At 38.2% G+C, this 70,611-nt stretch overlaps 6 protein-coding genes across 9 annotated transcripts in view; 5 read left to right on the top strand and 1 right to left on the bottom strand.

Annotated features, from left to right (window-relative positions):
• Window positions 1-18,132: 18,132 nt before the first annotated feature.
• Window positions 18,133-22,906, bottom strand: fbxl15 (F-box and leucine rich repeat protein 15). Its single transcript, XM_004080428.4, has 4 exons — window positions 22,059-22,906; window positions 21,579-21,738; window positions 21,001-21,503; window positions 18,133-20,904 (listed from the first exon to the last, which is right to left on the bottom strand). Exons 1-4 carry the CDS (start codon window positions 22,082-22,084, stop codon window positions 20,715-20,717), a joined length of 879 nt encoding a protein of 292 aa, XP_004080476.1. The 5' UTR covers window positions 22,085-22,906; the 3' UTR covers window positions 18,133-20,714.
• Window positions 22,907-23,755: 849 nt separating this feature from the next.
• LOC101161096 (glutathione peroxidase 1-like) lies at window positions 23,756-26,289 on the top strand. Its single transcript, XM_004080427.4, has 5 exons — window positions 23,756-23,965; window positions 24,052-24,145; window positions 25,588-25,718; window positions 25,802-25,932; window positions 26,005-26,289. Exons 1-5 carry the CDS (start codon window positions 23,834-23,836, stop codon window positions 26,060-26,062), a joined length of 546 nt encoding a protein of 181 aa, XP_004080475.2. The 5' UTR covers window positions 23,756-23,833; the 3' UTR covers window positions 26,063-26,289.
• Window positions 26,290-26,978: 689 nt separating this feature from the next.
• On the top strand, window positions 26,979-28,911 carry ndufb8 (NADH:ubiquinone oxidoreductase subunit B8). Its single transcript, XM_023949384.1, has 5 exons — window positions 26,979-27,119; window positions 27,367-27,493; window positions 27,658-27,757; window positions 28,288-28,443; window positions 28,758-28,911. The coding sequence occupies exons 1-5, from the start codon at window positions 27,029-27,031 to the stop codon at window positions 28,848-28,850; spliced, it is 567 nt and encodes a 188-aa protein (XP_023805152.1). The 5' UTR covers window positions 26,979-27,028; the 3' UTR covers window positions 28,851-28,911.
• A 234-nt stretch (window positions 28,912-29,145) lies between these two features.
• LOC101160851 (protein transport protein Sec31A) lies at window positions 29,146-38,904 on the top strand. 4 transcript variants are annotated; one of them, XM_020712371.2, is made up of 26 exons: window positions 29,146-29,276; window positions 29,955-30,186; window positions 30,440-30,635; window positions 30,718-30,813; window positions 31,141-31,281; window positions 31,524-31,666; window positions 31,757-31,856; window positions 31,942-32,103; window positions 32,532-32,684; window positions 32,772-33,002; window positions 33,091-33,165; window positions 33,288-33,380; window positions 33,461-33,569; window positions 33,683-33,861; window positions 33,937-34,063; window positions 34,237-34,382; window positions 34,781-34,954; window positions 35,041-35,175; window positions 35,267-35,459; window positions 35,538-35,933; window positions 36,061-36,099; window positions 36,804-36,862; window positions 37,033-37,158; window positions 37,255-37,374; window positions 37,454-37,525; window positions 37,802-38,904. In XM_020712371.2, the coding sequence occupies exons 2-26, from the start codon at window positions 29,984-29,986 to the stop codon at window positions 37,979-37,981; spliced, it is 3,648 nt and encodes a 1,215-aa protein (XP_020568030.1). In that variant the 5' UTR covers window positions 29,146-29,276; window positions 29,955-29,983; the 3' UTR covers window positions 37,982-38,904. The 4 variants fall into 4 exon arrangements, with proteins under 4 accessions (XP_020568030.1, XP_020568029.1, XP_011486543.1 ...); XM_020712370.2 differs by having other exon boundaries at window positions 35,041-35,199; XM_011488241.3 differs by lacking the exon at window positions 36,061-36,099 and having other exon boundaries at window positions 35,041-35,199.
• Window positions 38,905-40,737: 1,833 nt separating this feature from the next.
• On the top strand, window positions 40,738-53,410 carry LOC111946453 (myosin-11-like). Its single transcript, XM_023949793.1, has 3 exons — window positions 40,738-42,757; window positions 49,655-49,841; window positions 50,849-53,410. The coding sequence occupies exons 1-3, from the start codon at window positions 41,021-41,023 to the stop codon at window positions 52,612-52,614; spliced, it is 3,690 nt and encodes a 1,229-aa protein (XP_023805561.1). The 5' UTR covers window positions 40,738-41,020; the 3' UTR covers window positions 52,615-53,410.
• A 7,034-nt stretch (window positions 53,411-60,444) lies between these two features.
• LOC111946452 (trichohyalin-like) overlaps window positions 60,445-70,611 on the top strand; it is a 12,686-nt gene continuing 2,519 nt past the window's right edge. The window contains exons 1-3 of the mRNA XM_023949792.1: window positions 60,445-62,458; window positions 69,357-69,543; window positions 70,569-70,611. The exon at window positions 70,569-70,611 is cut by the window's right edge and continues 2,519 nt beyond it. Of these exons, the coding sequence (XP_023805560.1) occupies window positions 60,722-62,458; window positions 69,357-69,543; window positions 70,569-70,611 (1,967 nt within the window). The 5' untranslated portion in view covers window positions 60,445-60,721. The remainder of the gene's footprint in view (window positions 62,459-69,356; window positions 69,544-70,568) is intronic.

Genomic DNA, 70,611 nt, shown 5'->3' with positions numbered 1-70,611 from the left:
CAACAGTCAAGTCCCCAGCTGTCATGTTTGGGCTGAGAAAGGTGCAGTGAGCACAGGGACCACTTAACCCCAGCCACACTTCAACTTAGGAAGTTAAAATGCTGCTGAGTGTCTGTGCGGCGCCGCACTTAAAATGCAAACTCTATACCCCAGGGAAGTCAGGGGAATGCTTCTGAATTAACCCAGGGTTGCAGAAGCTGTGCAGGAAGCTTTCCCCGATATAATTAACCATCAATGCTTTTGATGTCACTCAGTGATGTATTTAAAAGAGAGAAAAGAGGTTGCATCCACACAAACACACAGAATTCAAAGATTTGTGATCAATGATAACAGCAAAACAAGTATTTTGCTCAGAAACTCAGCAACCAACTTGGTACCAACTTGAGGCAATTGAAAATCCACAGTTGTGGGACATTATTAAGTTTTTTGGGAATTTGTTTTCCTCTCTCTATATGAATATTATGTGCGGAGCCGGTTTAGCTCGTGCTGGTTTGCGGCGCCTTCCGTCCGTGAAACCAGGGTTCGACTCCAGGCTGCTCCCTGTTCCCTTCTCTACACCTGTGCCGGTTCCAAGCCCGGTTTGAGAAGGTTGTGTCAGGAAGGGCATCCGGCGTAAAACATTGCCAAGTTTACCATGCGACTTGTTCGCTGTGGCGACCCCTGATGGGAGAAGCCGAAAGAGGAAGATATGAATATTATGTCCAATATTAAATCCAACTAAAGCTACACTCCAGAGCACTAATTTAACATGATCATTAAAAGACAGTTTTAATGAACATTTAGTAAACACCAGGAATCTCTAGTTTATATACACATTTGTGTGCTGTTTACAAATATAAATATCTTATGTGATCTGAATCAATCTTCAAAAATGAGGTTCAAAAAAGCGCTGCAATTGTCTTGACATGGCTGAGTTATGACTGTTGTTAAAATGTCAGCAATGGGATTGCTGTTGCCAGTGCTTGCTGTATTAGCATCCTAACATCCACCTTGTCTTTTACCATGCAAATGTTTAGATTGAACATCTTACTGCTATACTTAAATGACAGTATGCAGAATCGTATTGAAGTTCTTAATAGGGGTGTAAAATGGCAATAAATTGCATATATTATATTGGTCACTTTATGCATCTGTGCTAAATTAGTTGTGTTACTGCACTGTAGTTGTGTCCCCACACTGCATTCTTCAGAAATAAAACGATGTGTTGGGGCAATGCAGTTACTGGTGCACTTTGTATCTCTGCGCTTCATTTCCATTATCATCAAACACAGCAAACAAAAACTAACTGGTTGCTGTGAGCCACATTCTGCACATTAAAATGAAATTATTTTGAGAATGCTATCCGTAATTGCAAAGAAATAAACAACTTAAATGTAAGACTGCAAATACAAAGTAGTTGTTTAAAGAACAACACTGGACTCTACACTGACAATATAGGAGAACTGGACTGAACGAGTGTGACGTCACCCATAGGAAATGTCCTACTTACGGCTCCATTAAAACAAAGACAATTCAGTCACCATTGTTCCGTGATATGGACGTCGCCATGTTGGAGCCAGATAACAGTGATTGGTCCGAGTCGGTCAACGTTTCTATGGCAACAACTGTCACTAAACAGGATTAAGGTTGTTCAAAGTCCACACCCATTCCACTGAAAACGAGCTCGGGAGAATCTGTCGATCAAATGTTCAAGATGGGGACCAGCTTCTTCCTCTGCATTGCCACTGACAGCAACTGACAGTCTTACGCCGAGATTGGCGGAATTGACACAAAGGATGAAGAGTTCAGCAGAGTTATTGATTTCAAGTGATATAAAGAGTTTAGTTTACTTCTTAGCATGTTCTTTGTAGTTATCTGAAGAATTGATGTTGCACCAGGTTCCTCCGATGTTTCATGAAGCTAAATTAGCATTATACTAGTGAAACATGCATATATTGAGTCTAACTATTTCGTTGGTATGATTTGCCTTTCACGATGAAATGTCTATTCTTGTTCCTGAATTTCGTTAAATTTCTCCCAAAAGTGCGACTTATGCATGATTTTATTTTCTCATTTATTGCGCATATTTTGCTTGTTGCGACTTATAGTCAGAAAAATATGGTACTAACTTTCCTCACATTCTTTTATTTGGCTAAAATTCAATTCTTAGAGTCGTAGCACTCATCCTCACAAATTCATCCTTTCTTGAAGTTTTTCTTAGCCATCGAAAATACATATTTTACATAAAGCATGGGTGAGGGTTGAACAGCCATTTAGCTTTACATGAATCAGTTGGTCTGTTAAAGCTTTTCAAACAGCTTTTATAAACAGAAGAGGAATTGTTTGGGACAAGCCGGACAAAACGTAGCTGTTGTTTTGCAAGGGAAAATGTGACATTATCCCTTCATGGCGGTCCCCTTCTGGGTGTGAATGGCCATCTAATCAAGCTCTCCCTTTCTCTGCAGCTGGTTACAGCGAGCAGCGGGCTGACCTCCGAGGGGGCCTGCCTCTCCCTCCCTGTCCTGTGGGACCCTTCAACAAGCTTTAGAGGCCAAATGAGGTGTAAGTCTATTAAAAGGGAGTTTGCGTGTAGATCACAGTCCCTCTGGGGGTAGGAGCCTTTGCCTTGTCATTCAGGTGCGGCTAATTTCCTTCTGCTCCACACGCAGACATGGGGTCTGCCCGTGGTCCTCATCGCGCTCAAAGGAGACCTGCTGCTAGAATTTTAAATGACGGCTTCTTGCAGAGGCAGCAGGTGATATAAATGGCTAAAATATGGCTGCTGTGGCTTATAGTCACCATAAATGCAGTGTGACTGCAGACTGTTCACCAGCCATGATTCAGTTAGTCTATGAGGCTCATAACTAACTAAGAGTAAATACAAAACAAATTAAAATTAGACTTGAAATCTGTAACAAAGCCATGATCAAAAACATTCGATTTTGTACACTTGTTCTTATTGTATTATGTCAGAAACTTGCAGAAAAACTAAGAGAAAACAAAGGAAACGCAGCCAGTGCCACAGCTGTAAGTGAATGTAAGCTAGATTTGTGGCTGTACTGTAAATTGATTAGAGGCGAGGGCTGTCAGAATAACACGATGTTCCACCAATCAGACGGGTATAAAGAGATTATCACACTTCCCAGTGAGGTTCCTTCTAACTCATAGCTCCAAAGGCAGTCACAGCCGAGTGCAGTAATACATGACAGTCACACTAGTCAGGAAGCTGTTACGGTTTCCCTCGTATTGGTTCTGCAACCCTGCATGCAGAAAGTGAAATGATACATTGAAAGTAAACTTTGTGTAAACAGTTGATTTGCATATTGTGCATAAAGTATTGGGTTTTTAAGGTGAACTAAACATAAAACAGTGTTAATATCATTATGTTCTCCTGAGCTAAAATAAAACCTGTTTGTCTGTTAATTATAAAAGCTATTAAAATGATTACATTTGCAACATGCTGCTCAATGGAAAAACAAAATCTGATCTGACAGCTTAATTTCCCTTTAAAATATAACCATTTTTTAAAAATCCCTCAGCTCAGACAGACGAGATGTTCGGCTGAGAGAGGTCTTTTTTGAATCAAGCATTGACAGTGTTTGTCAGTGGGGACTGGGGTCAGTTGAGCAGCATTAACCTCTGGAAGGCCATCTCTGTGAAATGCATTAGTCACATAGAGGAGGAGGGATGTCCTGTAATAGATTATTGACCAGCCGGCAGCCGCCTGCTCCATGTGGTCCTGGCCAGATACTGACCTCTTCATCAGAGATGAAGCCTCCCACCTGCAGATGAGGATTCAGACACAACATATGCAGTATACTTGTAATAAATGTGAAATTATGTGATTTGTTTGGTTCCAAAACAGTTTGCAGGACACGGAACCTGAGGGCTACGAAACTATTTAATAATGACAATAAAATGAGAGTTCTTGCCTCATCAAATTGAATTTGGGGGAAACAACAGCAATTGCTTTCATGAACTTTGACTACCTAATTAAAGGCATGCAATTTCTCTCCATTATTCTCAAGATCTTTAATTGAAATCAAGACAAAACATTGTTAATGTGCTGAAAGCAAGATAAAGTAAGGATGAGGAAATGCAATTTTGTTTTTTTGAAGACATCCCTATAAGTATTCATTTTGTGATTGGGCTTGTGACATTTTTTTCTTCGCAGAAACCATAAAATAAACAACAACTATTGTAGGGAGGAACATGGAAACGCAAACTGAGTGAATCTGGAGATGCAAGAGCTTCCGAAAGACTGTTCACTGTATCATCTGTGCTCTGTTTCCCCTTGGCTGAGGCTCACGTTTTTTTTTAATTGTTTGATAATTCATCTCTGAGCTCTAATTTACCCCCTACCGTCTGCACTGTATGTTCGACCATTGTCTGAGACGTTCGGCTGAATTTCAGATGAGCTTGTAGCGTAGAGAGCCTTTCTTGCAGAGAGAGCACCTATTTATGGCCATGTTTGTTTGCTTTTCATCAAAATTAACCCTTTGGGCACGCCACATCCATATGCCGACAATTCACAAGCACTCCCAGAAACGTCCTTGGGCAGGAAGTCACGCTGTTTTAGTTGGTACGGTTTGTCAGTGACTCCGCCATTGAAACCACATGATAATTCTTTTTTCACCACCAGAACTTCAAGTACACAGAACAGGATGACTTACATTTTTGCATGAAAATTCCCTTTTCAGTGATTCCCCTTTTGACTTTAGGGGCCATGTTACCTTTGTGTATAAAACAAGGAATTATCACAAAAGCTATTTTACAAGACAGTTTTTTTATCAAAATACCATCTTGAAAGCCTTTTAAAAAAATATGTTGAATATCAAAGCGGTGCAACATTTATGTTTTATTTCTCCTTTAATTGATCCAATAATTGGTTATTCCAGCTGAAATACAATCTTACAAAGTGTGGCAGACGTAAAAAATCAAAGTTCCACTTGGTTATCTAAACTAAGAAGTTAATTAAGCAAACATTGTAACTTACTTATACTTATTAATTACTTGATATAATTATTACCTACAAATATTAAATAAAAAATTAAAAACTTATTTTGCCTAATTATTCGTTCAAATGTGAAAAGTATTAAGTGTTTTTGTTGTCATGCAGCCAAACACCAAAGCATCATGTATTAAACTGTGCTTTCCGTGCAAGCTAAAGATACGTTTTGGGCTGCCCCAGAATATTTATTTCTCAGATAGACAACTTTCTTGGATAGGTGTTAAAGTTCCTGTGCAAACAGATCAAGCAAACCATGGTCCATCGCAACATTCAGCTACAGGCCATATTTTTGTTTGTATCACAATTCTCATTTTAGGTCATTTTATGTTTCACTACATTGGTTTTTTTCTGGGAGGGTGAAGGCATTGTGCATTTTTTTTTTCTTTCTTTTTGCAGAAGACATTACCTTTGTTTTTGGGTTTAGAATGATGTTTTCATCCCGGTGTTTTTTAAATAAAGTTTGATTTGATTTGATGAAGATAGTTGTTTACTTGCAAGTGAACCCTGTTGCAGTTTAACAACAATGAACAATCAGCAATATGTCCAATTAATTCAAAATAAAACACCTACTCTGCAATGATTAAAAACTGTGAATTGTGAAAAGCTTTGAAAAAGACTTGTCTTTTATGTTAGTGTAGTAACAATCACATTATGAGAGTTTGATTTTTAGATGTATAGTGGGACTAACTAAGGGTCTCCCCCAGCACGTAATTTGTACCGAATTGTGCTGAAAACGCAACAGGGGGTTGATGGCTCACTGTCCCTTGTTGAATTCAAAATGCTCCTTTACCATCTGAGCCCAGACATACTATGTACTACATACATCTGTATAGTACAATGGCAATGTTTACCCATCCCATCAGCAGCTTGCCTGCATCATCAAAATACAACTATTTATGTTTGGAGACATTTTACAGCCAGTCTATTATATATTCAACTTTAGCGAGTAACTGCCTTGGCACAAACAGTATGGACAGCAAGAAATCAACCATTATTGTAACTCTGCTGAGACACACCCTGTCTCTGAACACATAGGGAAGCATTCTGCAGTAACTACAGTAAATATATAAGAAACAATACAACTGTATGTTTTAATTGTTAATTTGGTTAGATCTTAGGAATGTGAATAACGAAAGATTTCGAGGGAAAAAGTCCATAATCTTTGGCGGTTTTGGCTCTGGGCATCCTGCATGCTAGTGGGATAAGATCGGACTATAGATGAATGAACACCAGAGCCTAGACGCTGATGGCGTTGGTGGTTCGAGGCCACGACAAAGGATTGGTCCAGGTGGAAGACGGGGTGGAAAGGGGCCAGCAAAACTGTCTTGAATAGGGGTGTTGGAATTCTGATCTTGATGGGCAGTGTCCAACTTGTTTTCCAACCAACCAGCCATTGAAACTCCTTATTGGCTGAACACACCTGATTCAGGTAAACAGCAGTGAGTATGGCAGGATTTTTGGAAAACCAAAAGCCTGGCCCTCAAGGCTTGGAGTTTGACACCCCTGGACTAGAATGTAGAAAGATAAATGTCCATGAATTTTAAAGCAAAAATAGGTTTGCGGTTGGCTGAAGAGAAAAGTTGGGGGAATTTAGCTATTGCTTTGGAGTGAAGGCTTAACTGATGAGTGGCGTTCAGACTGAGTGATGTAAGAACCCAGGAATCCCAGAAGTGAGGTAGATCTATCTTATTGAAATTAAAATTAAATTAAAGCCCTCTTGCAAGAGTTGGTCCAGTTTCTGAGCCAAGAGTTTGCAGAGACGCGTCCAAATAGAACCCTTTCATACTGTTCACAATAGCTTTTAGGATCAATCAGTGCAGAATGGTGCCAACTCCCATCGCCAACCAGATGTAACTGTGCACCAGGAAGACAAATACTCGATGAGGTCAGTCTATTACTTAAGGTATTTGGCTTGTTATTTTCTAAGCTTTTTATAATTTCTTTGTGTAACCCAGAGAAATTTGCACTTATTACAAAAACAGAACTCAAATTCTGACACCTAATACATATTTTATATTAATAATCTACTTTATCGATTGAATAGTTCAAACAAACTGATGTGGTTGCCTCAAGCAATACAAAGTGTTTTTTTCCCCTCAGAAAAACAATAAACCTTTCAGCCAGAAACATATGCATCCATACGAGCAAACACCCACACGCTCATGCGGGGTACAGAATATGACGCCTTCAGAGCTCTGCACATTACAATGACTGGTGGAGGTCTTCACCGTTTAAGTGGAGCTGCCTGCTTAGGTTTTTCCAGCCTGCTGTAGGCCTATAAGAGTGGTAAGTGGTGGTGATGAGACACTGTCCCCTGTGTCTCCTTCAGCTGCCATTCCCTTTAAATTGAAACAGAGTCCTGCAAATAAATGCCACATTCTGAGAGGGGAGAACGTCTGAAAGCTGCATTTCATATAAACACCCGTTGGGGAATTGGCCCCGGCTCAGCCTGTATTTTTGTTTTTTTTCCGGCCTTTTGTTTTGTTATTTGTATGATGAAGGAACACGGCCACATCAGGGTCATTCAGTGCTTATTTATCCTTTTAATGTGCTCCAGCTTTATTGCCAGGCTGCCTATCATAGGGAATTGCACTCTGATTCCACAATTCTAAATGCTATAGAAGCTTTCTCATCCTAATATCAATATGCATATTTTTGCTCCCTCCCGTTTATTAGCTTTAAATGATATCTCTTCTTCAGATTAATTGAAGATGGAACAAAAGAAAATGGCTGCCAAGAGTGGCCCACTCTTTGTTATTCATGTTGGACGGAAAACGGCAACAGTAAATCCTCCAAGTTGTTGTTAAGCTTTCTGTATTACCATATGTGTGCCATTTCCATAAAGTGACAATCCCCCCCCCCCCCCAACACACACACATATATACACGAACACCCTGGATCAAATGGGGACTATTGATCCTGCAGCACTCCATTTCAAGTTAATTGTGCTTGAAATGAGGTGCACAGGCTCAAGCATACCTGCATCGGGAAGGCTTTATTTATTTATATTTGTGAGGGAACACGTGTCAGATAAACAGCAAATATTCAATTCACGTCTTTTTCAATTTTGCTCAAAAAAAAAAGAAAAAAACTGGTTGTGCTGAAGTGCGCTTTAAAGTGCTTGAACCAGATTGAATCAGACTTTGATCCAACAATAAAGTCAGAGCTGCATGAGAGGAGAGGTGAACATGCTCAGGCGATATAAAAATCATTCCTGCAAAGCAACGCTTTTACCTCATCAGTAGAAAAAAACTCTCATTAATAACTGACAGGATTCTCAAAACCTCTTTTCCACTCAGGGCTTCCCAGGCTCTTTTCAGATGAAAAGACGTGGCTGAAATATTTCTGTAGGGGTCTACTGAAACCTGGCCTCCCACTGACCCCTATTCTCTGTGACACTAACAAAGCAGGCTCTAAGGTAACCAGGCATGAAAAGCCTGGCAGAAGCACAGAGGCTGACAGCGCAGGAGTTCCTCGGCACACATCCCTCTCAGCCTTCAGTGAGATCATGGGCCCGATTAATACTTTGAATATACACTGCAGTCTGCAGATTATTTATCTCCCTGCGGTGTGGTGGGCTCAAAGCGGGAATTTAATGAAAAGGAATAGTTAACTATTTAACAGTTTAGTGCAAATCAAAGCACTATCCCCAATATATCTTAAAAAGCTGTGTCCTGCTGCACTCTTTCACAATAATAGTAAACTTAGATAGAACCACCAGATTTTTTTACTGCACCTCCACCTTTTATTTTTTCACCAGCTCCAGGGGGCTTTGGAGAAACAGGCCGACACCATTTATGGCACAAACCCCTCCCTCGGTTTGTTTATAAGCCCATTCTTCTGTAATAGTATATATAAATAAGTGAAACTGTGTAATGGATTGCATTTAACAGGCAGGCATATTGAGGCAGAATTTAATTTGCATGCCAGATTAGCAGGCTATTGGTTGGGGCAGTGCCGTAGGGCAGCCTTTTCATTAATAGGATCTAGTCTCTTCAAATACATTAAGTCAATTGAACCCATACATAATCTGATTTTAGAGGCACAATGTAAATGTTGCAGCTCTGCGCCTCTCTTAGAAAAAATCTTTTCACTCCTCGTGACTTTAGCAACGTTAAGGTATTTTTAGAGTTTTATTAAGACAAAAAAAGCTAGAAATTGATTTTTTTTTGCAAATTATAAAATGTGTTGTTTCACCTGCAGTGAAAACAAACTGTATAATTACAACAAATTCCTCCTCTTCATGCATTTCACACCTTATTTCCTGAGCCGTCACTGATGTATTCGTCTAAACTCACCTCAAGGTCTCACCTAACCAGTTAGAAAAATACTCTTTCTTTATGTATTTTTTCCTATTAAGCCAGTCATTTATAAAATGAAGCATTTAAGAAATTACATTAGTTGGGTTGGAAGAGTTAGCAGCACATATATACAAGTTAATTTCACAATGAAAGACACCCTGTGTCAATATTACCGCTCCTAGGCGTGTAACAGTAAAAGAAGATCCTCCTGCTGCAGCAGATTTACTTGAATTAAAAATGAAATAAAGTCAAACATGACCATTTTTATCACTATGACTTTGGCGCACCATCATCCTTTTTGTCTTTTGAAAAACATTGCTGTATAATCCAAATAAAACTAACAATAATACAAATGTAATTGTATAATTTGCAGCAGAAGATAATATGTGCTTTAAGCTTATTCTAATGATATAAAACCACTTTGACAGTGCATTAAACATGTTACCATCATTTCGCTCTGTTACTCTGTTACTAAAACAAATGAACCAAAACTACAAATATTACCACTTTTCTCCAAAGCCACGAGCATGTGGCTCCGGGGCCTCAGGTTACAGACCCCTGATCTAAACTGCTGACTTAGACTTGATATTCAAACTCACACAATGGAAACTTGTTTAGTGCTGGTAAACAGACTACAGTCCTAAGGTAGGTTCCAAATGATAATAAACTGAAATCATAAGATCAACCATATTAAATGATAAGGAAGTTCCAACCACCACACATTTTTACGTCCAGATGACAAACTACAACGCTACCAAATAAAATTAAACATTAACAGTGACAGTCAAGCTCAAGTCAAATAATGCATTAATAATGAAATTTATGTTTGTTTATTGTTTTCTTTAGTCAATCAAATAAGAAAAGGAAAATCTGATAACAAAATTCAGATAAAATAATTATTTACAAATGTGCGTATTTGTTTCAAACTGTGTAAAGCATAAATAAAATATTTATAATAAAATATTTTTTACAATAAAATGTAAAAAAAAAAAGCCCCAATAAGAACTGATCCAGAATGACCGTTTATGTTGGTTTTCACAAAACAGTTTTTTTATAATAAAGTGACTTTGGCATGAGATGCATTGAAATCGCAAACACACAAGTCTGCACGCCACCCACACACTCGATATTTCCTCTGTTTTATTTGTTTCAGCATCTAAAAGAAAAGAAAAAAAGGCAATAAATAAAAAATAAATGACCAAAACAAAAAATCAAACTTTTTGGAAAGAAACTCGTTTGTGACGCAAATTTTTCAAACTAAAGGATTTTTGTTCTTTACTGAAATAGCTGGCATTTCTAACGTATATGTGCTGTCCTAATTTGAACTGTTGGCATTTTTCTATAAACAGCAGGAGTCGTGACATTTATTTTGTCCACATTTATCTTCAACACTGCATAGATATATGATCAGCAGCAGTGACTTCCAGCAATGGTAACAAGCTCACAGCTGATGCAGAGGGGTCTAGATGACCTAAATCCCGGTTTGTGAGGCTGGCTGATCAGAATTGTTGGGGGTAACACTGCTGGAGGCACTCAAAAGACAAGGCCCAACATAGTCCCGGTCATGCTTGAGCAACCTGACCAGCCTCAGATTTACACAGTGTACACACCCCAGCATCTGGGCCAACAGGGAGCCCCACACGCACACAGAAACACACAGGCATGCACACCATAGATGTGCAGAGAGGACAGGGACTCACCATTGGGAAATCTATATACTTATAATTGGGTAAGGCTGCAGAAGGAAGAGGACAACCATAACAAATCTACACAAGATGAGGCTGAATACACTTGAATCTATGAAAGGAAATTTAGAAAGTGGAAGGATTTCCGTGAGAAAGGTTTGGTAAATGCATTTAGAGTAAAACAAAATAACATTTTTCTAAATAAAGTAAAAAAAATAAAATTAAACTTTGTTTTTTTCTTCACTGCTTTTTTGCAAACTAGAACTTGCAATTAAGAAAAGCATATGCATTTTGTTTATTTTCATATACATAAAAAAAGAAAGGAGAATTTTGTGGCTGTTCGTAAGTAAAACTTTATAAATAAAAAAATAACCAATAAACTACATTTCTCATACATGAAGTTCAAGGTAGTGAAGTATCACAAACCTGCAAGTTTTTGGATTGGAAGATAAATCACATTTTTTGTGAGAGTTTGTGATTAAAACATCAAAAAAGAAGAAAAAAGTCATTTCTTCTTTGGGATTTAAGCCTTTTCATAACTCCTCAATTAAAAAGCTTTCTTATTTAGTTTTCCAACAAAATCCCATTGCTCTCCCCTCCTGCCTTCTGCCTATAGCACTCACAAATGTCTAATACAGAAAGCCAGGATGCCCTCATGGCTTCAGAAAATGCTCTCTTGCTTTCTGGCCGACTGAGTCAGGCATAATGGGGGGGCTTGTAAAATTGGAAGCTTAAACCAGCAGACTCTTGACAAAGCCTTGGTGGCTGGCTTAAGGACTGCGTCCCAGGGTGTTGCCAAAAAAAAAAAAAGCTATTTTTTTAGGAGCACTTGGAATGATCTTAATGCTTTTGAATTTAACCCCAGCCACAGGCTATACATTAAAGACTTTGAATCTTTATGTGGACTTTAATAATAATTGATTAAGACCAAAAATTAAAAGTTTTAGATTAGTGATACGTTTTTAAAACAGAGTATGCTATTAATTCAAGCCACATATCAGAGTTTTTTTAAGGATAAAATACTATTATAAAAGAACATGCAGTAACAAATAGCATAGAACCGTTATATTGGAATATTTGATTCATTTTCATAATATTTTTATCTCACATCACATGCAGGCTTGAATGACGGATATCAAATTTACCGGTAATCTGAAATAAAACACAAAAGAATTGATGAAAAGATGACTTTTTGAACCCGTCAATCTGCTGGCCTCAAGCTTCACCCAATGAGATTTACCTGTTTGTGGGTGGTCTTTCTGACCCCACCTTCTCCACAAAAGTGCACCCAAACACCTCCCACACAGAAAGAATCAGGCATAAGATGTTTGTTCATCTCTTTTTTTTTTAAAGAGACTGTTCAAGCTTCATCCTTGTTTTAAAGCATCTGTCCTTTGGACAAAATAGTTAATAAAAGCATAGAGAGTGGGTACACGAACACGGAGGCTCATTCAATATAAAAAAAAGGTCTTTGCTTCAGGACCACCTAACCTGTGGCTTGTATTACTCACCCCATAATGTAGACGAAGGAGGGAGAGATATTACCTTTTCACTGAAAGTGCTTCCCCATATTCCCTGACCCCACAGAGACATTACAGTGGGCAAATATAAAGCAGGGTTTCATGAAGCCTGAGCTTATCGGGGCTGTGAAAGTATGTGAGACATGCCTGGGAACAAAAGACCATCTCTCAACCTGAGACCAGGCCAGGAGGATCTCTTTCAACAGCCACAGATTGCCCTGTGTTTTCTTAATTGACAGACCCCGTCCACATTTGATAAAAATGACATGCAGCTGGCAGGCTGGCCGGCCTTGCAGGTAGACCACCTGTCAGCAGGAAAATTGTCCTCAATCAAGTTCATAAAGAAACTCGACGGAGGTCTCTCAGCCTGCGTCATCAATTATGCTGTGGTAGGTTTACCTGGATTAAACTTGCGTGGGAAAAGGCTTCAGTCAACATGGTCAACGTTTCAAAGTTTTCAAAATGTTTGATTTACTCAGTTGTTTAAGGTCCTCTATTTTGAACATTTTTGTGGATAGTTATGATTTTTTTTTTTATAAAGCATTGATATTTATGCATGCAATACCTGTGTTAGGTCTAGAATGTTTCTTTTTTTGATTAAAAAAAAAAAAACTTAAAAAAAAAAAATTAATTGTATTTACAGTACTATGCAGGATTGATGTGATCATTAGGTTTCTTATGCTTCTGTTTGGGGAAAGCATGTCCTCAACTGGTCAGATATAGAAGTGCATCCAAAAGAAACGACACACATGCCAACTTATTCAACAAAACAAACACATTTTTAGCTGTAAATAACCTTTAAGAGAAAAATATGGTCATAATTCGGTTAAAAATCTCGAATTGGTGTGAAACAGCAGTCATGTAGGCATTTACATAAACATAGATTAAAAAATTGCAATTATTCAATACAATAATACAGATTTGATTTAATTTACATGATTTTTGGTCTTTACTGAATTAGTTTGTATTTCTATCTCATGTGCTGTCTTCATTTGAACCTTTTGAAGGTTTAAATCATTTTTCTAAATTATTTTGTATAGAAAGAATACAATTACTCAATAACCTCTAGATTTTGTATATTTGTGTTTACACATGACTTGCATTTGTTGTGTTTTCCAAGATGGATCTTATTACAGGATTCAGTTACACCAAATCTCAATGTTCTACAGTCATAAATAAAGCTTGTTTTCTTGAGGTTGTGTTTTGTTTTGACATGTTTTTCATCATGTGTAAAACAGGAAAGCTCAGATTAAAACAGAAAATTGGCTACAGACATATTCTTCTATAATAGAGGAGTGTTTTATGCTGTTTATTTTATATTTCTCACTAACAACTGCAACATAATCTAAGCAATGCTTGAGCAATGACAGAACAACAGCATAAAGTACCAATAATGCTTTTGTAAGAGCCTGGGCATCCCAAAGGCCTCAACTCCACAGAGAATAAAGAGGCCATATGGCATCTATGACGCAGGCCTCCATGATTCATCCCGGCTGACTTTTCCTCTATTGTAGATAAGAAAAGGATTTCAGGGTGCCAACAGTGTTGGTCCCCTGAGGATGCTAGTGAGGCATGGAAGATAAGAGACAACACATCCCAGACAGACAGCTTCAACAGATAACTGCAGAAAGTCCTGTAGCTCCATCTGAACCCCAGATGTATTATGGGTCTGGTGACCATTCCTTTTTATGTTAGTTTTTATGCATATTTTACACATTTTTATACACATTGCATTGATCAAATTCTTTAAAGGATATACCGGTAGATACATAAAGAAAAACATTTGTGTCTGTGTTTTTTTGTGTGTGTGCATCAATATAAGAGGATGGTTTTAAATTGGTTTGACTTATGTAAACTCGACTTTTTCAAACACATTAGTATTTTAAATGCTCTCAGTAACGGAAGTGCGGTCTTTTGGCAATTAAAATGTCAAGGTTTCACTAATACACCCTACAAATGAGTAATAGGTACCTGAGACACTGGGTTTATGCTTATTTTACAATCCTAAATCACTAGCAGACATAACTTGGTGTGTCATTTTGTTGGTCTTCATCCAGCGTTTTTTAAAACCTCAATAAAGTACAGAAATTTTTGGGCAGGATAAGTCTCAACTGCCCTCCCCTGCTCTATAGATACTGGTTGGTTAATGAAGTAACAACAAATTGGGGCACGGACTAATTTGGAGTGGCGTTTCTTGGCCCCTCTTGGCCCATGGAGATGTGTTTCATTTTCTCTTATCATGTGGATTTACGCATGAATGCCTCTGTCTCCCATGAATGCTGTGGTAATGGGAACTTCGTTAATGTCATTAATCTATGGGCCGAGGCTTGTAGCAACCACATATTTTGCTGTTTGTGCTCCATTTGTCAGATAATGCTAAGAGTTTCCTTTATGTCAGTGAGCCAAGTAAGACATTTAAAAAATTAGGCAAAAAGATTCAAGATGGGGACTTCTTTTAAATTGATTTGTTTGTTTTGGACCCTAAAACAAGTAGAATAAACGTTATAATTAATTATATTACTTACTAATATACAGTATATATTTACAAAATTTGCCTACTGACCATTCTTTTTTTTTAGTTGGATATCTTTAAGATAAAACAAAAAATGTCTTGCATTGTTCAGCAATTAGATCTAAATAATCTAAATGAGAAGTAATCAACTAATTTCCAACTGAAAGGCTGCATTTTGGATCAATGCAACTGCATTTAAAGATTTATGACAAGAAAATCCTGTGAAGTGAGTATCCTGGTTCAAGGAAATACCGACTCATTTTACTAAATGAAACCATCTTGCACAATAATGTGTTGTTTATTGATTAAAATGAATGCAGGGGAAATCACTGTAACTGCAAAGTCCAAAACCTTTGTTTTAAAGGTTGATGGAAGGAATTTTGTTTACATTTTATGCTTCCAAAAGACCAAAGAAAACATTCCATAAAAGCCTGAAATGTCCATCACTGAAGCAATAAATTAACAAAAAAAAAACAAGCACTATTGTATAATCGTTTCCTTCACACTAGTCATCAGATTGGCTTATCTGACCTACAGTTAATATTATTTACCTTTTTCGTCCATTGCAAGTTGCTCCACTTCATTCAAAATGAGCAGTTTCTGAGGATAAAAGCTTGCTTTGACTTGCAGCCATTAACTCTCGGTTGAATTGACATTTGGGCTTTATAGAGCAGGACCTCAATTTTGGCATCATCGAAAAATGTTAAGAGGTTTTTGATCAATATTTTCTGTTAGCTGAAGCGTGAATATGTAAATATACAATCTTTTTAAAAGCACCAGGGATTATAGTTCAGAGGCAGTTACCTTTGAAGACATCAGGGCATTTCTGGCATGTATTTATCACTTAGCTCACACAAAACTGTTTTTAAAAATTTGTTTTTCTGTGCTTTTCGCTACTTAAAAACTTGTTTTAAATAATTCAACATCCCAAAAAGGAAAGTAACATGGCGGCTGCTTGTCTAAAATGACCTTTATGGTCCCCTAGAGGGAGGTTTAATGAAAAAGTTTATTTTAGCACACATTTTCCGTTTCTCCAAATGAAAAAGAGAAGCCAAAAACTTTGCTCATCATTACTAGAGATTTATTTGCTAAAATCAATTAACTTCCAAGCAAAGTGATGGAAAAGTTTGCTTTTGTTTAGGAATAAACTTTCACCCAGCAGATCCCAATAGGACCACTTCAAACATCCCTTAAAGAAGACTTTAAAGAGATCTTGTGTAACATCATTACCAATTTCCTTTAAATACTGGAAATAAAACTGTGTGGGAAGTTTTGCATCACATAATGAACTTTTTAATCCTCACAACCGTGATGCATGTTCCGAAGCAGAAGAGGTTCATCAGCATCTTCCACCACGTCCCAAATCTTCCTAAATTGAGCCTCGCCGATCTCAAACATGCATGTTTATTCATGCTGATTTTAAAATCCAACTTTATTTCCTGCTTGGTTGATCGACATGTTGATGTCGGCGCTTACAAAAAGCGATGTAATGTCGTCATTAGTTATGCTTCTCTGGTGGCCAAAAGATGTATCCTAAAGTCCTGGGATCCAATAAGGTTGAATATGAATGGTTTGAGGAGATAAACTTCATCAAATAAATGAAAGAACTGATGGAAGACGAAAGGGAAAGCCTCTTAATTAAAAATATGAAAATGAACAAAACCTCTTACAGTTTTGGGTCCATCTGAACAGCTCCAGTAAAGCTCCTTTCATCATATATGAACTTCTTTTAATACAGAGACTAAAAATGATCCTAAACCCATTTCAAACTAGATCTGTATTTTTACACTGTTTGGCTCTCATATAAATGATTGGCTCGCATACAAACAATTTTTGTCAGAATAATATAGTTTTTAAAATCTGTAAAAATGTATCCCCAAAATTCTGTTCTATTTTTTCCTCTTTCTTTTCTTCTCAGACACATTGTTTTGTTTTATTGCTATAGCAACAGGTACAAAAAGGAAAGAATCACATGGTTAGACATGGTTAAAATCTAGATATTTCTATAAATTATCTATATTGTCACAGGGGAAGAAATAATTTACAAAAAAAAATGTTAATACTAAAATGTTATACTGTCTTCTATTTAAACTGGGCTATATAGAAACCCATTTTTCTTATTACTACGTCCTACTTAAATAGTTTTAGTCTAATTTCTATTTATCAGAGCACAAGTGTTGCCTGTTTCATCCTCTGGGGGGTCTCAGAGCTTAAGCTGCTTCCTCTCCGAAAAACAAACACATTCTACACAAAAGAAATTAGTCATATAAAGAAATTCCAAAAGATTTGGTTAGAAAAGAAGAAAAGGAAATATTACTTTGATTATTTTCCAGTGCATCTACAAAAATGGAATTGCTAAGAATAGAAAAGGACCTTTGGAAAACACACATCTATCTGTTAAGTTAGTGTCCTTTTTACTGAACTTTGATTTGATTTCCTTTTATTTTCAAACACAAAATAATATCAGGGACATGATAAAGTGATAACGTGCTCAAAATTGGAGTGGGTCAAAGAAAAATCATGTTAATTCCCAATCTTATGATATTTAACACATACATTTTCACACGTTGAACATAGTAATTATTTAGACATAAGGGAATTGAAGACAAAAAGCATTACGGTCAATATTTCTTTTACAGAACAGTCACATCCTCTTTTCAAGAATACTTTTTTTTTAGTAAAAAACTTTTAAAAGTTAACTAAAGGTAACTAAACCTGTTTAATGCTTTTGTAACCTTTAAGAAACAAATGAATCCATTACCTGTGTTCAGTGAATATTAAAAAAAAATAACTTTATTTTACACTTGAATAACTTAGGAATGCAAATGTGCACACAAGCTATACATATAAGGGACTCAAACTTTTCCAATTAACACTTAAAATGCAATAAAAATACATTAACATTTTTGGGAGTAATATTGTTTTTAGATTCCGTTTGTATTGATTGCACGTGCAGGACCACAACATACAGTGTTCTATAAAAGCAACTTTACCGGTAACATATTAATTATGACTACAAACCAAAAGCTCCCCTTTTAGTTTTATTTTGTTTTTTTTGTTTTTTTATGTGTATTTCAAAAGAAAAGCTCCTGTCTGTCAAAGGAAAAAAACAACAACCAAGAAGTACCATGGATTTGCTTTATTTCAATTACAAAAGGTGCATCTGAGAAAATCATTTTATACACAAACATATTTACCATTTGGATGGTGTAAAAGAAAAATGAAATAAATATGCATAAATAAGTGTCATAAAATAACATTCAAGCCATCATATCATGTTAAGAGCAAAACAAATAAACAAAAACTAAATTATTATCTTTTTCTTTTACCAAAAAACATATAGGTTTATGATATGGGACCCCTTTTCTAACTGCTTTTTAGATATAAATTCGTTTGCATGCAAATTCTGTCTGCTGCGACTAGAATATCCTTTACCTGCAGTATTTCAACAACACTTACACTCCTCTGGACAGTATCTTAAAGTTATTCCATTAGCAAGATCTTCATAAGCTGCAAAATTATCCTCAAATTTATTCAGAGCTTTAATATATATTACACAGCGCCTTCGGCTAAAACCGCATTAAAAAATAGAACAAAACAACAACAATTTCATTGTTGTGCCTGGGTATAAAATGATCAGTCGCTATTGATCAATAATTTAGACAAGTGCCATATTATTGACAGGAAGACAAAATATGTTTGGCTTGTTTTGGCCAATATACTCAATCACTAGAACAGAAATTGCTCGGTGGAATATGATATTGCAGAGATGTTTCTTCCCCCCCTCATCTGCAGATCAATGCTAATTGAGGTCCTATGATGAATGAAGTCTGAAATGTTTTTAGCCAACTGACTGCTATGGAGCAACAAGAAGTGAAACTGTTTGGCCACGACTAAATATTAGAAACACTAAACCTATCTGAATATGTTTTTTTAAATGTTGAATATCAGAGCAATCTTTAGATTTAAACGTCTAAAAAGAGGCATAAACTAAAATCCTAAAAGCCCCAATAAAGGATGGTTTCAAACCAAATTTAATATGATGATAAACAGTCAACATAAGGAGGCTGGTCAATCCCTGAAGCCCTTCGAACCAACTCCCGGGCTACAAAATCAGCTCATGGACAACATGCGGCAGATGGGCTAAACCATGCCATCATGTGGAAAATAGACCTGTAGTGTTGTCAAAGAGACAAGACAGAGAAGAGTCTGCCAACTGGATCACCAGAGAAAAAAAGGAAAATTTAAAAAAAAAAAAAACTATGGCGACAGGAAGGAGCACTAAATCTTTCTGTGAAATCTTCTATCAGGGTGTGACATTCTCACTAACGGGATAGTTTTATCATTCTGCCCTATCAAATAAATATTAAATTTTTTCCTAAAATATATCAAATACAAAAACATTTTCATACAATTTATGAATGCATAATCACACCTATGTGATGTGTGGTCTGTAATTAATACAGGCCCTAAACAACTGAGATGACAAATATTTTGACTCACTGCTGCCCCCTTGTGTCTGTTCAGTTTTAAGCACCAGAGGTTATCCTGTTTCCATTACTGATCCATTTATTATCTTCTGCCAATACCATGCTTAACAAACGGATATTTCTGACACTAATTTTTATTATTTTTATATAATTATTAACACATTTAAAATGAAAATATGTCTTGCTGGCATTGGGTATACATTATGGGTAAATGTGTTTATGTATATTTTATCTGGACTGCAGACAATTTTATCAGGAGGTGACATTTCTTTTCTTCTGAGTAATGATACACGTGAGTTACTTATGCTAATGTGAACAATTACACCACTTTATATTTAGTATATCCTTCAGACTACCATACTTTTTTTTTTGCTTCAGTTCAGTCTGTTATGAAGGCCAAAACCCAACAAAAGCAGCAAATAAACCGTTTTTTTATTGGCTACATGATTAGCATTTTATATTAGTGACACAATTTCAGAGATGATGACAGCTTAAATATCACAGCCATTTGGTGTAAGCCTTGCAACAGTTTCCAAAGCTTATACAGTTGTTGTATTTCCTTACTTTGCAATGTTACATTGAAGTTTAAAGCTTTTTTTTTGTCTTTTCGTTTACCCTTTTAATCGATTATAACAGGTTACTACACAGCTTCCTGAAGACTATCACTGTACTTCAAATATTTTATAAAGGACAACTCCAGAATTTTTTTTTTAAATAATGAATTCATCTTCTGAAAAGTTAAAGAAACAGTTTTGGTTTTTTTTAAACCACAAATTAATAAACTTTACTTTGGTTTGAAATGTTTTTTTGTTTTGTTTTTTGGTGAAGCCAAACTTTTGCAAGAAAGATTTCTCCCAAAAACAAGTTATTGATGGAAAGAAATGCATGGCTTTTGTTCTTTGATTTCCAAGATGCAACTTATTTTAAGTTTCATTAGAAAGTATTTACAACAGTCAAGTGTTCTGTGCTTAGTTTTGCAACATAAATGTGTGTTCAACAAGTCCAGATTTTCCTAAAGTGCTGTGAAACGCAGCCAGAACACTTGTTCATGTGACATCACCAAAGGTGACAGCTGTTAAAACGTTGCCTGCAACAAAGTAAGGTGCGTGCTAAAAAGAAATACATAATTATTACTGATTTTCAGTTGTCTGAGCTCTGGTAAAATATATTTATAAAAATGTTGAAAATGCAAACTGCAAGTGTATGTACCCTCTTGTTAAATCTGGAGATTGATGAACGGAGCAAACCCTAGTACATCCTGAAGAAGCACCAGAGCTCTCTGTAGAGGTGGCTCAACATCGATCACTACATTGCGCTTACGTAGTGACTCGAGGCTTGATTCTGTCACATTGTGACAATGGTTCACCTTCAAGGATTGTAGCTTTGGGCAATACTCTGAAAGAGTCCTGCAAGCAAAGTGAGAAGATCACAAGAGTGGATAAGCAAGTCGTCAAAGTCTGGACAAGAGTAGCAAAAAGTCCCTTGAAAAAAAGACAATATACCTGATGGACTGGTTCCTGACCCGCAGGCAACCTGTGAGATCCAGCTGTTCCAGGCCCCGACAGTTTTTGGCAACCTCCTCAACTGACTCGTCCGTAATGTTGGCGTTGACTGCCAACGATAGAGACTTCAACTTTAAACATTTTCTGGCTAGGTAACAGATGGCGTCATCCTTCAGCTGGCGGCAGGCCGTGAGGTCGATGGACTGCAGCTCCCTGCAGTGGTCAGCCAGGCTGCGCAGGGACAGGCTGTCCACCCATTCGCAGTGCGCCAATCCGAAGTGCTGGAGATGCATGCAGCTCAAGGACACAGCCACGAGAGAGTGTCGGGTGAGACAGGTGCAGCCACTCAGATCGACTTTCTGCAGATGCTGGTTTTGGCCGATGACAGGCAGGAGCTCTTTATCTGTGACCCATTCCGAACAGCTCTGAAGTGAGAGGTTCTGAAGAACTTTATTATCCTTCAACATGGAGCAAAAAGCTTCTCTGGGTATGCACAATCCAAGCTGTAAAAGAAAATAAACAAACATAACAGTATGCTACGAACAAAAGTGAAAAACATTTGAGCGATTTATACAAACCGTGGACAAATGAAAAGTCCTGCAGTTGGAGAGGTACACCTGGATGAGGCTGTGGAACTGCTTGCTCACGCGCTGCAGTCTGACCAGGTGATGCAGTGGCAGATAGCACAAAATATGTGGAATAAGTACATCCTCCCAGGGCAGGTCTAAGAGGTGGAATCTGTCGAAGCGCAAACCTTGTTACAGCTGAACTTTGACCCAATAAGCTTTCATGTTTAACAACAAAAGAAAAAACACAAAAGTGCATCGAATAACGTCAAATAATGATAACAAATAACAGAGGCAATGGATGTAATGGCTGCCCAGTGGCTGTAATATACAGCTACACCTAATATGGATTCTATAAATAAACGAGACCACAACCGTTTCAGTCACTGGTTGTTTTTAACGCCAGCTATGATGGTTAGCCTACGAGCTAGCATACCGGGACCCCTTTTCTAGCTGCTTTTTTAGATATAACCCTCTTTTATACACACTCACGTCTGCATCTTAGCTTCTTCGTCCATCACGAACCGGATATGTTACACAGCACATCTGAGGACAAGCTGTTCTTCACATAGATGCCTAAACGAGGTCTTTTGCCTTAGCATCTTGTAAAGCGTTTAAGGTGTAACCCAAACCTAATGCTCCCTTCATGGTCTGTCGAAACCCATTGTTGACATGCCGACTGCTAACAAACCTTCCCCCGGTCTGTTGTGAAATTATTATGGAATGACATAAAAGATCATTTTTATTATAAATAATTACTAAAGTGTCATTTGCAACTTATATTTATTAATTTGTGTTTTTATTTTATAATTAGAATGAAGCCAAATGGAAGACAATTTCCCTTTTCCCCCTTTATTTTGTAGAAAACTTTGATAGATAACTTCGAGCGTTTATATTAATAATGTTCAACTCATTGACAACGTAAATATAAAGGTATTTCCCCTTTATATAGCTTCTAATCGAATACATTATACCTTATCATTTGCGTTTACGAGGAGTATTTGAAAGCATCACCTCCGGTTTTCCGGATTTCACGCATGATTAGAATACGTGACGTGGTTTTCTGGAATAAAAAATGGAAAGGACAGAAAAACGATTATTTTTTATTCAATAGCTTTACTGCAAACAAGAAATGTCTTTTTTCTTTTTTTTACTCAAACAATTATTTTCTAAATATACACTTTTTAATCTGCCTTTTGTAAGGGATTTTACATAAAATGCAGTTATATATTTATTTACAAGTTTATTTACAAGTCCCCCTGTAAATAGACTGTAACTTAAAATGTCCCAATTTAGTCTGAGGAAGTATTCAGTTTGTGTTCTTCCTACACTACATGATCTGTAGTAGACTTGCTATATTAAAGTACACTAAATAAAATACACTTCAGATGTACTACTTGTGAAGAATAGTTAGAAACTGCCTTTAACTTTTATTACACTAATGGTTTAAACTTAATTCACTGAGCATGTATTGTCATCTCAAAATTATATTACATTTGAAGAAAGCACAGCCAAACTATTGTTCTAACAGTTTCTTCCCATACTCCCTCTTTTCTGTGCATGTTTTCTGCTGAGCAGGCCTCAGACTTATCTTCACTTTAGCCTTGGAGCTTCTCTCCAGCAGTAACCTGTGGGCGTGTTTTTCACACGAAGATCCTCAGACCATCTTCTGAATATGCTAATGCAGGGTTTTTATACCAAAGCCCATCCCTGAGCTCGTTGGTTCGGACTTTGAATGTACCATGTTCATATGTCTGTCCCCTTCGTGTTTGGACGAAGTAAAACCTCCACAAAAGCTAAGTTTTGTCTCTGAGTCATTATTCATTTATTTCTGTGTGCAAGAAACTGACGGGTACGAACCTAAAATTTAATACAGTCCTTTCTAGATAATCCAGTTTCTTCACACTACTTATGTAACTAAATGGGGCTTGAGTTTTTGCCACATATAGCATATTCTTTTGTAGATAAATCTATATCAGAAAAACAACCAAAACCAATTTTTGTTGAAAAAAAATGAGCTAGAACCTCTTAGTTGCCTTAAATACTATTTATTTACTATTCTTCATGTTGATCGTCTAGCAACCATCAGTTTTTCTCTGCCTGCACCCCCCCCCTCCCCCAAAAAAAAACAAAAAAAAAAAACAATGAGGTCAGTCATGCTGAATGATTGCTGACCCATGTGTTACCTTTCAGTGAATGGCACAAGACAGCAAACCGAATACTGTCTCCTGACAAACAGTAGTTTACATACAAGCTGAGACACCAGAATGGGGGAAAAGTCTGTTTATGATTTCTTTGCTACAAGTCTGGATGGACAACAGATTCCTCTTGGTACATTTAGGAATAAAGTGCTTCTCATTGTCAATGTTGCCACCTTCTGAGGGTCAACAATAGAGGAGGTGAGTGTGAATGAGCACCAATTACAGTTGATCAAGTTTTTTCAACCGTTGTACTGAAAGAATTTGATTTTATGTTTTCTCCTCAGTACCACTGGATGAATGCACTGATGGAAATGTACGGCAACCACAACTTCACTGTATTAGGATTTCCTTGCAACCAGTTTGGTCTTCAGTCTCCAGGTAATCCTTCATTTTTGAACAACTTTAGTTGTCCCAGTCTTTTGCTGGAGCTTTTGTCTTGATGTTTTCCCCAACATACTGTTCTTCAGATTATAACAATTTTTTATTAAAGTGATGTTTTAATTATATCTTTTATTACTCTATTAAGGTCACAGTCTGGTTTAATTTAAACAAATACAAGAATATTTAGTAAAGCCGTGGATCTTGCATTTTTTAGGGATTATAATTGGTATTGCATCTTCTGAACATGTCTGAGACAGAAATTGTAGGGTTTGCTTAATACTCGTGCTAATTTCATGGTTAAATTAAAAAGTGTTTTATAACATTGTCAAATAAAATAGTGCAGACACTTTTCCTCCCATCTGCAATGTCATTTAATACTTAAAATTGCTGAAAATGAGGAAATATGGAATCAGTAACTAAAGGGACAGCAACGTTTCTGTCAACAAAGGATTAAGGTCGTTTGCAATGCCACTTATATTTGGTATATTTGCCACACATATCATGACACATATTAAAACAATAGGTGAGATGTGAAAGAATTGACATTAACTTTCTAAGAACAAGGAGCTGTACTTGGTCTGAAATCCTCTTACAATTGGGATTTAGATCTGCTTTTCTGTTTTGTTTTGTTGTTTTTTTTGCTTGTTTGAGTCTTTATCTTGTAATCTTTTCTTGAGAACTCTGGTCAGTGAAATCAACTGGCAGTTTAGTCACTGGTGGTCTCTTTTATACTTTCAAATCTTTTACTGTAAAGTAAAAGTTTCGGTAAATGAAAGTCTCTATAAACTAAAGCCTAGTATCCAAGCAAAGATGAAAATATGTAAAACTGAACAGTCTTATCCTTTTTTTTATTAGTTGTTTGATAAATACGTTAGAACCAAAAATGCCAAATCACGGGTTGTAGCCACAATTCTTTTCCTTTTATAACCAGTATATTTATTTTTGGTCAAATGATAATAAAAGGAAGAATAAGAAAACTGTGCGTTCCTGCTTCTCAAAGTCAATGTATCCTGGGTGATACATCATAAGAGCACCAAAAGAGTTTAAGGGAGGATGAAAAAGAAGTTTGTGCGAGCCAATCAAGCTGATCAGATATTCAAAAGTAGTTTTTTTTTTCCTTTTCCAATTTTGCACCTCTTTAAGTAATAGTTCCTGTCAATTGGTACATTTACAGAAACATTGTAATGTGTTTTACATGTGAAACGTGTTCAAAAGTCATGATCTTTAATGACACATGACATCAAAAGTCATATGATTCAACCGATTTCAGAATGTTTTCTTTGTTCAAAATGACAAATGTTGCTTTTAATCCTTTTTGATTTTTTATTTATATTGATTTATATGCACATTTTTACCAACATTTACACAATCTGCAATCATGATATATTTTTCAATAGATTTGTTTACAATACTTAACTTTTCAACTTTTTGGATTTCAGAAGAGAATGAAGAAACTCTTGATATTCTTAAGTATGTGAGACCAGGTGGCGAGTTTGTTCCAAGATTTCCCATCTTTGCCAAAGTTGAGGTCAATGGGTTAAGTGAAGACCCTCTTTTCACCTTTCTTAAGGTATAACATTAATATCAAAGTAATTGAATGCTTACAGTTTAATAATTGATCTTAATTTTTCACTATTTAAAATGTCTCTACAGGAATCTCTTCCCTTTGTAAATCCTGTTGTTGGAGACATTAAACGCCTCTACTGGTCCCCAATCAAAGTCGATGACATTCGGTGGAACTTTGAAAGGTTTCTGGTGACTGCAAATGGCATGCCATTCAAAAGGTAAGACCATCAACTTCAAACCACATTTTTTTAAACTGTGTTTCAAATGTTCATGTTTTGACCTTGTTACAGGTATGATCTTCACTGTCCCATTGAGATTGTGGAGAAGGACATAGCAGAACTTGTCTAATGGACCTGTCTAACGCTGTCATCAGTGGCAGAATGAAGATCCCTCAGTAAATGTTCTTGTGCACCTGAGCTGGATCTGACTGGAAGATGAACATGCTTCGGAGCTTCAGTGCATTCACTCTGGCAGCAAGTTCCTTTTAGCCACTGAAATTGTATTGGGCCTCTCTTTCTTACATTTCTTTTAAAGCATAGATTCTGCAGCTCTGAATAAAACACTTTGAAACAGTACTCGTTTGATTCTAAGCATTTTTGTTTTAACTGAAAATTCAGTTGCATTTAGGGATTTTTTTAATGCTTTTTCTCACAAGAGTTAAAAAAAGAGGTTCCTTCATGAACGTGGGACATTGACACAACAAATAGCTATTAGGACAGCTCCTAAATAACAGAGTTATTGTGATTAAGAGTTTAGAATTTAGTAGGTAAAGAATCTGAAATAATAATAATAATAATAATAATAATAATAATAATAATAATAATAATAATAATAATAATAATAATAATAATAATAGTAATAATAATAATAATAATAATAATAATTAAGCCAAGTTTTTTCATTTAAATTTCCAGCACCTGGTACCAAAAGCGAATAATTATAATGGAAATAATTTGAGGAAAAGCGGGAATATGACCAGGGACTTTAAAACAGCTGTATACCAGTAAATTTACCCAACCAAAGCAGTGATTTTTTTAAGAAAAATTAACAGCATTAACAGCAATACCAACAATAATAATGACAATAATGAATATTTCACCATAATCATTGCTATAAACGTTTCTATACGTCAGTTAGAGTCGTGGTTGAATTTTAAATAGTGTAACGTGTGTTTTTAGTCAGTGTTAATAAAGATCATTATTAATTGGCAAATTGTAGAAATTTCTCCAAGACTAAAATTGCTCCTTGCAACCACCCGTACCAACTTCAGCGCATGCGTACTCGTCATTGTTTCCACATCGGCGGCCAGTAAACATGGCTGGCCTTCATCTCCGGCGGTGGACTCAGGCTGTCGCAAAGGGGAAAGGCTTTGGGATTTCAGGCATTTTGTCAGGATGTAGAGCAGGTTGGTTAAATTATGAACACGTATGTTGAGCTGTGTAACTAGTTTCTCTTACAGAATGGTTTTAAATGTGAAGTTTTAAACCCATCATGGACGTAACCTTGACATGCTAGCATTGATTAACTTAAGCTAGCACAGCTAATTGACAGATTTTCTGAATGTTAGTAGTGCTGAGTGCTGAAAGTTGTCAATTTCTATTTTGTTTTTTTATGGTAGCTTGCCTTTTTAAACGAATGTATTGATGTTTTAGCCTCAAGCATGGGTAAAGGCAGCCTACCCGGTGCGTATCCGAAAACACCAGAGGAGAGAGCAGCAGCTGCAAAAAAGTACAATATGAGGGTTGAGGATTATGAACCATTTCCCGACAATGGCGAAGGGTGAGCTTTTTTTTTGTTTTTGTTTTTTTCAAAAATCCTTCTCGTTTGAAGATCGAGATACAACAGGAATGCTCTTGATTATCCATTCATTTAGTCTGTTGCCTACTTTTCTATAAACCAGTAGTGCCGCCGGCATTTAAAGAATGACCATCTTGTACTTATAGCTTTGGTGACTATCCAAAACTACCTGAGAGGTCTCAGCATGAGAGGGACCCGTGGTACAAATGGGATCATCCTGACCTGAGAAGGAACTGGGGAGAGCCGGTAAAATGCTGATGGCATTTACTAGCAATATGTGTTTGGTGCTGTTTGTCTTTATTGTTAAAATTTATTGTATAAAAACAGTATTGTAATCTATTAACAACAAATATATTACCAAGTCATGTTTGTCTCAAAACACTTGAGTTGCAACAATTATAATATCATAATAATACTTGCAGTTTTTTTTACAAGTTTAGACATGTTAATTTGTTTTGAGAATTGCAGCAGCAGTTTCTTTTTTTCCCTGTTGATTATGATACTATTTACTACCAGAATATTTTGAAAAAAATTATGTTTGTACTAGAATACATCTAAAACCACTCTACGGTATATATTTCATATATCTATATAAATTATTTGATTCCACTCATTGTCTGTCCTTACTAATTTACTGTAGTCATTATCCATAGACACAAAAAAGTACCACGTCATAAGCAACAAATTATGCCTTTTTGTCCCATAATAATTTATATAGATCTTTCAACAGTATGTTTACTTAAAATGTAAAATTCACTTTCCTTACTTGCTCTTAGATTCCTTGGGATTTTGACATGTACATCCGGAATCGTGTGGATACATCACCAAGCCCTGTGCCCTGGTCTACAATGTGTAAACATCTGTTTGGCTTCATTGGGTTCATGCTGTTTATGTTCTACATTGGGGACAAATTTCCTGCCTACCAACCCGTTGTAAGTGAATCAGTGTAGAACTTTGGATTCACACTTTTTTAATGTTATGTAAATTATTTTGAACTGGAAGTATGCCCAACTGTTTTTTTTTTGTTTGTTTTTTACATTTTATAAAAGCAGTTATTTGTGGTATTTTCATTTTATGATTGATTTAAACTCTTCCTTTTTGTGCACTTAATCCACACTTATGTAATAGTGTTAGTCAGAGTACAAATGATTTACATTCTATTTTGTTTTGTTTTTTAAATGCAGTTTAGTATTTTATGTAAGTGAATGGAATTAACACTTCTTTTAAATTTCCTTATCATTTTCAGGCTCCAAAGCAATATCCATACAACAACCTGTACTTGGAGAGGGGAGGGGATCCCGAGAAAGAACCGGAGGAAGTAAAAAATTATGAAATTTAAGACTAAAATACACATATTCTTCTGTACATATTCCTGTCAAGAATAAAACCCAATAAACTGACTTGCTTTTGTGTGCTTTTTCTCTTCATATAATAGAATTTTAGTTTTCTTTTCATGAACCAAATATGAAACAATTGGGTCATATTAGACATATCATTAATCCTAAACGAGAAGCAATCCCTATTTAAAATGTACTGATTCATGTGTGAATTTTTGTGAAATTTTTAGTGGTTCTTGAGAGGTTTTAAACTAAGTGGCAAATGTTAGTGACACTCAAACGCACAACTGAAAAGTGGTCTATTTCGGCTACCGTAGCTGAGTGACAACAGGGCAAAGCACTTTGGTCTGAGCTTTTTAGCTTGACTGATAAGTACCCCTTAGAACTGGTAGATGCAGACGGCGAAGTTGTGACACAACCTTTTAAACGTAAGTAAATTTTAAAGCTCAACATAACCTTATTGACAGTTTTAAATACTTTATTATAGGAAAATTACTTTTCGATTTAAATCTGGGGGGGAAAAATGGGTGTTGGTTAGCTAGCTACAGTGCTAGTGTGGCAGCATCGGCTTCGGATCAACATTAAAATAAACTATTAGTATATAACAATTTAAACGTCTCTCTTTTGTTTTTTATTAGCTAATTTAAAATATTTGCGTGATTCATAAACAAATACATTAAAATATGTGTTAAACTTGTTCAGAGTAAGTTAAAAAGGCTCATGCTAAGCTATTGAAATAGGCTAGCGAAATGCTAACGTAAGCTTTATGTTAGCTCTAAAAACCCTCTTGTTTTTAGGGGATATGGCCAGCTTTTAATAAAATCTACGACGCTTATTATATTACGATGTAATTGGTAGTTTAAATGGAAATAACAAAAATATTGTTACACAAACAGTTGGCTCACAGTAAAGATTATGTGTAAATGTTTCAGAGAATTTTCAGAGATTGCCACAGCAGGGGATACATACATTGATTGAGCAAAGATTGATTTATGTGTGTATAAGAAATATTTTTGCGTACTTAGATTAAATAAAATGTAAATACAATGTCTTGCTGACACTTAAAACAAGCTTTTTCCAAAAAGATGTTTTGTTGATCTTTCAAGGATTTCAGAATCTCAACGCTAGTTTAAAGATGAGACTGAAGGAAATCCAGAGGACTGCCCATCAGGCTTGGAGTCCGTCGGGACACCATCCTATCTTTCTGGCTTTAGGAACATCAGCACAACAGCTTGATGCTTCCTTCAACACCACAGCAGCCATAGAGATATTTCAGATGGATTTCACTGACCCCTCTCTAGAGATGCAGCTCAAAGGATCAATACCAACTCCAAACAGGTAATTTCAAATCACAAGTTTATGGACAGCAGATATCAACCTCTGTGTATAATTGATACTTTTATATCCTTGCTAAATGATGGATTCTTAAAAAGTGGGAACTGTGCTGCAAAGACGTTTGCATGATAGTGAAGCTATCTTCAAACGTTTGAGCTTAATGATAATTTGAACAGTAGTATACAATCCTTAGATAAGATGACCTAGGAAGACAAGTGTTGGGAAAATGTAAGACAAGTGTGTCACATTTCTTCAGGTTGCACAGTATCGTTTGGGTCGACTTTGGAATGGGAGCAGATGAAACTGGAGGGAGACTCATTTGTGGAAGCGAAAATGGCTTGTTGACGGTGTACAAACCTGAGGCCATAATGAACTCTGGAGCTGATGCACTTGTTGGACAGTCTGATAAGCATACTGGACCTGTTGGAGCACTTGATTTCAACCCCTTCCAGGTAAATATCTGTGGTAATCTATGATTGGACAGTGGATATAGTGAAAGATGTCACCAAGGCTCTTATTTTTTTCTTTTATCAGAGTAATCTTCTTGCATCAGGGGCAAATGATTCTGAAATATTTATTTGGGATCTAAATAACTTCAACAGTCCAATGACTCCTGGCGCAAAAACACAAGTAAGTACATTACAACAAATCTTGGGGTTTGTAAAATGAACACACACTTTATATGGTTTGAAGAGGTTTTTTGTCACAAATCCACAGTCTTGCATTTAGAACTTTTATTGTGTTTGCTTACTTGTGTCATTTCATTCAGCCACGTTAAAACATGCATGCTCTTTTGGGATTTTTGTTAATTTAAAAAATAAATAAATACTTACATTGAACCTAAACATTTATTCTAAATGCCTTTTTTTGATTTGTCAACCAATAGTTTGTTTTTCTTGGAGTTACAGTCAGACTGGTTTAGTTTAACTCTGATGGCCTTTGTTTCCTGTTTTTTAGCCTGCTGAAGACATCAGCGTTGTGTCGTGGAACAGGCAGGTTCAGCACATCCTGGCCTCTGCCACTCCCAGTGGGAAAGCAGTAGTTTGGGACCTGAGAAAGAACGAGCCCATCATAAAGATCAGTGATCACAGCAACAGGGTTGGTGATTGTAAAATGAATGTCAATTATAAATAATATAGGCCGCATAAACATAACAGAAATTCTTAAAGTTGGTGAATCTGGCAGTTTTTTTTTTTTGTTTTTTTTTTTTTAAATCTGGCAGTTATAACATGTAGGTTTTGTTGTCTACAAACACTTAAATGATAAACTCCCTATGTTTGACCTTATAGGAAATCTCTCTCACACATCTCTACCTTGCGTTTGATTTGATTTGATTTTAGATGCATTGCTCTGGAATGCTGTGGCACCCGGATGTGGCCACTCAGTTGGTGTTGGCCTCTGAAGATGACAGACTGCCAGTCATTCAGATGTGGGACCTCCGCTTTGCCACATCACCTCTGAAAGTCTTTGAAAATCACACGAGGTAAAAACCAACACTTGCTGCTTCTTCCTTTTTTCCATCTGTTCTTAATCGGGCAGAATATTTCAAGATAGTGTTGCTGCTTCCTTACAGGGGAATTCTCTCCATATCCTGGAGTCAGGCAGACTCAGAGCTTTTGCTCAGTAGTGCTAAAGACAATAGGATCCTCTGCTGGAATCCCAACACTGGAGAGGTATGTTAGGATAACACTTTTTAGGTTTCTGCTTCCATTGACATTTACAAGTGAATTTTTTTATTATTTGTTTTCCTTCTTTTAGGTCATTTATGAGCTTCCAACCACCAACCAATGGTGCTTTGACGTTCAGTGGTGCCCCAGAAATCCAGCCCTGCTTTCAACAGCATCATTTGATGGGAGAATTTCAGTTTATTCTGTAATGGGAGGAAGTTTGAAGGCCCAACAGCAAAGCACAGCTGAGAAGGTAGTGCCTACAGTAACATTAACAGATTTCTTTGTATTTTTTTTTACTGATTAGTGCTTATTATGGTTTTTCTATTTGCTGGTACGCAGCATAAATCTTTTTATTTGTTAAAATAAACCTGTGTTGGGAACTGCAGCGTTTGTCCATAAGATGGCGCTGCTATAAAAGTTTGATTAGTGCAATTGTTTAACAGATTATTAAAATAAAAATTAGAGTAATTTACTTAAGTATCTCATAACAATTATTTATCACAGAAAATCATGTTTGTAAAAGTTAATAATTTCTGAATTTCTTAATTTTGCTCCTAAACATTAATGATAGCAGTAGTCACTTTGTTTTAAAAGGTAGTCATTGTTTTCAAATGTGTAATGGATGCCAAATTTCTGTCTAAAAACCATGTTTATGCTGCGGGTTTGTACTTCCAACAGATTTCTTCCTCATTTGATACAATGGATCCCTTTGGTACGGGGCAGGTGCTGCCCCCCCTGCAGGTTCCCTTGCCTCATATGCAGGACACCATTGTTCCCCCTCTAAAGAAACCACCAAAGTGGGTGCGCAGGCCCGTTGGAGCGTCTTTTGCTGTAAGTGCGGCAATAGAAAATGTTCAGCACGGACGGGATGTTCTGCTTTCAACTTAAAAACGCCACTTTTTTACTGTTGTTTTGCAGTTTGGGGGTAAACTGATAACCTTTGAAAATCCCAAGCAACCTTCAGTGCAAAGCCCCCAACCCGTCCCCAGACAGGTGTTTATGAGCCAAGTTACCACGGAGACGGAGCTCCTCCAGCGCTCTAGGGAGCTGCAGGCAGCACTGCAGTCAGGTTCTTTCAACACCTACTGCCAGACCAAAATACAGAACGCCACGTCTGACACTGAACAGGACATATGGAAGTTTCTGCTGGTAGGATGTCCTCATGCTGAGCCATTTCAATAATCCAATCAGTAATCTAGCAATCTGTCTCAACGTGATTGAAATCATCTGTTTGCAGGTTAACTTTGAGGATGAAGCTCGAGTTAAATTTCTTAAACTTTTGGGTTTCAGCAAAGATGAGTTGGAAAGAAAGGTATGCCTACAGTTTATGTATAAATGTACACTATTAAGTAAAACTAGGCATTAAAATGATTAAAAACTACAAAATTCAAATGGCCATATCATAACCTATTGTGAAAAAATACTTTAATCTAGATTTCCAAATGTCTGGGGAAGAGTTGCCAACCAAATGGACTCGGCGTAGACGCCAAAGATCTGGCAGAAAAGATGCAGCGGCTTTCCACCGAGGTCGGCGATTCTTGTATTTGCATTGTTTGTTCAGGTTTAAAGACAGTCTTGTTTGCTGTAACGCGTTCTGCTGTTTTCAGAGGTGTGAAGAAGGAGCTGAATCTCGAACCTCTGGCTCCGTCTCCCCAGCAGACTTTTTCAGTGACACTCCAAAGGACACTCCCAACTTCCAGATTCCTGTTTCATGCGGTAAAACTCTCACACCACTGCTCTGCCACCTTGCAGGATTTGATCATTTGTTGTCTGAACTGCAGTCACATAACTAGGCCAACAGTGGTGGATTTTTGTCCCTGGTTTTGCAGACTCGGATGGATTGATTAGTCAGGCGCTGCTGGTTGGTAACTTTGAAGGGGCTGTGGAGCTGTGCCTGAATGACGGCCGTTATGCCGAAGCCATTCTGCTGTCCATCAGCGGGGGAGAGGAGCTGCTCAAAAAAACTCAGCAGAAATACCTGAGCAAGCGAAAGAACAGCATTTCAATGGTGAAGCTACAACGGTTCATTCTCTACACTCAGGAAAAACAAACTATTAATAGATTTATTTGGTACCGACTGCAGCTTATATCATCAGTGGTGACCCAGAACTGGAGGGACATCGTGCAGTGCTGTGAATTAGACAACTGGAAGGAAGCTCTTGCTGCGTTGCTGACATATGCTCACCCTGAGGACTTTGCTTTCTTGTGTGGTAAGCTGCAGCGAATTAACACACTCATCATGCTGCGACATGCCCAACTACAAACAAAACAAGTTCCTCTGCCTTTATCTACTTAAAAAACTTGATTAACGGTCTGCTCTAGAGCTTGCTTTAAGATCAGTTAATGCGATATGGTTGTATTATTCTGTAATTTTCCTTTGTAGATATTCTTGGGAACAGGTTGGAGCATGAGGGCACAGAGAAGCGCTGCCTTCAGGCCTGCCTGTGTTACATCTGCTCTGGAAACATAGAGAAGTTGGTGGAGTGCTGGGCTTTGCATAGAGACTGCTCCTCCCCTCTTGGTCTGGAGGTAAGTGTGGACAAAATAAAAGTAAAAAAATGTATACATTAACAAAACTAGATTTAAAAAAAAAAAAAAACGCAGTTAAAAGCGACTAGAGTGTAGCTCTATACCAGTTAGGTGTAGAACGCATCACAAAAGTTTGTTTCAGAACTGCTTTACTATTTCTTGCTTTGTTATGAATAAACACTGCTATTACAGAAAATAAAATGTAGTTATTGACTGAATATTTATAATCATGAACTGTAATTTGATTTGATTTGAGAGGAGTGTCTGAGTGGAATCCTGCTAGAGGTTCTCCAGTTGATGCTTTTCCCTTCAAGCGTGGAAGAAAGAGCTTGACAGAAAATGGCAAGAAAAGATGCAAAAAATACTAACAAAAGTTGCTGAAAAATAATGTGTTTTAGGATCTGGTTGAAAAGGTAATGATGCTTCGAAAGTCGATTGAGCGCCTGCGCAACAACGAGGTGGCAATCCAGAGCCCTATCCTGGCGGAGAAGCTAACCAGTTATGCAGGAATACTAGCTGCTGAAGGCAGCCTGTCCACTGCTATGGCCTACCTGCCTGAGAACTCGGATCAAGTAAAAGGCCTTTATTCAAACAGTTCTTGATAAATCTCCATATTTTGGTTCGACTTGCTGAAAAACATCCACATTTGTCTCCTTAGCCTGCAATCACAATGCTGAGGGACCGACTGTTCCACGCTCAGGAGGAGGCTTCTGTCCAACCACAGATTACTCACCCTTCCAAAGTTGCCCTGTCTACAGCAAATGCCATTCCTGCACCGAAAGCCCCATTTATGGTGGAGAAGAAACATTTTCCTAAAGTATTAAGAGCTGAAATCTTCCTCAAAAGCCCAACAGTTATGCCTCTAACCTTTGTTTTTTGTTTAGAATCAGTTTCAGCCTCCTGCACCGTCCCCGGTGGCTCCACCACAACAGCCCCAAATACCTTCAGTTTTTACTCCTCAAGCTCCTCCGCCCAACCCAGGGCCTGGCCTTCCACCCACCTCTCACGTGCATCACCCCAGCAGTCCACCTTCTGCCATGAGACCCTCGTACCCACAGCATCCCTCCATGCCTCCGGGTCAGAGCATTCTCCTAAAACCTCTTTGTCCTAAAACACTGACGAAGTGCTCATTGTGTTACTTTGTTTTTTTATCAGGAATTCCTTCTCATCAGCCATTCCAGCCTCAACCAGTTTCCGCCGGCGGACCCTTCCCTCCTACGGTTCCTTCTATACCGGCTCCCAGCTTATCAGGACCTCAGCTGCCGCCTTCATCGTCCACCCCAGGAGGTCTACCCCCCATGCCCAGCCCTGGGGTTCCACCGACAGGCTTCATGCCGTCTACCTCTTTGCCGTCAGGCTTTATGCCTCCTAACTCCCAACCAGGAGCCCCAGTTCCCATGTACCCAGGAAACTTTCCCAACCAGGGACCTCCTGCACCCCTCATGTCACCCGGTCACTTTACCCCTGCTGGACCGGGGTATCCCCAAGGAGGTCCCGGTGCTCCAGCTGTAAAGCCGTTTCCAGCTCCTGTTGTGGCTCCTCCTCCCACAGGTATGACATAAATGAGCTTGTTTGCTTACATGTTTACTGGAGCATCAAGCAGACTTGTGTGGACATAAGTACTGTTGTTAAGAATCTGGATCTTTTGTTCAGTTGTCACTCCGCTCTTGATTTGCAGGATTCTTTCCCTGGCTGACTTCCCAGTCTGACAGTCAAGGTGACAGGGTCAGGGCTTGTTGTGATAAAAATTGCAGGCTGGCTATGAGAATAAAACAAACAAAAAAAACAAATATCCAAGCGCTGAAAAACGTGGTCCATTTTGCTTTTTTTCCTGCTTGTGCTACCAAAATATTTAAAGTAAATATTAACATTAAAGGCTTTTTATTATATAATTTAATTTTTTTCCCTAAAAATCAATGTTTTTAGTATGAAAGTACTACTTGCCTGGGTCTTGGTGATACTTGTGCACATGCGACTTACAACCATGTGAGGCTTCAGAATCCACAAAAAGTATTTTCGTGCTTTTAAAATAATCATCTATTGCAAAACAGCATCTTGCAATAGATATCTGTATTGAAATCTGAATGGCCTGATAACATCTTTTCAGTTGCTGTGTTTTGCCATCCATACTAACTGGTTTAATGCAAGTGGATTGCTGTATTTTCATCCAAATTTAAAGAACAGGATTTTGATTTAAGTTTTAAAGCAGTACATTATCTGTTGTTTTTCATGTTTTTGTTGGACGATTAAAGCCTTATTCGTGCCTTAAGAGTTTGAAGTTATCAATTTGTAAAGTCTGGCCCAACCTTTTTAGAATTTATCAAAGCTAAAGTGGGAAAACAACTTTATTTGAGCTGCTCAAATGTCCAAAACTAAATTCTGTCCCAATTATTTAGTAATTCTGTCCCTTTATCAACTTAGGACCTCAAGAGGGCTGGAATGACCCCCCAACAGTACGAGGTGGACCCAGGAAGACAAAGGTATGCAGGAACTTATTACCAATATGTTAAGAAAAATACATTCTTCATGATTGATAAATGCCTTTTATGAGAGGCTACAAAGGAATTTTGTCTTAGGTTCATTTTAGCTGCTGATACTGATGTTACTAAATATGCTTTGAATATTTTTGATGTACTTATTCCTTTCCAAGGTTTCCAGTAACTACACCCCACCAGTTCCCATCACAGCTCCTGTGATGGGTTTCCCAGTGGAGTCCCAACAGCCCCATGACCCCACCCAAGTCCCCCCCGGAGCTCCTCAGGAGCCGAGTGTACAGGTTGGTCTCCAAAGAGGCTCTGTTTTTTCACATCAGTGGCCACATGCTCCTCTGGTAGACTGTAGAAATAATCCAAACAAACCTTTTGTTGCTCAGCTTCTCCAGCAGCTGCCGGCAGAGAGGGTGGAGCAGAAGGAAATCCCCCCTGAGCATGTGATCCTCAAAACCACCTTTGACAGCCTGGTGCAGCGCTGCCAGCTCGCAGCGGGGGATCCGGTACGTCTGTACTAAGATTGAAGCCGCTTTTCCTTCTGTAGTTTAAAATAAGATAACCAAAAGTTCTTTTGTTTTCCAGCAAACAAAGAGAAAGCTGGATGATGCAGGAAAACGTTTGGGGCACCTCTATGACAAACTGAGAGAGCAATCAGTAAGAACCTTTCTAGTATTTGTAGTAAAGCATTACGGTTTTCCCATTTAGGAAGGAAAAGAGAGTTAACATTTTAAGTATGAGTTCAGCAGTTTTGTACTTTTTCCGATTACAATTTAAATCAAAGTATTATTCGATTTCTTTTTCTAACTTCTAGAGGATTCGTTCCAAAGGTTTGAATAAAATTATTACTTATGACTAGGCATAAGAGGAAATGATCACTTTAGAAAATAGTTCTTAATTTATTTTTACTTTTTTCTTGTTGTCTATTTTTAGCTTTCTCCAAATATCCTGAATGGACTCCACGAGATCAGCCGCTGCGTCTCAAGTCAGAATTACCAGCGAGCTCTGGAGGTCCACACTCAGGTGGTCAGCAGCAGCAACTTCAGCGAGATCTCCGCCTTCATGCCCATCCTCAAAGTGGTCATAACCACCGCCAACAAGCTTGGAGTCTAATCCCCTTTAAGCTCCATAAACCCACTTTTCAGTGTTATATTGTCATATTTATTTCTTTTTTTTTTCCATCTGACGACAGACAAAAATGATTTAAAACAAAGTAGACAGTTGTTCTCATCACTCTATAAATTGGCCTTTCCATAGAAGCTGGTGGATGTAAGCAGTGGTTGATTGTTCTAGAACCTTGTTGGTGTCACTGTGGTAGTTTTATAAACAGATGAATGTATTCTGAAAGCTGTTATCCATTGTAAAATCAGTCGGTGGTGTAAAATATAAAATCAAAAATCATAGTTCATATTTTTCTTTTCGCTTTGTCTGAAACATGTTGGTTACAGAGCTACAAAAGCGCAATCTCAAAAAAAGATCATGAGAATAAAACCAGGTTTGTGCTCTCAAATCCCCCTTTAAGAAAAACTGGCTCATTTGTTTTTTCAATAAACAAAGAAAAACTGGGTCATTTATTGTACTGATTTGTATTCTCTGGTTTTTCTTTTATTTTGTTGTTTTTTTTACCTGAATTGTTGCAGGGCGCTGTTGATGTCCGTCCTGTCTGTGTTGTGTAACAATAGGTTTGTGTTGACTTATTTCCCATGTTCACTCTTCAATTTACACAGAAGCTTCTTAAACATATTTGCAATTCACTTGCTGCTCCCTCAGTTTTTTTAGAGCAGATCTTCTTTTTTTCAATTTTTTTTTTCATTTTTGTACTAGATTAGATCAACCAAATGAATTTCCGATTTTGAAATCAGTTGTTTGTTGCTGCTGTACATGAAGCTGGATCGATTGGTGTTTAGTGGCAGCAGAAGGCAAAGGAAGTGCCTCGCTGTGCCCATTTGGGTTGCACAAATATTTATATGATCTGCTTTGCTTTCTTTACTCATTTCATTAACTTTTTCAAATAAAGTTTCATTTGTAAAAATTGACAACACAATGCTTCTTTGTTTGAGAAGAAATAAATGAAACGCAAATGTAGTTTGACATGATCTATAAACATCTTTGAGGACTTTGCCAGTAACGTTTAAATATCTAGAAGTTCTGTCATGGATGAGAGGTGAAAGGTCAACAGTCAATTAAATCAGTAGTTTCCTACAGTAACTTATTTTCATCCCCACATTCTGGTGAGTGAGTATCTTTCAAAATGGCTTACATAAAAATACATTAGGCTAAAAAAAAGGTTAATTTGGATTCTTAAGAATAATTTATAGCTGTTTTTTCTGTAACACCTTTTTCAATTTCTTTTGTCTCCTACAAATCCACTTGTCAAGGGGCATTAGCCATATTTTATATCCCAATATGAATGTAGTTTTAACTAAACATTTTTTATTTTGGCTCATCAAAACTCTCACGGGTCTAGAAGGACAGTAGTTGGATCAGAGTTTGTGTTTTTTGGCTGCACGGTGGCGCAGTGGGAAGGCCCTGGTTCGGATCCCGGCTGGAACCGTCTCTGTGTGGAGTTTGCATCTTCTTCCTGGGCACGTGTGGGTTTTCTCCAGCTTCCTCTCACATTCCAAAAACATGCTTCATAGGTTAATTGGTGACTCTGAATTCCCTCTAGGCTTGTGTGAATGTGTGACAGTTCAGGGTGTATCCTGCCTCCGGCAACCCAGTGACCCTAAAAGGGGTTCAGGGAGCTCTGAAGATGGACAGATGGACAGCTGGCATACTTGCTAAAATATATTCCTAAAGGAAACTGATGTCAAATATTTTGACAATATGCACAGTTTTAAGGATTGCTACTGATTAGAAATTAGTAGCAAAACACTGAATAAGTTTGAATTGGACATAAACTTGGAAACCACTTAGCTCATTATTTTATAAACAACTGCAAAAAATCCATTTGGATGTTTGTCTATTTTCTTATTTTTAGAGGGGAAAGCGAACGGTGGCCCTGAAGTGCAAATCATTCAACAAAACACTCGATAAAAAAACATTTTTAAGATCACAACGACAAAATAAAAATAAAAATGTGAGAAGGCAGTATTATATTTTAGAAAACAAAACAAAATTTCTGAAATGCGGCTCATGCTATCAAGTATCGTCATTTTCCAGGTAAGAATGAATTCTGTGATCTTTTCTTATTTTAGTCACATGTCTCTGAGGATGTTAATTTGCTAAAAGTGCTACTTTGATGAGATAGTTGTTGCTATTTTAAACTTGCCCATATGCAAAATGAACCCGGTGGAGACTTGAACTGTTTTGACATGAATAGCTGATTCTGTTTTCGGTGACAACATGACAGAAGAGGCTTCCAGGCAGCCTGGATGATTCTGGGATTTATACAGTAATTATATGTCATCACTGTTACTAAAATATACTCAAGATTGAAATTTGACTTTAAATTGTGGCAGAATTGCAACATCAAGCTAATGATGATGGGAATTTACGCCATCCATGATTTCACACCTTAAATACAGTCAAAAAGTGCTTCTGTTGGTCTTGTGTCAACATGTAACTATGTACAGCTGGGTAAAATCAGCATAGACTATGAAAGCTGATGTTGTGAGGTCTGATGGCATTCTCCAGAGGAAGCATGTACATGTTAATAATGCTATAGGTTGGTATTAAGATCAGTAAAACAGGAAAAATGATTGACATCTGTACAAATAAGTAGCAAAACATGTGTTCAAAATTTTTAGTGACTGTTGAAAGTGCAGTGAAATTCTGTTTGAAACAACAAACTCCTCATTTAATGTCTGTTTCAGCTGCTGGACAGCACAAAAAAATATATTTTTAAAAAGGGAAAAAAAGTTTGCACAGTGACATCATCAGTGAAGGTCATTCCTTTAGAGGTGATGACATCATTTGACATCAGCAGGTGGATTATGTTGCATCTCATTTCAGTCTTCAAAGGCATCATTTGACATCATTAGACCTCCAGCATTTTATCTATAAATATGAGGCATTTTCAGAGCATACGAATTTCAGAGTTTGTGGGCAAAGACACGCAAGTGAAAGAGAAACAGGAAGGTTTCACAAGTTTCGAAAACAAGAACTGAGTTTGAGTCAACTTTTTGAGATTTATTGACCAGTTCCTTCAAAATGTCACACGGTGAAGAATTTCAGCAGATGGACGTTTCTATTGAAGAATTACATAACGTCACAGAGAGCATTCTGCAGCAAAATGACACTTTGAGCAAACATCTGGAGAAAATTTGCAAGAGTTTGCGGAAAAGGAAAGATTTGGACGCTTCATGCAAAGAATTGAAAAAGACACGGAAAGCTGCTATCGGGGAAAACAAAAAATTGGTGAAGCAGCTGGAGAGTCTAAGAGTGGACGTGGAAAAGCAGATCCACGTGGAAAAAGTGTGTGAAAAAGAGAGGACTAAAACATCTCAGGCCTTGAAAAGTAACCAAGACCTGAAAACAATAATAGCCTCTCTTCAGGCCAGACTTCAGCAGCTGCAAGAAATGGAGCAAGAAATTCCTGGCATGAAAGCTGAACGTAAACTTTTGAAACGGGAGAAGACAGATCTGCAATCCCAACTGAAGAAACTCCAGAAGAAGACTGCCCGCAAAGCACACCTGGAACCTGATTTGAGAAATGAATTTGAGGAATTCCAGGCTTTAAAGCAACAGACTGAAGAACTGAGGCAAAACCTTCAGGAGTTGCAACAACAAAATGAGGAGCAAAAGACAATGGCAGACAACTATCCTAGCATGATAGAAGATAGGCAACGTCTCACAGATCTGAGGGCTCAACTGGAAAGAGAGATTTCTGATCAGAGACAGCAGCAGGAGGAAACACGTCAGCTGATTGCTCGACGTGAGGAGGACAGGAGAGAACTGGAATTGCTCAGAGAACAAACAAACGCCTTCACAGCAGAGAAAAATGCTCTGGCAGACAGAATCTCTGAAGAAAAGTCCCAACTTGAAGACAAAAAGAAGCAGCTTCAAGATGACGTTTCAGGACTAAAACAGAAGCAAAAGGAACTTTGTCAACTGGCTGTGCAATACAACAAGGCAGTGAGTAAACTGGGACCTCTTCGAGATGAAACAAAGAACCTCAAAGGTGAAAAAACCATGCTGACCGACCTTCTGAAACACCATCAAACATTGGAGACTGAATACCATGAGATAAAAGCAGAAATTCAGGAGGCGGAAGCCTACAACTGTCAAGCTCTCGAGGAGGTTGATTTTCTGAAGGGGAAGCTTTCAGAGTTAAAAAATGTGGAGAAGAGAGTTTTAAAAGTAAAGGAGGACAAATTGAAGGCAGAAGAAACATATGACCGTCTCTATAAGGAGCTTCAAGACGTTCAAGTTCAGATCATGGCTCACAAAGGGAGCACTGCTGCTCTAGAGAAAGAAATCCAGGATCTCCAGAGGAAGGACCAGGAACTAAAAGAGGTCAGTGCTGAATTTAACAGAATCTCTGAAGAAAAGTCCCAACTTGAAGACAAAAAGAAGCAGCTTCAGGATGAAGTTTCAGGACTAAAACAGCAGCAAAAGGAACTTTGTCAACTGGCTGTGCAATACAACCAGGCACTCAGCAAACTGCGACCTCTTCGAGATGAAACAAAAAACCTGAGAGATGAAAAATCCATGCTGACCGACCTTCTGAAACAGCGTCAAACATTGGAGACTGAATACCATGAGATAAAAGCAGCAACAGACGTTATGGAGGATGAAATCTTTGACCTTCAAACTGAGGTTTCTGATCTGCGGAACAAGGTTGATCATTTGGATAGTGTGGAGGAAAACGTTTCAAAAGCAAAGGAGGAACACCTGAAGGCAAAGGAGAAACACAACCTTCTCAAGAAGGAACTCCAAGACCTGCGGGTCTAGGAAGAGAAGGACTTAGAACTCCAAACGAAAACAGCAGCAAAACAAAGCTGTGAAGGAGGATCCGACCAGGGAAGAAAAATCTAGAATTAGAAAAGGGACATAGGGGAAAAAAGAGAAATGGGGTCAAAATGGGGGAAAGTCTTTGTGTTTAGTTCATTTTAGGACACAAAAAGGCAAAAACTAATGTTTAGAATAGGGTCAAAGGGAAAAAAGAAACAGAAATGGGGGGAAAAGCCTTTTATTTAGTGCATAGTAGGACACAAAAAGGCAGAAACTAATGTTTAGAATAGGGTCAAAGGGAAAATAAAAATAGAAACGGGGTAAAAATGAGGAAAAGCCTTTTTTTAGTACATAGTAGGACACAAAAGGGAAGAAATATAAAAAAGTAAAAATAAAAAATGGGATGAAAAAGAATGTAATTAAAAGGGAAAATATGTTTTTATTGGGTTCATAATCCTTGTACTATCTTGGGATATGGTGTATAAATATGTGTGTTGTTGTGTACATGTGTTTGGTGGAGGGAGGGGGTTAACATACAGTACCCCCCCACCAAGTCAAGTCACCTTCCTAACAAGCAATGTCACTTGTTAGGGGGGACCTGACCGGGGTACACATTTTTAAAATGCCTGCCTCCCCCCTACTGGACAAATGCAAACACAACACACACCATGTCCCGGCCTAAAAAAAGGGTTAATTAATTTGTCAAAATCCTTTTCGGCGTTTAAAAAAAAGGGCGACACACTAATAAGTGTGTTTGTGTGGGTTTTCTCTGAGTGCTTCAGTTCCCCCCACCCAACCAGAATGTTGTGTCTTTAGGATTGTTATTAGTTAAGATTTGTAAAATTGAAGGGAAAAAAATAGTTGCAATTCTTTCTGCTGGTTGAACACAAAAAACACAGACAATAAAAACATTAGAATTGATTTACTAATTATTTAAAATCTGGCCAGACTTAAAATAAAAAAAAAGGGAGACGCACTATTAAATGTGTCTGTGTGGGTTTTCTCAGAGTGCTTCAGTTCCCCCCACCCTACCAAAAGACAGTTACTGTACATTTTTTAATAAGTTATTTATTTTTATTAAAATGAATTTCATTCATTAAAAAAAAAGAAAACATGAAAAAAGTTGAAAAAGAAAGAATTGCAACAGTCTAAATTTATCCCCTCCGTGAACCGCCACCTTAACGTGGTGGAGGGGTTTGTGCACTCGAGTGATCCTAGAAGGTCATCTGTCCAGGGCTAATGCTGATGGCATGGTGTCCCATGACAGACGGGCCCTAGGTGATGAGTCAGACTAAGAGCGGTTCAGAATCCCTAAACTGAGTCAGAAAGAACAAGGTCCAGTTGCAACACACAGGTTGCAGTCAGGCCAGGCCTGGAGCTGGGGCTCACAGATGAGGGCCTGGGGCCGGGGCTCTTCCTAAAGAACCCTGGTGGAGTCAGACCCAACAAAGTCACTACTCCCTGAGCCTCTCTGGCCCAGGGAGGAGCTCTACTGGCATGCGGTCCCTGGTGGTTATGAACAAGGTTTACTACGGTGGCCGAGAGGTGCAACACACGCATACATTTAAGATACAACAACAAGAAATCCCAGTAGAAATGAACAAATACTGAAACACAATAACAAATCATTAAACACAACAGAAAATCATGAAACAAACAGCAAATCAAGAAACAACAGCAAATCATGAAACAAATTAGAGTCCTGAAACACAGAAGTAAATCCGTGTGCAAATTACCAAAAAAAAAAAGAAAAACCCTTGTTACAAATGCCCAAAACCAGAAACAGAACCGTTAAAGGGTAACACTTTATATTTACTTTAGATTCCTTAACAAGCTTTGTTAACGCATTAACAAGCAATATATATAATAGAATTTATAGGGTCTTAGTAAGACATTTATTAGTACAATAAGTCTAATAAGTTTTATTATATTACTTAGTTAACACATTTACTAGCATTATTATTAGGATGTTTTTAAGATGCTAATGATACATTTATTGGCATTATAGATGCCTAACAAATGTGTCAGTGTTAATAAGCTTAATAAGATTTATTAACAACCTTTGTTAACACATTAAGAAGTAGTATTATTGTTTGGGGTTCTAGAAAGACATTTATTAGCATTATAGATGCCTCACACAAGCCTAAGTGTTAATAAGCTTATAAGTTTGATTGACTAACTTAACAAAATAATAGGCTTTATTAATGTGTAAGATGCTAGTTGGAAATTTATTAGCATTATAGATGTCTTGCAAAGACTTGAAAGTGTTAATAAGATTCATGAACATCTAAAGTCAGACCATTGTCTTCAAAATCCTATTACTAAACTGCTTATAGGCTAAACAAATGTATTAATAATCTTTGTTAACAGTTTATTAATTGTTTTGCAGCACCTCATCAAAGTGAAAACGGTTTTTACCACAACCACAAAGCATAAAGCTTGTAAAAAGAACTTTATAACATCAAAACAGACTAAACATACAAAACTCTTTCTGTAAAAGAAATATAATAATTTATATCAGACAAATTTTCAAAAACAAAACAAAACAAAAACAAAACTATAGCATCATAGCCACTATAAGCATTATTATCTAACAGTTCTCTTGATTCAATGCCAACTGCATTCAACCACTGTTGCCTGTTGCACAAGCCAGTAATTTTTGACGACCGAAGGGAATAAACCTACAGGAGCCATGCTAAAGCTGACACGCTCAAGACCGACCGGTACAGAATAAAAAATGGGCGGGGCTATTTTGTCACCTGTGTGAAAGCTTAGAGAAAGTCTAAGAGGCCATTCAATTGGCAGAAAGCGAGCACGCCTATTTAGCTGATGGGTTTGATTGACAGATTCATTAGCCAATGGTAAATTGGTTTACCTGCCCACCTTTGATTCTGTACATGCTAATAAATATCTTACTAGAACCCCAAACAATGATACTACTTCTTAATTTGTTGACAAAGGTTGTTAATATATCTTATTAAGCTTATTAACACTGACACATTTGTTAGGCATCTATAATGCCAGTAAATGTTTCATAAGCATCTTAAAAACATCCTAATAATAATGCCTCTAAATGTGTTAACCAAGTAATTTCATAAACCTTATTAGACTTATTGTACTAATAAATGTCTTACTAAGACCCTAACAATTCTATTATAATGCTTGTTAATGTGTTAACAAAGCTTGTTAAGGAATCTTATTATAAAGTGTTACCAGTTAAAGCGGAGACACAGCTTCTAACAGAAAGGGACGTAATATAAAACCATTAAAGTTATTTATTACTGTTTTCCTTATGTGTACATTTTAAATACATTAAACAGTCCAAAAGCATTTTTTTTGTATTACTACAATAAAAATTACAACACTGTTTAGCAAGGTAAAGTTTTTGCATCATATCCGATAGTAAGGGTATTCCCTTTCCGTTAGCAGCTGCTCACTTCCCTTAATTTTTTCTCCTTTTTATGCCATGTTTAGCTTAACGGAAAGAGAATACTATTAATACTGGAAGTGATGCAAACAACTTACCTTGTTGGAACTGTTATTGTAGTAACACAATTTAAAACATGCTCTTGGACTGTCTCGGGTTTTAAAATGTTACATAAAACAGTAATAAATAAGTGTAAAAGATCCTACACAATTAGTTTTATATTACGTAATTTCCGGGATTTAGGATGTTCCCTTTCTGTTTGAATCTGTTTACCCGCTTTCATTGTTGTTTCATTGTTTTGTTAATTTGTACTGAGATTGTTTTTGTGATTCAGTATTTGATCATTTGCACCCGGATTTGCTTATCTTATGCTAGTATCTCAAATGTAAATGTGTCTTCAACTTCTCGGCCACCATACAATTTATATCTTGGCTCAAAAAACAAAGACTAAGCAGATGCTGTTAAAAGGCACATCATTACCACGAACTCACAAAATGACTTCGTTGGGTGAGGAATAAAACCTGATTCATGCACTCCTCTTCCATTGGTCCAGGGGGATCAGAAGTCAGGATCTGGTTGTTGATTGTGCTGCTTTCAGTCAGATGAGATGTGCAGAGAGAGCAGGAGTGGCTCGGTTGGAGTATTTGAACTCATCCTCTGCTCACATCACCCCACAGTGATGGCCTGACTCATTTCTAGAGTTGGCTCAGCTTGTCATGGGAAACAAAAATGTGCTGACTTGCAATAGGGAGCCATGTTTGCAGAGTCATGTTTCAGCCAGAACCTGCTCAGCTGGGACTGTAATGACAGCGACCACTGCTGTGGCAGACCTCTCTCATCACATCTGTGCTACATTTACACTTGATCCTTTTATCTTTGACCAAACAGCAGCTATTTTAAATCATATTTTTATACATATTGCTGCAAAATAATATTCAGCATTGCATCATTATTTCCCAAAATATGCTGTCAAAGATAACAATAAAGTGGGTTTTGAGGCAAAGTTTAAAATCAGAAGAAAAAACTATAGAAAATTTCAAAAACGTTTTACTGAATTTGTTGGGGCACAAAGATTTTAGAAGCTATAAGTGAATTCCAACAGCAGGTGAACGATCTCTAGCACTAAAGTGTCATGATCAGAACACGAGACTGACCCAGATGCTGAAACCCGGAAGGAGGAGACAAGTGGTAGGTAAGTAGAAAGTTTTATTTTGCTGGTCCAGAAAGTGTTTGTGGGTAAGCGTGGCTGGAGACGCTGGCAAGTCTTAGTCCGAGACAGGAGCGGAGATCCCGTCGTGGTTATGCGGCGAACCGGAGTGATGTTCAGAAGCGTGGCTGGAGTTCGTGGCGAGTAGCGTGACTGGAGTTCGTGACGAGTGGCGTGGTTGGAGATCTTGGCGAGTGGCGTGGCTGGAGATCTTGAGGAGCACGGAGGCTGAGACTCTTGAAGGAGGGAGACGTCAGGGTAGGTAGGAATGAAGCTTCTGATCGAGGTGGTGTCAGACTCAGGGGACTTTCGTGGCATGAGAAAAACCTGAGGTATAAAAACAAGGCAAGGTTAGCGAGAGGTACGTGGCAAGGGGGCCAGCCGTAGAGTTCAGAGAGACTAGGCACCATCAGGGTTAATGAACTGGCGAAGAATGCTGGAGCTGGGTCTCCTTATGGAGAGCAGGTGGCTGATGAGGTGAGTCGTCACAGCTGGTGAGTCTCGAGCAGAGCAGAGCTGGGAGGGAGAGGAGCACTGACAGGGGGACCATGACATAAAGTGTGTCAAACACATTAGCCAAGTAACAGAAATGAATTTTGTGTAACTAATAATCGTTTGACAGTTTTGGTTTCCAAAATAACAATTCAAGGACAGTTTCAAATTATGAAGATTGGTGCCAGGCCAGACCTCAGAGCCAACATTCTTCATTGACCTGTGTCAACCAAACAGGATTTATTTGATTTGGATATGAACCAGTTTCTTACCACGCAAAGGGAAAGTGCCAGTAAATGAGCAGATTGTAGGTGGATCATCACCTTTCAACCTTTTAGGCATAAAATTCAGCTTTACTTTGTGCAATGGAATATAGATGAAGGGTGAATAAGTCATGAGGGGTCCCCCGATCTATGATGTCTAGATGATGTCTAGATGATGTCTAGATGATGTCTATGATCATCTAGAAGATTGTAGAGATGTGAGAAAACTCTGGTTATGCCCCTTCTGCATTCTGTTTGACTAAATCGCGCATTCTGGTTTCAGAAGTTCCATCAACATGTGTGTTTGATAAAAATAAGAAAAGCAAATACTGCATGAGGCGAGTCTCAGAATAGTTTAGTGACTTTACATTCAACTCAAGGAAAATTTTGAAAGATCTTTTTTTGGAAAAAACAAGATGATTTCGACATATTTTAGACACCAACTGATGGCAAAAATAAAGAGGAACAGGCGCTGATAGAATTGCAGGTATACTAAAAATATTGTGAATTTTATTTGAGAATAGGACACAATTGAAATTCAAAAGATTCAGACCGAAAACCCTTTGACCCCTGGCTTCATAAATCCAACACAGATTGTTGTGCTGCTTTCTTGGCTCATAGTCATAAGTCAAGTCATAAGGCGTTACGTCATATCCTGATCCAACAAATCTGATATTATCTTACACAAATATGCAAGGTTGTCTGCCACAGTTTGGTATTCAGGAGTATTACGATCAAACAATTTATTTAAGAAAAAAAAAACAATACATTTAAAAATAAAGCATTCCACAAACCAGAAAAAAAACCACACACACAAACAGGAACACTGATGCTCATGAAATTTCAAAAGGAGATTCACCTTTGGACGATATCAAAAGGGAAGCCAGACCCTGTCTAGGAAATCACCACGGCAACAGCTCTGATGACCCAAAAGCTAAAAGAAAAAACAAATGCAGCTCTGCTACAATTCACTCACTACACCCACTACAGTACATCACCATGCATGGGTGGCATGTTGTGTGTTTTGCCCAACATGGCAAAATTGTGTGAAATGTAGAGGCAATAATGACATTTGCTATAACTTCAAACTTCAAACAATTTTGGCACCTTTTGTTAAAAAAAACCCATCAAATCCAATGAAATTCAGCCAATTAAGATCTAACACTTTAAATCTGGTAACTTTGTTTATTAAGTAACAGTTAGAGAAAAACGCTTTGACTTTTCACCATATTTGTTGCAGAAAACAAGTCATGAAAGAGAAAAAAGAGAAAAAGGTCTGGCATCTCTCACTTTCAGTCACGTGCTATTTCATTAAAGCCAACAACTTTTGGGGAAAAAAAGAAAATAAACGTACAGATCTATTTCTTTTTCCAACGCTCAGGTGCTTAAAGTACACCTTGTTTTTTTAAAGTGTTAAAAACTTGATGTAAACTATAATAAAGGCAGTAGTCCATCCTCTTTGCTGAAAACGTGGGTAGTCTACATCAGTCCTTTAATCCTAGCCACTGCAGTGGCTCCCGTCTCCGGTGAGCCAGGACCAACTCGCGGGAAACCAGCTTGCAGTCCTTGGCCAGGCCCAGGAAGCACATGAGGTCAATGAAGCATGTCGTGAGGTTCAGCTGGCAGCCAAACTCGCTGGTGGCATAGTCGTAGGGGAAGGTGTGGTGATAGTTGTGATATCCCTCACCTGTGAGGCACAGGAAACAGGGGGAAAAAACAGTCAATGGAACATCAACATATCTGTTCATATCACTGGTGTGCCTCATAAAGCCTGCTCATACAGCTGTCGTGGACTTACTGTCTTGTAACTGAACACATTGCTAGTCCGCCTCCAAGCCTCTCCCCACATGCAGGCTCCGCCCCGTCAGCCTCCCCCCTACACTTACCTTCATCCAGCTCCTAACCAGCTCCCTGTAGGATATATGCTGCACTCCACGCACCCCTGAAGCCGAAAGCGCTTCATTTTATTTAACTTCCTAACTTCCATATCTGTCTCCAGGTTAGACTCGCTGCTTTGCTAGTGACGATACAAGCTCATTAACATTGATGATGGGAATTTACGCCATCCATGATTTCACATCTTAAATTCAGTCAAAAAGTGCTTCTGTTGGTCTTGTGTCAACAGGAGATGTAACTATGTACGGCTGGGTATATTCAGCATAGCTATGAATGCTGATATGGTGAAGTCTGATGGCATTCTCCAAAGGAAGCATGTACATGTTAATAATGCTATAGGTTGGTATTAAGATCAGTAAAAGGGTAAAAATGATTGATGTCTGTACAAATAAGTAGCAAAACATGTGTTCAAAATTTTAGTGACTGTTGAGAGTGCAGTGAAATTCTGTTTGAAACAACAAACTCCTCGTTTAATGTCTGTTTCAGCTGCTGGACAGCACAAAAAAATATATTTTTAAAAAGGGAAAAAAAGTTTGCACAGTGACATCATCAGTGAAGGTCATTCCTTTAGAGGTGATGACATCATTTGACATCAGCAGGTGGATTATGTTGCATCTCATTTCAGTCTTCAAAGGCATCATTTGACATCATTAGACCTCCAGCATTTTATCTATAAATATGAGGCATTTTCAGAGCATACGAATTTCAGAGTTTGTGGGCAAAGACACGCAAGTGAAAGAGAAACAGGAAGGTTTCACAAGTTTCGAAAACAAGAACTGAGTTTGAGTCAACTTTTTGAGATTTATTGACCAGTTCCTTCAAAATGTCACACGGCGAAGAATTTCAGCAGATGGACGTTTCTATTGAAGAATTACATAACGTCACAGAGAACATTCTGCAGCAAAATGACACTTTGAGCAAACATCTGGAGAAAATTTGCAAGAGTTTGCGGAAAAGGAAATATTTGGACGCTTCATGCAAAGAATTGAAGAAGACACGGAAAGCTGCAATCGAGGAAAACAAAAAACTGGTGAAGCAGCTGGAGAGACTCAGAGTGGACGTGGAAAAGCAGATCCGCGTGGAAAAAGTGTGTGAAAAAGAGAGGACTAAAACATCTCAGGTCTTGGAAAGTAACCAAGACCTGAAAACAATAATAGCCTCTCTTCAGGCCAGACTTCAGCAGCTGCAAGAAATGGAGCAAGAAATTCCTGGCATGAAAGCTGAACGTAAACTTTTGAAACGGGAGAAGATAGATCTGCAATCCCAACTGAAGAAACTCCAGAAGAAGACTGCCCGCAAAGCACACCTGGAACCTGATTTCAGAAATGAATTTGAGGAATTCCAGGCTTTAAAGCAACAGACTGAAGAACTGAGGCAAAACCTTCAGGAGTTGCAACAACAAAATGAGGAGCAAAAGACGATGGCAGACAACTATCCTAGCATGATAGAAGAAAGGCAACGTCTCACAGATCTGAGGGCTCAACTGGAAAGAGAGATTTCTGATCAGAGACAGCAGCAGGAGGAAACACGTCAGCTGATTGCTCGACGTGAGGAGGACAGGAGAGAACTGGAATTGCTCAGAGAACAAACAAACGCCTTCACAGCAGAGAAAAATGCTCTGGCAGACAGAATCTCTGAAGAAAAGTCCCAACTTGAAGACAAAAAGAAGCAGCTTCAAGATGAAGTTTCAGGACTAAAACAGAAGCAAAAGGAACTTTGTCAACTGGCTGTGCAATACAACAAGGCAGTGAGTAAACTGGGACCTCTTCGAGATGAAACAAAGAACCTCAAAGGTGAAAAAACCATGCTGACCGACCTTCTGAAACACCATCAAACATTGGAGACTGAATACCATGAGATAAAAGCAGAAATTCAGGAGGCGGAAGCCTACAACTGTCAAGCTCTCGAGGAGGTTGATTTTCTGAAGGGGAAGCTTTCAGAGTTAAAAAATGTGGAGAAGAGAGTTTTAAAAGTAAAGGAGGACAAATTGAAGGCAGAAGAAACATATGACCGTCTCTATAAGGAGCTTCAAGACGTTCAAGTTCAGATCATGGCTCACAAAGGGAGCACTGCTGCTCTAGAGAAAGAAATCCAGGATCTCCAGAGGAAGGACCAGGAACTAAAAGAGGTCAGTGCTGAATTTAACAGAATCTCTGAAGAAAAGTCCCAACTTGAAGACAAAAAGAAGCAGCTTCAGGATGAAGTTTCAGGACTAAAACAGCAGCAAAAGGAACTTTGTCAACTGGCTGTGCAATACAACCAGGCACTCAGCAAACTGCGACCTCTTCGAGATGAAACAAAAAACCTCAGAGATGAAAAATCCATGCTGACCGACCTTCTGAAACAGCGTCAAACATTGGAGACTGAATACCATGAGATAAAAGCAGCAACAGACGTTATGGAGGATGAAATCTTTGACCTTCAAACTGAGGTTTCTGATCTGCGGAACAAGGTTGATCATTTGGATAGTGTGGAGGAAAACGTTTCAAAAGCAAAGGAGGAACACCTGAAGGCAAAGGAGAAACACAACCTTCTCAAGAAGGAACTCCAAGACCTGCGGGTCTAGGAAGAGAAGGACTTAGAACTCCAAACGAAAACAGCAGCAAAACAAAGCTGTGAAGGAGGATCCGACCAGGGAAGAAAAATCTAGAATTAGAAAAGGGACATAGGGGAAAAAAGAGAAATGGGGTCAAAATGGGGGAAAGTCTTTGTGTTTAGTTCATTTTAGGACACAAAAAGGCAAAAACTAATGTTTAGAATAGGGTCAAAGGGAAAAAAGAAACAGAAATGGGGGGAAAAGCCTTTTATTTAGTGCATAGTAGGACACAAAAAGGCAGAAACTAATGTTTAGAATAGGGTCAAAGGGAAAATAAAAATAGAAACGGGGTAAAAATGAGGAAAAGCCTTTTTTTAGTACATAGTAGGACACAAAAGGGAAGAAATATAAAAAAGTAAAAATAAAAAATGGGATGAAAAAGAATGTAATTAAAAGGGAAAATATGTTTTTATTGGGTTCATAATCCTTGTACTATCTTGGGATATGGTGTATAAATATGTGTGTTGTTGTGTACATGTGTTTGGTGGAGGGAGGGGGTTAACATACAGTACCCCCCCACCAAGTCAAGTCACCTTCCTAACAAGCAATGTCACTTGTTAGGGGGGACCTGACCGGGGTACACATTTTTAAAATGCCTGCCTCCCCCCTACTGGACAAATGCAAACACAACACACACCATGTCCCGGCCTAAAAAAAGGGTTAATTAATTTGTCAAAATCCTTTTCGGCGTTTAAAAAAAAGGGCGACACACTAATAAGTGTGTTTGTGTGGGTTTTCTCTGAGTGCTTCAGTTCCCCCCACCCAACCAGAATGTTGTGTCTTTAGGATTGTTATTAGTTAAGATTTGTAAAATTGAAGGGAAAAAATAGTTTCAATTCTTTCTGCTGGTTGAACACAAAAAACACAGACAATAAAAACATTAGAATTGATTTACTAATTATTTAAAATCTGGCCAGACTTAAAATTTAAAAAAAGGGAGACGCACTATTAAATGTGTCTGTGTGGGTTTTCTCAGAGTGCTTCAGTTCCCCCCACCCTACCAAAAGACAGTTACTGTACATTTTTTAATAAGTTATTTATTTTTATTAAAATGAATTTCAATCATTAAAAAAAAAGAAAACATGAAAAAAGTTGAAAAAGAAAGAATTGCAACAGTCTAAATTTATCCCCTCCGTGAACCGCCACCTTAACGTGGTGGAGGGGTTTGTGCACTCGAGTGATCCTAGAAGGTCATCTGTCCAGGGCTAATGCTGATGGCATGGTGTCCCATGACAGACGGGCCCTAGGTGATGAGTCAGACTAAGAGCGGTTCAGAATCCCTAAACTGAGTCAGAAAGAACAAGGTCCAGTTGCAACACACAGGTTGCAGTCAGGCCAGGCCTGGAGCTGGGGCTCACAGATGAGGGCCTGGGGCCGGGGCTCTTCCCAAAGAACCCTGGTGGAGTCAGACCCAACAAAGTCACTCCTCCCTGAGCCTCTCTGGCCCAGGGAGGAGCTCTACTGGCATGCGGTCCCTGGTGGTTATGAACAAGGTTTACTACGGTGGCCGAGAGGTGCAACACACGCATACATTTAAGATACAACAACAAGAAATCCCAGTAGAAATGAACAAATACTGAAACACAATAACAAATCATTAAACACAACAGAAAATCATGAAACAAACAGCAAATCAAGAAACAACAGCAAATCATGAAACAAATTAGAGTCCTGAAACACAGAAGTAAATCCGTGTGCAAATTACCAAAAAAAAAAAGAAAAACCCTTGTTACAAATGCCCAAAACCAGAAACAGAACCGTTAAAGGGTAACACTTTATATTTACTTTAGATTCCTTAACAAGCTTTGTTAACGCATTAACAAGCATTATATATAATAGAATTTATAGGGTCTTAGTAAGACATTTATTAGTACAATAAGTCTAATAAGTTTTATTATATTACTTAGTTAACACATTTACTAGCATTATTATTAGGATGTTTTTAAGATGCTAATGATACATTTATTGGCATTATAGATGCCTAACAAATGTGTCAGTGTTAATAAGCTTAATAAGATTTATTAACAACCTTTGTTAACACATTAAGAAGTAGTATTATTGTTTGGGGTTCTAGAAAGACATTTATTAGCATTATAGATGCCTCACACAAGCCTAAGTGTTAATAAGCTTATAAGTTTGATTGACTAACTTAACAAAATAATAGGCTTTATTAATGTGTAAGATGCTAGTTGGAAATTTATTAGCATTATAGATGTCTTGCAAAGACTTGAAAGTGTTAATAAGATTCATGAACATCTAAAGTCAGACCATTGTCTTCAAAATCCTATTACTAAACTGCTTATAGGCTAAACAAATGTATTAATAATCTTTGTTAACAGTTTATTAATTGTTTTGCAGCACCTCATCAAAGTGAAAACGGTTTTTACCACAACCACAAAGCATAAAGCTTGTAAAAAGAACTTTATAACATCAAAACAGACTAAACATACAAAACTCTTTCTGTAAAAGAAATATAATAATTTATATCAGACAAATTTTCAAAAACAAAACAAAACAAAAACAAAACTATAGCATCATAGCCACTATAAGCATTATTATCTAACAGTTCTCTTGATTCAATGCCAACTGCATTCAACCACTGTTGCCTGTTGCACAAGCCAGTAATTTTTGACGACCGAAGGGAATAAACCTACAGGAGCCATGCTAAAGCTGACACGCTCAAGACCGACCGGTACAGAATAAAAAATGGGCGGGGCTATTTTGTCACCTGTGTGAAAGCTTAGAGAAAGTCTAAGAGGCCATTCAATTGGCAGAAAGCGAGCACGCCTATTTAGCTGATGGGTTTGATTGACAGATTCATTAGCCAATGGTAAATTGGTTTACCTGCCCACCTTTGATTCTGTACATGCTAATAAATATCTTACTAGAACCCCAAACAATGATACTACTTCTTAATTTGTTGACAAAGGTTGTTAATATATCTTATTAAGCTTATTAACACTGACACATTTGTTAGGCATCTATAATGCCAGTAAATGTTTCATAAGCATCTTAAAAACATCCTAATAATAATGCCTCTAAATGTGTTAACCAAGTAATTTCATAAACCTTATTAGACTTATTGTACTAATAAATGTCTTACTAAGACCCTAACAATTCTATTATAATGCTTGTTAATGTGTTAACAAAGCTTGTTAAGGAATCTTATTATAAAGTGTTACCAGTTAAAGCGGAGACACAGCTTCTAACAGAAAGGGACGTAATATAAAACCATTAAAGTTATTTATTACTGTTTTCCTTATGTGTACATTTTAAATACATTAAACAGTCCAAAAGCATTTTTTTTGTATTACTACAATAAAAATTACAACACTGTTTAGCAAGGTAAAGTTTTTGCATCATATCCGATAGTAAGGGTATTCCCTTTCCGTTAGCAGCTGCTCACTTCCCTTAATTTTTTCTCCTTTTTATGCCATGTTTAGCTTAACGGAAAGAGAATACTATTAATACTGGAAGTGATGCAAACAACTTACCTTGTTGGAACTGTTATTGTAGTAACACAATTTAAAACATGCTCTTGGACTGTCTCGGGTTTTAAAATGTTACATAAAACAGTAATAAATAAGTGTAAAAGATCCTACACAATTAGTTTTATATTACGTAATTTCCGGGATTTAGGATGTTCCCTTTCTGTTTGAATCTGTTTACCCGCTTTCATTGTTGTTTCATTGTTTTGTTAATTTGTACTGAGATTGTTTTTGTGATTCAGTATTTGATCATTTGCACCCGGATTTGCTTATCTTATGCTAGTATCTCAAATGTAAATGTGTCTTCAACTTCTCGGCCACCATACAATTTATATCTTGGCTCAAAAAACAAAGACTAAGCAGATGCTGTTAAAAGGCACATCATTACCACGAACTCACAAAATGACTTCGTTGGGTGAGGAATAAAACCTGATTCATGCACTCCTCTTCCATTGGTCCAGGGGGATCAGAAGTCAGGATCTGGTTGTTGATTGTGCTGCTTTCAGTCAGATGAGATGTGCAGAGAGAGCAGGAGTGGCTCGGTTGGAGTATTTGAACTCATCCTCTGCTCACATCACCCCACAGTGATGGCCTGACTCATTTCTAGAGTTGGCTCAGCTTGTCATGGGAAACAAAAATGTGCTGACTTGCAATAGGGAGCCATGTTTGCAGAGTCATGTTTCAGCCAGAACCTGCTCAGCTGGGACTGTAATGACAGCGACCACTGCTGTGGCAGACCTCTCTCATCACATCTGTGCTACATTTACACTTGATCCTTTTATCTTTGACCAAACAGCAGCTATTTTAAATCATATTTTTATACATATTGCTGCAAAATAATATTCAGCATTGCATCATTATTTCCCAAAATATGCTGTCAAAGATAACAATAAAGTGGGTTTTGAGGCAAAGTTTAAAATCAGAAGAAAAAACTATAGAAAATTTCAAAAACGTTTTACTGAATTTGTTGGGGCACAAAGATTTTAGAAGCTATAAGTGAATTCCAACAGCAGGTGAACGATCTCTAGCACTAAAGTGTCATGATCAGAACACGAGACTGACCCAGATGCTGAAACCCGGAAGGAGGAGACAAGTGGTAGGTAAGTAGAAAGTTTTATTTTGCTGGTCCAGAAAGTGTTTGTGGGTAAGCGTGGCTGGAGACGCTGGCAAGTCTTAGTCCGAGACAGGAGCGGAGATCCCGTCGTGGTTATGCGGCGAACCGGAGTGATGTTCAGAAGCGTGGCTGGAGTTCGTGGCGAGTAGCGTGACTGGAGTTCGTGACGAGTGGCGTGGTTGGAGATCTTGGCGAGTGGCGTGGCTGGAGATCTTGAGGAGCACGGAGGCTGAGACTCTTGAAGGAGGGAGACGTCAGGGTAGGTAGGAATGAAGCTTCTGATCGAGGTGGTGTCAGACTCAGGGGACTTTCGTGGCATGAGAAAAACCTGAGGTATAAAAACAAGGCAAGGTTAGCGAGAGGTACGTGGCAAGGGGGCCAGCCGTAGAGTTCAGAGAGACTAGGCACCATCAGGGTTAATGAACTGGCGAAGAATGCTGGAGCTGGGTCTCCTTATGGAGAGCAGGTGGCTGATGAGGTGAGTCGTCACAGCTGGTGAGTCTCGAGCAGAGCAGAGCTGGGAGGGAGAGGAGCACTGACAGGGGGACCATGACATAAAGTGTGTCAAACACATTAGCCAAGTAACAGAAATGAATTTTGTGTAACTAATAATCGTTTGACAGTTTTGGTTTCCAAAATAACAATTCAAGGACAGTTTCAAATTATGAAGATTGGTGCCAGGCCAGACCTCAGAGCCAACATTCTTCATTGACCTGTGTCAACCAAACAGGATTTATTTGATTTGGATATGAACCAGTTTCTTACCACGCAAAGGGAAAGTGCCAGTAAATGAGCAGATTGTAGGTGGATCATCACCTTTCAACCTTTTAGGCATAAAATTCAGCTTTACTTTGTGCAATGGAATATAGATGAAGGGTGAATAAGTCATGAGGGGTCCCCGATCTATGATGTCTAGATGATGTCTAGATGATGTCTAGATGATGTCTATGATCATCTAGAAGATTGTAGAGATGTGAGAAAACTCTGGTTATGCCCCTTCTGCATTCTGTTTGACTAAATCGCGCATTCTGGTTTCAGAAGTTCCATCAACATGTGTGTTTGATAAAAATAAGAAAAGCAAATACTGCATGAGGCGAGTCTCAGAATAGTTTAGTGACTTTACATTCAACTCAAGGAAAATTTTGAAAGATCTTTTTTTGGAAAAAACAAGATGATTTCGACATATTTTAGACACCAACTGATGGCAAAAATAAAGAGGAACAGGCGCTGATAGAATTGCAGGTATACTAAAATATTGTGAATTTTATTTGAGAATAGGACACAATTGAAATTCAAAAGATTCAGACCGAAAACCCTTTGACCCCTGGCTTCATAAATCCAACACAGATTGTTGTGCTGCTTTCTTGGCTCATAGTCATAAGTCAAGTCATAAGGCGTTACGTCATATCCTGATCCAACAAATCTGATATTATCTTACACAAATATGCAAGGTTGTCTGCCACAGTTTGGTATTCAGGAGTATTACGATCAAACAATTTATTTAAGAAAAAAAAAACAATACATTTAAAAATAAAGCATTCCACAAACCAGAAAAAAAACCACACACACAAACAGGAACACTGATGCTCATGAAATTTCAAAAGGAGATTCACCTTTGGACGATATCAAAAGGGAAGCCAGACCCTGTCTAGGAAATCACCACGGCAACAGCTCTGATGACCCAAAAGCTAAAAGAAAAAACAAATGCAGCTCTGCTACAATTCACTCACTACACCCACTACAGTACATCACCATGCATGGGTGGCATGTTGTGTGTTTTGCCCAACATGGCAAAATTGTGTGAAATGTAGAGGCAATAATGACATTTGCTATAACTTCAAACTTCAAACAATTTTGGCACCTTTTGTTAAAAAAAAACCCATCAAATCCAATGAAATTCAGCCAATTAAGATCTAACACTTTAAATCTGGTAACTTTGTTTATTAAGTAACAGTTAGAGAAAAACGCTTTGACTTTTCACCATATTTGTTGCAGAAAACAAGTCATGAAAGAGAAAAAAGAGAAAAAGGTCTGGCATCTCTCACTTTCAGTCACGTGCTATTTCATTAAAGCCAACAACTTTTGGGGAAAAAAAGAAAATAAACGTACAGATCTATTTCTTTTTCCAACGCTCAGGTGCTTAAAGTACACCTTGTTTTTTTAAAGTGTTAAAAACTTGATGTAAACTATAATAAAGGCAGTAGTCCATCCTCTTTGCTGAAAACGTGGGTAGTCTACATCAGTCCTTTAATCCTAGCCACTGCAGTGGCTCCCGTCTCCGGTGAGCCAGGACCAACTCGCGGGAAACCAGCTTGCAGTCCTTGGCCAGGCCCAGGAAGCACATGAGGTCAATGAAGCATGTCGTGAGGTTCAGCTGGCAGCCAAACTCGCTGGTGGCATAGTCGTAGGGGAAGGTGTGGTGATAGTTGTGATATCCCTCACCTGTGAGGCACAGGAAACAGGGGGAAAAAACAGTCAATGGAACATCAACATATCTGTTCATATCACTGGTGTGCCTCATAAAGCCTGCTCATACAGCTGTCGTGGACTTACTGTCTTGTAACTGAACACATTGCTAGTCCGCCTCCAAGCCTCTCCCCACATGCAGGCTCCGCCCCGTCAGCCTCCCCCCTACACTTACCTTCATCCAGCTCCTAACCAGCTCCCTGTAGGATATATGCTGCACTCCACGCACCCCTGAAGCCGAAAGCGCTTCATTTTATTTAACTTCCTAACTTCCATATCTGTCTCCAGGTTAGACTCGCTGCTTTGCTAGTGACGATACAAGCTCATTAACATTGATGATGGGAATTTACGCCATCCATGATTTCACATCTTAAATTCAGTCAAAAAGTGCTTCTGTTGGTCTTGTGTCAACAGGAGATGTAACTATGTACGGCTGGGTATATTCAGCATAGCTATGAATGCTGATATGGTGAAGTCTGATGGCATTCTCCAAAGGAAGCATGTACATGTTAATAATGCTATAGGTTGGTATTAAGATCAGTAAAAGGGTAAAAATGATTGATGTCTGTACAAATAAGTAGCAAAACATGTGTTCAAAATTTTAGTGACTGTTGAGAGTGCAGTGAAATTCTGTTTGAAACAACAAACTCCTCGTTTAATGTCTGTTTCAGCTGCTGGACAGCACAAAAAAAATATATTTTTAAAAAGGGAAAAAAAGTTTGCACAGTGACATCATCAGTGAAGGTCATTCCTTTAGAGGTGATGACATCATTTGACATCAGCAGGTGGATTATGTTGCATCTCATTTCAGTCTTCAAAGGCATCATTTGACATCATTAGACCTCCAGCATTTTATCTATAAATATGAGGCATTTTCAGAGCATACGAATTTCAGAGTTTGTGGGCAAAGACACGCAAGTGAAAGAGAAACAGGAAGGTTTCACAAGTTTCGAAAACAAGAACTGAGTTTGAGTCAACTTTTTGAGATTTATTGACCAGTTCCTTCAAAATGTCACACGGCGAAGAATTTCAGCAGATGGACGTTTCTATTGAAGAATTACATAACGTCACAGAGAACATTCTGCAGCAAAATGACACTTTGAGCAAACATCTGGAGAAAATTTGCAAGAGTTTGCGGAAAAGGAAATATTTGGACGCTTCATGCAAAGAATTGAAGAAGACACGGAAAGCTGCAATCGAGGAAAACAAAAAACTGGTGAAGCAGCTGGAGAGACTCAGAGTGGACGTGGAAAAGCAGATCCGCGTGGAAAAAGTGTGTGAAAAAGAGAGGACTAAAACATCTCAGGTCTTGGAAAGTAACCAAGACCTGAAAACAATAATAGCCTCTCTTCAGGCCAGACTTCAGCAGCTGCAAGAAATGGAGCAAGAAATTCCTGGCATGAAAGCTGAACGTAAACTTTTGAAACGGGAGAAGATAGATCTGCAATCCCAACTGAAGAAACTCCAGAAGAAGACTGCCCGCAAAGCACACCTGGAACCTGATTTCAGAAATGAATTTGAGGAATTCCAGGCTTTAAAGCAACAGACTGAAGAACTGAGGCAAAACCTTCAGGAGTTGCAACAACAAAATGAGGAGCAAAAGACGATGGCAGACAACTATCCTAGCATGATAGAAGAAAGGCAACGTCTCACAGATCTGAGGGCTCAACTGGAAAGAGAGATTTCTGATCAGAGACAGCAGCAGGAGGAAACACGTCAGCTGATTGCTCGACGTGAGGAGGACAGGAGAGAACTGGAATTGCTCAGAGAACAAACAAACGCCTTCACAGCAGAGAAAAATGCTCTGGCAGACAGAATCTCTGAAGAAAAGTCCCAACTTGAAGACAAAAAGAAGCAGCTTCAAGATGAAGTTTCAGGACTAAAACAGAAGCAAAAGGAACTTTGTCAACTGGCTGTGCAATACAACAAGGCAGTGAGTAAACTGGGACCTCTTCGAGATGAAACAAAGAACCTCAAAGGTGAAAAAACCATGCTGACCGACCTTCTGAAACACCATCAAACATTGGAGACTGAATACCATGAGATAAAAGCAGAAATTCAGGAGGCGGAAGCCTACAACTGTCAAGCTCTCGAGGAGGTTGATTTTCTGAAGGGGAAGCTTTCAGAGTTAAAAAATGTGGAGAAGAGAGTTTTAAAAGTAAAGGAGGACAAATTGAAGGCAGAAGAAACATATGACCGTCTCTATAAGGAGCTTCAAGACGTTCAAGTTCAGATCATGGCTCACAAAGGGAGCACTGCTGCTCTAGAGAAAGAAATCCAGGATCTCCAGAGGAAGGACCAGGAACTAAAAGAGGTCAGTGCTGAATTTAACAGAATCTCTGAAGAAAAGTCCCAACTTGAAGACAAAAAGAAGCAGCTTCAGGATGAAGTTTCAGGACTAAAACAGCAGCAAAAGGAACTTTGTCAACTGGCTGTGCAATACAACCAGGCACTCAGCAAACTGCGACCTCTTCGAGATGAAACAAAAAACCTCAGAGATGAAAAATCCATGCTGACCGACCTTCTGAAACAGCGTCAAACATTGGAGACTGAATACCATGAGATAAAAGCAGCAACAGACGTTATGGAGGATGAAATCTTTGACCTTCAAACTGAGGTTTCTGATCTGCGGAACAAGGTTGATCATTTGGATAGTGTGGAGGAAAACGTTTCAAAAGCAAAGGAGGAACACCTGAAGGCAAAGGAGAAACACAACCTTCTCAAGAAGGAACTCCAAGACCTGCGGGTCTAGGAAGAGAAGGACTTAGAACTCCAAACGAAAACAGCAGCAAAACAAAGCTGTGAAGGAGGATCCGACCAGGGAAGAAAAATCTAGAATTAGAAAAGGGACATAGGGGAAAAAAGAGAAATGGGGTCAAAATGGGGGAAAGTCTTTGTGTTTAGTTCATTTTAGGACACAAAAAGGCAAAAACTAATGTTTAGAATAGGGTCAAAGGGAAAAAAGAAACAGAAATGGGGGGAAAAGCCTTTTATTTAGTGCATAGTAGGACACAAAAAGGCAGAAACTAATGTTTAGAATAGGGTCAAAGGGAAAATAAAAATAGAAACGGGGTAAAAATGAGGAAAAGCCTTTTTTTAGTACATAGTAGGACACAAAAGGGAAGAAATATAAAAAAGTAAAAATAAAAAATGGGATGAAAAAGAATGTAATTAAAAGGGAAAATATGTTTTTATTGGGTTCATAATCCTTGTACTATCTTGGGATATGGTGTATAAATATGTGTGTTGTTGTGTACATGTGTTTGGTGGAGGGAGGGGGTTAACATACAGTACCCCCCCACCAAGTCAAGTCACCTTCCTAACAAGCAATGTCACTTGTTAGGGGGGACCTGACCGGGGTACACATTTTTAAAATGCCTGCCTCCCCCCTACTGGACAAATGCAAACACAACACACACCATGTCCCGGCCTAAAAAAAGGGTTAATTAATTTGTCAAAATCCTTTTCGGCGTTTAAAAAAAAGGGCGACACACTAATAAGTGTGTTTGTGTGGGTTTTCTCTGAGTGCTTCAGTTCCCCCCACCCAACCAGAATGTTGTGTCTTTAGGATTGTTATTAGTTAAGATTTGTAAAATTGAAGGGAAAAAATAGTTTCAATTCTTTCTGCTGGTTGAACACAAAAAACACAGACAATAAAAACATTAGAATTGATTTACTAATTATTTAAAATCTGGCCAGACTTAAAATTTAAAAAAAGGGAGACGCACTATTAAATGTGTCTGTGTGGGTTTTCTCAGAGTGCTTCAGTTCCCCCCACCCTACCAAAAGACAGTTACTGTACATTTTTTAATAAGTTATTTATTTTTATTAAAATGAATTTCAATCATTAAAAAAAAAGAAAACATGAAAAAAGTTGAAAAAGAAAGAATTGCAACAGTCTAAATTTATCCCCTCCGTGAACCGCCACCTTAACGTGGTGGAGGGGTTTGTGCACTCGAGTGATCCTAGAAGGTCATCTGTCCAGGGCTAATGCTGATGGCATGGTGTCCCATGACAGACGGGCCCTAGGTGATGAGTCAGACTAAGAGCGGTTCAGAATCCCTAAACTGAGTCAGAAAGAACAAGGTCCAGTTGCAACACACAGGTTGCAGTCAGGCCAGGCCTGGAGCTGGGGCTCACAGATGAGGGCCTGGGGCCGGGGCTCTTCCCAAAGAACCCTGGTGGAGTCAGACCCAACAAAGTCACTCCTCCCTGAGCCTCTCTGGCCCAGGGAGGAGCTCTACTGGCATGCGGTCCCTGGTGGTTATGAACAAGGTTTACTACGGTGGCCGAGAGGTGCAACACACGCATACATTTAAGATACAACAACAAGAAATCCCAGTAGAAATGAACAAATACTGAAACACAATAACAAATCATTAAACACAACAGAAAATCATGAAACAAACAGCAAATCAAGAAACAACAGCAAATCATGAAACAAATTAGAGTCCTGAAACACAGAAGTAAATCCGTGTGCAAATTACCAAAAAAAAAAAAGAAAAACCCTTGTTACAAATGCCCAAAACCAGAAACAGAACCGTTAAAGGGTAACACTTTATATTTACTTTAGATTCCTTAACAAGCTTTGTTAACGCATTAACAAGCATTATATATAATAGAATTTATAGGGTCTTAGTAAGACATTTATTAGTACAATAAGTCTAATAAGTTTTATTATATTACTTAGTTAACACATTTACTAGCATTATTATTAGGATGTTTTTAAGATGCTAATGATACATTTATTGGCATTATAGATGCCTAACAAATGTGTCAGTGTTAATAAGCTTAATAAGATTTATTAACAACCTTTGTTAACACATTAAGAAGTAGTATTATTGTTTGGGGTTCTAGAAAGACATTTATTAGCATTATAGATGCCTCACACAAGCCTAAGTGTTAATAAGCTTATAAGTTTGATTGACTAACTTAACAAAATAATAGGCTTTATTAATGTGTAAGATGCTAGTTGGAAATTTATTAGCATTATAGATGTCTTGCAAAGACTTGAAAGTGTTAATAAGATTCATGAACATCTAAAGTCAGACCATTGTCTTCAAAATCCTATTACTAAACTGCTTATAGGCTAAACAAATGTATTAATAATCTTTGTTAACAGTTTATTAATTGTTTTGCAGCACCTCATCAAAGTGAAAACGGTTTTTACCACAACCACAAAGCATAAAGCTTGTAAAAAGAACTTTATAACATCAAAACAGACTAAACATACAAAACTCTTTCTGTAAAAGAAATATAATAATTTATATCAGACAAATTTTCAAAAACAAAACAAAACAAAAACAAAACTATAGCATCATAGCCACTATAAGCATTATTATCTAACAGTTCTCTTGATTCAATGCCAACTGCATTCAACCACTGTTGCCTGTTGCACAAGCCAGTAATTTTTGACGACCGAAGGGAATAAACCTACAGGAGCCATGCTAAAGCTGACACGCTCAAGACCGACCGGTACAGAATAAAAAATGGGCGGGGCTATTTTGTCACCTGTGTGAAAGCTTAGAGAAAGTCTAAGAGGCCATTCAATTGGCAGAAAGCGAGCACGCCTATTTAGCTGATGGGTTTGATTGACAGATTCATTAGCCAATGGTAAATTGGTTTACCTGCCCACCTTTGATTCTGTACATGCTAATAAATATCTTACTAGAACCCCAAACAATGATACTACTTCTTAATTTGTTGACAAAGGTTGTTAATATATCTTATTAAGCTTATTAACACTGACACATTTGTTAGGCATCTATAATGCCAGTAAATGTTTCATAAGCATCTTAAAAACATCCTAATAATAATGCCTCTAAATGTGTTAACCAAGTAATTTCATAAACCTTATTAGACTTATTGTACTAATAAATGTCTTACTAAGACCCTAACAATTCTATTATAATGCTTGTTAATGTGTTAACAAAGCTTGTTAAGGAATCTTATTATAAAGTGTTACCAGTTAAAGCGGAGACACAGCTTCTAACAGAAAGGGACGTAATATAAAACCATTAAAGTTATTTATTACTGTTTTCCTTATGTGTACATTTTAAATACATTAAACAGTCCAAAAGCATTTTTTTTGTATTACTACAATAAAAATTACAACACTGTTTAGCAAGGTAAAGTTTTTGCATCATATCCGATAGTAAGGGTATTCCCTTTCCGTTAGCAGCTGCTCACTTCCCTTAATTTTTTCTCCTTTTTATGCCATGTTTAGCTTAACGGAAAGAGAATACTATTAATACTGGAAGTGATGCAAACAACTTACCTTGTTGGAACTGTTATTGTAGTAACACAATTTAAAACATGCTCTTGGACTGTCTCGGGTTTTAAAATGTTACATAAAACAGTAATAAATAAGTGTAAAAGATCCTACACAATTAGTTTTATATTACGTAATTTCCGGGATTTAGGATGTTCCCTTTCTGTTTGAATCTGTTTACCCGCTTTCATTGTTGTTTCATTGTTTTGTTAATTTGTACTGAGATTGTTTTTGTGATTCAGTATTTGATCATTTGCACCCGGATTTGCTTATCTTATGCTAGTATCTCAAATGTAAATGTGTCTTCAACTTCTCGGCCACCATACAATTTATATCTTGGCTCAAAAAACAAAGACTAAGCAGATGCTGTTAAAAGGCACATCATTACCACGAACTCACAAAATGACTTCGTTGGGTGAGGAATAAAACCTGATTCATGCACTCCTCTTCCATTGGTCCAGGGGGATCAGAAGTCAGGATCTGGTTGTTGATTGTGCTGCTTTCAGTCAGATGAGATGTGCAGAGAGAGCAGGAGTGGCTCGGTTGGAGTATTTGAACTCATCCTCTGCTCACATCACCCCACAGTGATGGCCTGACTCATTTCTAGAGTTGGCTCAGCTTGTCATGGGAAACAAAAATGTGCTGACTTGCAATAGGGAGCCATGTTTGCAGAGTCATGTTTCAGCCAGAACCTGCTCAGCTGGGACTGTAATGACAGCGACCACTGCTGTGGCAGACCTCTCTCATCACATCTGTGCTACATTTACACTTGATCCTTTTATCTTTGACCAAACAGCAGCTATTTTAAATCATATTTTTATACATATTGCTGCAAAATAATATTCAGCATTGCATCATTATTTCCCAAAATATGCTGTCAAAGATAACAATAAAGTGGGTTTTGAGGCAAAGTTTAAAATCGGAAGAAAAAACTACAGAAAATTTCAAAAACGTTTTACTGAATTTGTTGGGGCACAAAGATTTTAGAAGCTATAAGTGAATTCCAACAGCAGGTGAACGATCTCTAGCACTAAAGTGTCATGATCAGAACACGAGACTGACCCAGATGCTGAAACCCGGAAGGAGGAGACAAGTGGTAGGTAAGTAGAAAGTTTTATTTTGCTGGTCCAGAAAGTGTTTGTGGGTAAGCGTGGCTGGAGACGCTGGCAAGTCTTAGTCCGAGACAGGAGCGGAGATCCCGTCGTGGTTATGCGGCGAACCGGAGTGATGTTCAGAAGCGTGGCTGGAGTTCGTGGCGAGTAGCGTGACTGGAGTTCGTGACGAGTGGCGTGGTTGGAGATCTTGGCGAGTGGCGTGGCTGGAGATCTTGAGGAGCACGGAGGCTGAGACTCTTGAAGGAGGGAGACGTCAGGGTAGGTAGGAATGAAGCTTCTGATCGAGGTGGTGTCAGACTCAGGGGACTTTCGTGGCATGAGAAAAACCTGAGGTATAAAAACAAGGCAAGGTTAGCGAGAGGTACGCGGCAAGGGGGCCAGCCGTAGAGTTCAGAGAGACTAGGCACCATCAGGGTTAATGAACTGGCGAAGAATGCTGGAGCTGGGTCTCCTTATGGAGAGCAGGTGGCTGATGAGGTGAGTTGTCACAGCTGGTGAGTCTCGAGCAGAGCAGAGCTGGGAGGGAGAGGAGCACTGACAGGGGGACCATGACATAAAGTGTGTCAAACACATTAGCCAAGTAACAGAAATGAATTTTGTGTAACTAATAATCGTTTGACAGTTTTGGTTTCCAAAATAACAATTCAAGGACAGTTTCAAATTATGAAGATTGGTGCCAGGCCAGACCTCAGAGCCAACATTCTTCATTGACCTGTGTCAACCAAACAGGATTTATTTGATTTGGATATGAACCAGTTTCTTACCACGCAAAGGGAAAGTGCCAGTAAATGAGCAGATTGTAGGTGGATCATCACCTTTCAACCTTTTAGGCATAAAATTCAGCTTTACTTTGTGCAATGGAATATAGATGAAGGGTGAATAAGTCATGAGGGGTCCCCCGATCTATGATGTCTAGATGATGTCTAGATGATGTCTAGATGATGTCTATGATCATCTAGAAGATTGTAGAGATGTGAGAAAACTCTGGTTATGCCCCTTCTGCATTCTGTTTGACTAAATCGCGCATTCTGGTTTCAGAAGTTCCATCAACATGTGTGTTTGATAAAAATAAGAAAAGCAAATACTGCATGAGGCGAGTCTCAGAATAGTTTAGTGACTTTACATTCAACTCAAGGAAAATTTTGAAAGATCTTTTTTTGGAAAAAACAAGATGATTTCGACATATTTTAGACACCAACTGATGGCAAAAATAAAGAGGTACAGGCGCTGATAGAATTGCAGGTATAGTAAAAATATTGTGAATTTTATTTGAGAATAGGACACAATTGAAATTCAAAAGATTCAGACCGAAAACCCTTTGACCCCTGGCTTCATAAATCCAACACAGATTGTTGTGCTGCTTTCTTGGCTCATAGTCATAAGTCAAGTCATAAGGCGTTACGTCATATCCTGATCCAACAAATCTGATATTATCTTACACAAATATGCAAGGTTGTCTGCCACAGTTTGGTATTCAGGAGTATTACGATCAAACAATTTATTTAAGAAAAAAAAAATAATACATTTAAAAATAAAGCATTCCACAAACCAGAAAAAAAACCACACACACAAACAGGAACACTGATGCTCATGAAATTTCAAAAGGAGATTCACCTTTGGACGATATCAAAAGGGAAGCCAGACCCTGTCTAGGAAATCACCACGGCAACAGCTCTGATGACCCAAAAGCTAAAAGAAAAAACAAATGCAGCTCTGCTACAATTCACTCACTACACCCACTACAGTACATCACCATGCATGGGTGGCATGTTGTGTGTTTTGCCCAACATGGCAAAATTGTGTGAAATGTAGAGGCAATAATGACATTTGCTATAACTTCAAACTTCAAACAATTTTGGCACCTTTTGTTAAAAAAAACCCCATCAAATCCAATGAAATTCAGCCAATTAAGATCTAACACTTTAAATCTGGTAACTTTGTTTATTAAGCAACAGTTAGAGAAAAACGCTTTGACTTTTCACCATATTTGTTGCAGAAAACAAGTCATGAAAGAGAAAAAAGAGAAAAAGGTCTGGCATCTCTCACTTTCAGTCACGTGCTATTTCATTAAAGCCAACAACTTTTGGGGAAAAAAAGAGAATAAACGTACAGATCTATTTCTTTTTCCAACGCTCAGGTGCTTAAAGTACACCTTGTTTTTTTAAAGTGTTAAAAACTTGATGTAAACTATAATAAAGGCAGTAGTCCATCATCTTTGCTGAAAACGTGGGTAGTCTACATCAGTCCTTTAATCCTAGCCACTGCAGTGGCTCCCGTCTCCGGTGAGCCAGGACCAACTCGCGGGAAACCAGCTTGCAGTCCTTGGCCAGGCCCAGGAAGCACATGAGGTCAATGAAGCATGTCGTGAGGTTCAGCTTGCAGCCAAACTCGCTGGTGGCATAGTCGTAGGGGAAGGTGTGGTGATAGTTGTGATATCCCTCACCTGTGAGGCACAGGAAACGGGGGGAAAAACAGTCAATGGAACATCAACATATCTGTTCATATGACTGGTGTGCCTCATAAAGCCTGCTTATACAGCTGTCGTGGACTTACTGTCTTGTAACTGAACACATTGCTAGTCCGCCTCCAAGCCTCTCCCCACATGCAGGCTCCGCCCCGTCTGCCTCCCCCCTGCACTTACCTTCATCCAGCTCCTAACCAGCTCCCTGTAGGATATATGCTGCACTCCACGCACCCCTGAAGCCGAAAGCGCCTCATTTTATTTAACTTCCGCACGTCCCCACACAAACGTGGGAACATAACTGTCTCCAGGTTAGACTCGCTGCTTTGCTAGTGACGATACAAGCTCATTAACATTGATGATGGGAATTTACGCCATCCATGATTTCACATCTTAAATTCAGTCAAAAAGTGCTTCTGTTGGTCTTGTGTCAACAGGAGATGTAACTATGTACGGCTGGGTATATTCAGCATAGCTATGAATGCTGATATGGTGAAGTCTGATGGCATTCTCCAAAGGAAGCATGTACATGTTAATAATGCTATAGGTTGGTATTAAGATCAGTAAAAGGGTAAAAATGATTGATGTCTGTACAAATAAGTAGCAAAACATGTGTTCAAAATTTTAGTGACTGTTGAGAGTGCAGTGAAATTCTGTTTGAAACAACAGACTCCTCGTTTAATGTCTGTTTCAGCTGCTGGAAAAATATATTTTTAAAAAGGGAAAAAAAGTTTGCACAGTGACATCATCAGTGAAGGTCATTCCTTTAGAGGTGATGACATCATTTGACATCAGCAGGTGGATTATGTTGCATCTCATTTCAGTCTTCAAAGGCATCATTTGACATCATTTGACATCATTAGACCTCCAGCATTTTATCTATAAATATGAGGCATTTTCAGAGCAAACGAATTTCAGAGTTTGTGGGCAAAGACACGCAAGTGAAAGAGAAACAGGAAGGTTTCACAAGTTTCGAAAACAAGAACTGAGTTTGAGTCAACTTTTTGAGATTTATTGACCAGTTCCTTCAAAATGTCACACGGCGAAGAATT

Source organism: Oryzias latipes, chromosome 19, assembly GCF_002234675.1.
Source record: "Oryzias latipes chromosome 19, ASM223467v1".
Lineage (NCBI taxonomy): Eukaryota > Metazoa > Chordata > Actinopteri > Beloniformes > Adrianichthyidae > Oryzias > Oryzias latipes.
This window is presented reverse-complemented; position numbering and strand designations above follow the sequence as displayed.

What these genes read in the sequence shown, in the direction of transcription:
- LOC111946453 (XM_023949793.1), top strand. Translation starts at nt 41,021, where the DNA reads ATGTCACACGGTGAAGAATTTCAGCAGATGGACGTTTCTATTGAAGAA. An exon ending in AGGAACTCCAAGACCTGCGG is followed by an intron (nt 42,758 to 49,654) that starts GTCTAGGAAGAG and finishes CTTTAATCCTAG; the next exon opens with CCACTGCAGTGGCTCCCGTC. An exon ending in AGTTGTGATATCCCTCACCT is followed by an intron (nt 49,842 to 50,848) that starts GTGAGGCACAGG and finishes CAACTTTTTGAG; the next exon opens with ATTTATTGACCAGTTCCTTC.
- ndufb8 (XM_023949384.1), top strand. Translation starts at nt 27,029, where the DNA reads ATGGCTGGCCTTCATCTCCGGCGGTGGACTCAGGCTGTCGCAAAGGGG. An exon ending in TTTGTCAGGATGTAGAGCAG is followed by an intron (nt 27,120 to 27,366) that starts GTTGGTTAAATT and finishes TTGATGTTTTAG; the next exon opens with CCTCAAGCATGGGTAAAGGC. An exon ending in TTTCCCGACAATGGCGAAGG is followed by an intron (nt 27,494 to 27,657) that starts GTGAGCTTTTTT and finishes TTGTACTTATAG; the next exon opens with CTTTGGTGACTATCCAAAAC.
- fbxl15 (XM_004080428.4), bottom strand. Translation starts at nt 22,084, where the DNA reads ATGGACGAAGAAGCTAAGATGCAGAC. An exon ending in GAAGAAGCTAAGATGCAGAC is followed by an intron (nt 21,739 to 22,058) that starts GTGAGTGTGTAT and finishes GCGCTTCGACAG; the next exon opens with ATTCCACCTCTTAGACCTGC. An exon ending in GTCAGGAACCAGTCCATCAG is followed by an intron (nt 20,905 to 21,000) that starts GTATATTGTCTT and finishes CTTTGCTTGCAG; the next exon opens with GACTCTTTCAGAGTATTGCC.
- LOC101160851 (XM_011488240.3), top strand. Translation starts at nt 29,984, where the DNA reads ATGAGACTGAAGGAAATCCAGAGGACTGCCCATCAGGCTTGGAGTCCG. An exon ending in AAGATGAGTTGGAAAGAAAG is followed by an intron (nt 33,166 to 33,287) that starts GTATGCCTACAG and finishes ACTTTAATCTAG; the next exon opens with ATTTCCAAATGTCTGGGGAA. An exon ending in TGTGGCTCCTCCTCCCACAG is followed by an intron (nt 35,934 to 36,803) that starts GTATGACATAAA and finishes TTATCAACTTAG; the next exon opens with GACCTCAAGAGGGCTGGAAT.